We start from the raw sequence: 60,948 nt of genomic DNA on the forward strand, positions 1-60,948 counted from the left end.
CTAAAAGATACACAGAATTTCATCCAAGAGCTGAGAAGTAAAGAAACATGTGAATTAGAGAAAATAGAACTCAAGACAAATTCCTGTGGGTTGTCACAGTTGGGAGATGCTAACTGCCTAGAAACTGGAAGCTGTAGGGGGCAGAGGCTCTCTGAAAAGCCAACTATCCAACTGCCTTACTTTACCTAGAGGACCGGGTTATGTCTGTCTCATTTGATCCTTGCCACGGTGTTGTATAAAGCAGGTTATCAGGGTCCCTGTTTTTCAGATGAGGCTCATGGGAAGTACAAGAATGGGCTAGGGCTGCAGGGCAGGATTTAAGCTTGGATCGGACTCTGATATCAATATTCTCTCCGAATGCCATCCTCCCTAATAAGGTAACTGGACAAGTGTGCAATTCTCTATCATCAGAGTGGACTATTATGTACCTGTGTATTTTAGTAACTTCCTGATCTCCCCTTCCATCCTGCTCTCCCTCTCTTCCTCTGGAGTCTGGACTAGGCTGCCAGATGGATTTTCCCAAGGATTACAACCTAGCTAAAAAATCTTTATTATTTGCACACCTCCCTCCCCCCCACCCCATTGTACTTTCCTACTCCTTTTCAAGTGCCTTATGCTTCAGTCACTTCCCTGCAGGTTCCCTAGACTGAATTTCCAAGCTCTGCTGTTCCCTATTGCACTCTTTTCTAGGTGCAGCTCAAAACCGCCTCCACCCTGAAGCGTTCTCAACCTCTCAGCCTTAAACTCATCCTCTGAGCACCTCATGATTGGAGATGAAGGGCCATCCAAATCAAGGTCTATCTGACAGAAGCACTCTCCCCTCTCCTCCATGGACAATTTCAAACCTGCATTCTCTGCAAATCTGCATTCCCTCATCCCTTTCTGCGCATGTCACCTTGGTTTCAAACTCCAGAGAAATTCAGAGATCAGAGACACCCTTGATTTCCTGACAGCAAAACTACAAATTTAGCTCCTAAATCCACTTTTTCTTTTTCCTCTTCAAAGGATGTATAACTTCTTAATCCCTCCTCCTCTAGGCTCCATTCTGTCTTTTCTCAAAAACCGATTCCTTTCCAACTAGCTGCTTTTCCAGAAGCATCCAAACGTGTCCATCACTCCAACTACAAAATCAAAACCTCCAAACTCTATGTAACATTTCTTCACTCACTGCCCTCTCCCTCTCATGTTGACAATCCCAACGTTCTGTAGCTTCCACGTCCCCTTCCTGGTTTCCCACCTCTGATCATTCCTTCCCAATCTTCCTCTATTCGTCTCCTTCCCGAGGGCATCTTGAGTGACTGCTTACATACCCACGAACCCCAAATCTGTCCTTAAGAGCTGTGTCATTAACTACCACCGCTCCTATGAACCAGTCACTGGGCTGTCCAATCACCATTTACTTCCCTACTCCATGAAGCACACCGCACAGGAGGAAACTGGGCTTGAGGATAAGGAACATGCCTGGACCACAAAGCACTTAAGTGACAGAGCCAGGATCTGAATGCAGGTTGTCAGCATCCTGGTTTTATCTACCAGACTATCAGGTTAAGTCTGTGTAGTACCTATCCTGTGAATAACCTCGCTCCAGCTTTTTCTTCCACAGGCAATGAGCCAAAGTACAAACCAGAAAACCTTAGCACATTTGGCTCTTACTTTCCTTCCAGCCCAATCCACGAAGGCCTCCTACATGGCACTACAGCTACTTGGTTTGTACCAGTCAAGGTGAGGAATACTGCCACATCTGTACCACACCTTTGACCTTCCCAGTAAACGTTCCCTTAAGATTCAGTCCAACGTGACCTAAATCTGAGGGATCACTCCATTGGAAAACACTCAATGGCCTGTTGCACTCCTCATGGATCAAACGCTAACCTGCCATTTTGTTCTGGGGTCTTTAGCCAGCCCACCACATTCTTGACTTTCCTACCACCCTTCTCCTTATACCAGCTTTCTTTCAGGTTCCAGCTGAAGATCCCCACTTACCTAGATAACTCCCCACCCCTCAGGAAAGGACAGGTAACCCTAAACTGCCTGTATTTCCCTTATCTACTCTGCACCATTTGCCTATTAATATCACCAAACAAAGAAGAGTTTTGTCCTCATTAATCCCAGCGAGGCTCCAAAGCCAGCTTTTGGTTAGAAAATGATAGGGAACCAGAGACACTTTAACCATCATCCCTTAAATAGTAACATTAACAATCCTATCAATCTGCGCCATAATCCTGACCCTGGCAACAGACTTTATGTCATAGATCAAGTACACTTGCCAGCGTGTCAAAAAGAACCTTTATTACGGATTTATAATAGCCTCTTATGCTTTTATGCTTTCTTGCCCGATGCCTTCGGAGCAGGTGCTTTCTGGGCTGGAGCTTTCTGACCCTTCTGAGCCTTTGGAGGTGCTGCCTTCTGGCCTGCAGCTTTTGGGGCAGGAACCTTCTGGGCTGGAGCCTTCTTGCCCGCAGCGGCCATCTTTTTTGCTGGAACTTTTGCAGCAGCTGCTGCAGCAGCACCCTTAGCAGCAGGTGCTTTTTTGGGAGAAGCTTTCAGGAGAGCTGCTTTCTGTAGCTTCCTAACTTCAAGCTTGATTATTCTGTTCCTCTGAAAAATTTCAACATAAATTATTTACTACATACGCACACAAAACCTATTTTTTCCATCCTGTATATATAGGACGTATACACACAGAAAGCAAGCCTTATGTCTAAGACCCCTATGAATTCAACTTTGGTCTACCAAGCTTGGGCAACCTGAATTACCGACTTTAGGGTTAGAATATAAAAATCTTGGGCGCCTGGGTGGCCCAGTCGGTTAAGCATCTGACTTCGGCTCAGGTCATGATCTCCCGGTTTGAGAGTTTGAGCTCCGCATTGGGCTCTGTGCTGAGAGCTCAGAGCCTGGAGCCTGCTTCAGATTGTGTCTCCCCCTCTCTCTGCCCCTCCCATGCTCATGTTCTGTCTCTCAATAATAAATAAATGTTAAAAAAAATTTAGAATACAAAAATCTTATAACAATTTTAAAACTTACCATTTTCTTTGCCTTCATGACTTTGTAACGATCAAAATCTGTCATCTTGGCTTTCTGTGAAAAAGGAAGTAAATATATGATCGCTCATACCACCTACCACTCCTCCATAAAAGAAAAGGTCACAATTCAAGTCACCCTAAGTCATTACCCTTTCTCTGGCTTCAATCTTCTTGGCCCATCTTGTGGCTGCCCATTTCGTATTGATATCTGCCTTCTGCCAGGCTTGTCGGACATATTTCTGGCGAGCACTAGAAAGAGCCAAGACCAGATTAAGGAATCAACTTTGAAGCCACACAGACCCAAAGACAGCTCTGAGCCTTCTGAATGCACAATTTATACCCTGTTAAGTTAAACAGCATAAGCAAAACAAGCCAAAAGCACCCTTCCCACTCATTCATCACACTTCCAGCTGTAGTTGTCTCCAAAGACCACACACCACTTGGCACACTAGGTCTTTTAATCACTTGAATGTTGTTCACTAAACCAGGATGGTCCTATTTATTTTTAAAGTAAGCTCTAGTCCAACATGGGGCTTGGGCTCACAACTCCCAAATCAAGAGGTCCCATGCTCTACTGAGCCAGCCAGGCACCCCTCAAACATACAATTTTTATAATAATAATAAAAAAAGCAAACCAATCTTTCTGGATATAAAATTACCTCTGACCTTGTATATACCATCACTCTGGTGCAGTGGATGTAAAGAAAGCAATTTCCTTTTCATAAAGAATGAGATAAAGCTAATCCTTAGGCCTAATATTTATTCTGTACAATAATGCTTAAAGATAGGCGGCCAAACAACAAAAAATCTAATTATAATAATTTTGAAGTTTTGTTCAAATACTTGAAGTATCAAAACCCTGCATGCTTAATAAACCAGCAGTACACGTGACAGCACACGTTCCATGCAATCAACCGTCACTGCAGTCGAAATAACTTTAGAGTAACACATCACAGTGTTTTAACTTCCATAATCTATATCATGTCAAGAAAGAAAAAATCACTATTGATATCTTCTGTTTCCTATAAGTAGCTGGAAACAGAATCGCTTTAGTGGCTGTCAAAAAGAAATGATGTAGGTTAAATACTTAATAACTGACACACACTAAAAGCTGAACTAATGACAGCTAGTACTGGAAGAGACAAAAATTAGTTTTTGCTTTTTAAGCTAAAGGTGACTAAAATATGTCTGGGAGACCAGAATTCCCCAGGGTGGTATTTGTTGTGTAAATCCTGAAAGGAAGCAAGAAAAAGATGGCAAACGTGGATAAAGACAAAGTCAGAGAAGTAGCAGGGTGGAAAAAAAAATCAAAAAGGAAACAACGGCCATTCCTTTCTATACCGAAAACCCCTCTTCTGAATTGTTCTTTCTCTTCAACACTGTATGCTACATTCTCAAGAAAACAAAATGGCAAAATGTTTTCTGAATTAGATGAAGCAAACTTTTACTAGTATAAACAAAGTTGGGAGAGTGGTGTTGACTGGCATATAGTTACCTGTGAGGAAACTTGAGGATGAAGTCAGTGAGCTGCATGCATTTGAAAGGCATCGCCTGCCTCCTTACCTGAGTGCAAGGTCCATCAACCAAAGCCTAGAACACATAAGATCAAAAATCTCAGTGCAAAACATAATAGTACCCCAAACAAGGATTCACAAACTTTGGTCACTTAGTTCACGGTTCTCAAATACCAAAAGCATACAAGGGCTTTCCATGTGCCTGGCTTTGTTCTACACTCACTTTACACATAGGAACTCCTTTAAACCTCACCAACCGTTTCAGCCCACAGTCAGTCAAAAGGTCTGGCTAGTTTAAGTGGCAGAGTTAATACTCAAACCCAAGAACATCTGGCCAATTCAAGCCTGTGCATGAAACCCCCACTTGGCACTGCATGTTTCCTCAATGGTAAATTAAAGCTACAACCTGTCACATTCCTAGCTCAAGAGGGCCATTGGGAAAATTACCATTGCCATCATACTGCAGATCAGTCACTGGCATGTGAAGTTGTGCTACTTTTCCTTACACTTACCCTGTTTTGATCAATAACATCTACAATCGCTACCAGCTTCCCGGCATGAGGCCCAAAGGAGACGTAGGCCACCCGGCCAACCTCCACGAAACGCCTGAACACCTAAAATCGAGGGGGAGGGAGATGGAAAGACTTACTGAAATTGAAAATACTCGTCAGTTTATAAGGCTTTGCAATCCAAAAGCAATAGAAGTACAGCAAAAAAGAACGTTTGGGGAACACGCCCAAGTGACCTAAGACGACCTGATGAATGGACAAAACACGCAGGGGCGGCCGCGCCAAAGTCCGGTTCCCGCGGGCTGGAGCTCCAAGCACATGGGGTCTGCACAGCCCTAGGCCGGCGGGGCCCCGGCAGACCCCGGGCCGCTCCAGCTTTCCAGCTCTGGCGGCTACCGCGCGCACGCGAGGCCCAGGCGTGCCGGGCCTGCAAGGCCTTCCACGCGCTCTTCGACCGGGCGCCTCGCAAGCTCCGAAACTCCGTGCCCCACCCGCCTCGGGACCCTCACCCCAGGCTACCTAAGTCCCGCTGGACATCGTCCCACGCCTTCCTTCCCCCTCCGAGGCGGAGGTGGAGCGGCATGGCCGCCACACCGGGAGGCCGCAACAGCAATACTCACCATGCTGGCGGCGTTCAGCGAGAAGGAAGAAGGGCCGCCCGACCGGGCGGATGTGTAGAAGGCCGCCCCGCCCCTGCGATTAACGAGCCGCCGACGCGAGCACTGATTGGTTAGGGTCGTACGTGCATACGCGCACGCATGCTCACTGGGAAAACATGGCGGAGCTGGTTCGAGCCTTGTTGCATTTTGGCTGACCGGGGCAGCGGTGTATGGTGCGGCAGCCTGGTTAGTAGCAGGACGGCCTGGTTAGTGGCAGGACGGTCATCTAGTAGGACTTTAGAATGAAGAAGAGCACAGAAGCTGTGACTTTCATTATAATTGTGTCCGCATTCCATTTGACTTCTTTTAATGTTCTTCCATTTTTCTTCCGTTTCTCTTAAGTACCCCGGATTTTTGTCTAAATGTTGTTACTCATGGCTTAGTACTAGTTTTGTTTTGTTTTTGTTTTTTCCTCTAAGTGATCCCAGCAATTCTGTTACCTTTTGTTTTATTTGTTTTTTTTTTTTTTTTAAGTAGGCTCCATGGTGGAGCTTAGATTCACAATCCTGAGATCAAGAGGCACATGCTTTACTGACTGAGCCAGCCAGGCGTCCCTTAACCTTTTATTTTATTTATTTTTTTTTTAATTTTTTTTTTCAACGTTTATTTATTTTTGGGACAGAGAGAGACAGAGCATGAACGGGGGAGGGGCAGAGAGAGAGGGAGACACAGAATCGGAAACAGGCTCCAGGCTCTGAGCCATCAGCCCAGAGCCCGACGCAGGGCTCGAACTCACGGACCGCGAGATCGTGACCTGGCTGAAGTCGGACGCTTAACCGACTGCGCCACCCAGGCGCCCCTTAACCTTTTATTTTAAAGTAATTCAGGCTTAACAGGAAAGTTGCAAAACAGTACAAATAATTCCCCAAACAGCTTCACTTACGTTCCCCAAATGTTAACATTATATGTTTGCTTTACTGTTCTGTCGTTTACTTCTAAACCCATTTGAGAGGATGTTAGACATGATGTACCTATTAGACATGATGTACTATTTCCTAAAAACGAAGACATTATCTTACATAATCAGTGCAATAATCAAACTTAGGAAAATAATATTAAGTCTATCGTTTATTCTGCAGTCCTTATTCAAGTGTTACTGGTCGTCCCACTTATGTCCTTTAGAGCAAATAAATTTTTTTTTCCTGGTTCATGATCTAATGGAGGATCACAAGTTGGAAGCTGTCACGTTTAGTGTTTTAAAATCTGTAATAGTTCTAAGCCTGTCTTTCATAATACATTTTAATATACAGGCCAGGGGCGCCTGGGTGGCTCAGTCAGTCGAACTTCAGACTCTGATTTCGGCGCAGGTCATGATCTCATGTTGGTGGGATCAAACCCCGCATCAGGCTGTGCACTTCCACCGCAGAGCCTGCTTGGGATTCTCTCCTCTCTCTGCCCCTCCCCACCCTCTCTCGAGCACTCGCCAGGCCCCCCCCCCCCCCCCCAAGCAAATACATCAACATTTTAAAAAAAGGTCTTCAGGGGCACCTGGGTGGCTCAGTCAGTTAAGCATCCAACTCTTGGTTTTGGTCCAGGTCAAGATCTCACAGTTCTCGAGTTGGAGCCCCACATCAGGCTCTGTGCTGACAGTATGGAGTCTGCTTGGAATTCTCTCTCTCCTCTCTCTGCTCCTCCTCAACTCTCATATGCTCTCTCTCACTCTCCCAAAATAAATAAATAAACTTTATTATTTTATTTTTATTTACATTTAAGTTAGTTAACATACAGTGTAGTCTTGGCTTCAGGAGTAGAACCCAGTGATTCATCTCTTACATGACAGCCAATGCTCATCCTTCCTTAAAGTGCCCTTCTTAATGCCCATCATCCATTTAACCCATCCTCCCCCAACCCCCTCAAAATAAATAAATTAAAAAAAAAAATCTTTAAAATACAGGCTAGTTGTTTTGGAGAAGGCCTCTCAATATGGACTTGTAGTCAGATTCCGATTATGCATCTTTGGCAGAAATGCTGTGCCACTTGATGCAGAATGTCAGAATACATGCATAAGATATCTCTTTGTCTAAATATGCAGTGTTACCTTTCATTGCTGGATTAAGGTGATCATTGTACTGGCAATTCCCAAGTATCTTTCAGTCCTTTCCTCTAAACTCTATGCCAGTATCTTCCAGGACTGTTCTACCAGCCTCCTAAGTGACTTGCTTTCTCCATTGCCTCCCTTAATCTATTCTCTGCTCATCAGTCAGAGGGATCTTTAAAAAAAAAAAAAAAATTAAGATTATATCACTTCGTTGTTAAAACACTTCAGTGGCTTGGCTTTCTATAGTATTTAAAATAAAACCTAAACTCCTTACTCTAGCCTACAAGGTCCCGCATCATATGCGCCTATCTTCAAACACACCTGTGCCAACCCTCCTTTCCCATCTTCATTGTGTTTCAGCTGCGCTGGTCTTAACAGGCCAAGTTCTCTCCTGGTCTATGAGTTTTGCACATAGTGACTCCCTGCCAGGGATGCTCTTCCCTCTGTTCCCACTCACTGCATGGCAGTGCCAACTCATCTCTTGTATTTCTTTCTAGATAGTTCTTCTGAGAGACTAAACCTATCACATAAAAAGATAGGTTAGTGCCCTTCCTCTTTTTCTAGCTCAATTTTATGTTTTCCTCAGAACCATTATCACAATTGCAATTGTTGACTTATTTTTCTGTCCATGTAGGTTGTAGTTTTGCACCAGGTGCGGTAAGTTCCATGAGAGAGGACTTTGGCCATTTTTTTCTTTGTACAGTAGGCTCAATAAATGGGTAGTGAATGAATTAGTCTTTAGGCCTTGGTAATTTGCTTTATAATTTACAAAGCAAAAGGCATGAGTAAGAAAGTTCATAGCACATTTTTTGTTAGTAGCCCCAAACTGGAAACTATTGAAAGGTCATAAATAAGAGAATGGATCAAAGTTGCTAGCAATGGACAGCAACTACAAGAACAATATGGATGAATTTACATATGACACCAAGTGAAATAAGGTGGATACAAAGAGCGTATGGTATATGATTTAATTTGTATAAAATTCAAAATAGTAAACAGGCAATCTGTTGTTGTCGGAAGTAATGATCATGTTTACCCTTGGTGCAGGCAGTAGTGACTGGGGATGGGGTGGGGAAGAGAGGCTTCTGAGCTGTGGGTGATGTTTCTTCATCTGGGTGTTGGTTACACCAGTGTGTTCAGCTTGTGAAAACTCAAATCTTATGACTTGTGCGTTTATTTTCCCCAAATGTATGTTCCGTGGCTCTACAACTAGAGAATCTGATTTGCGGGCCTAGCGAGGGGTAAGAACCTGCATTTAAAAACAAGCTCCCCAACGGGTGCACTGAAACACGCCTGGAGAAACGCTTTAGTTTTCTCTACAATTATTGAATTATTTTCCTGATTTCATTATCTGATTATGTCACTCCTGTTTAAAGTGCTTCCAATGTTTCTTTTTATCCCCTATTCTGCAGGATGAAGTCCAAACTCCCTAGCCTGGCATTCACGGCCTCCCACAATCTCACCCCAACCCCTTCCTAGCTTCTTCCCTCTGGCAATTCTGCGTCCGTCACCCCAAATCCCGTTGTAGCTACAAGTCTGGCGGCCATTCATGCAGCTGTGCCCCCTCTTCCTGGAATAGGATCCCCACTCTCCCTTAAGAACGACAGCACGTCCTTAAAGAAGCATCTCAATGAGTAGGGAAAGGGTTAACAGTAGGCAGGGATACATAAGGTACCCTCCAGAGGTTGATTGCAGCGGCCGTCCTACTCCTTGCGTCCACCGTGCCCCCAGCCCCTGGCTGCAGATGCGAGTGGGAGGCTATAACTGCGGACGGGTTTGGCGGGGGGGGGAGATAAACGATTCCAGACCTGCCCATGCTAGGTGCCATGAATAGAGTTTCACAGGCTTTCATCCAGTTCCTGATAAGGTCCCAATAAAAAGTCAGAGACAAAAGTCCTTGGCGGCAACCCAGCTGGGACCCCTCTCCCTCTCAAGAGCTTGGTACTTTCGCTCAATAAATTCTATCGCTTTGCTCAACTCTCTGCTGTCCTGGAGATTCTTTCTTCTACTCTGTGAGATAAGGACCAGGGTCTCTCTCACCCACCTGTAACGTCAAGATCCCTTCCCAAGCAACCCCAAGGCGGTTTTCAGATTTCTTCGAAGCTCCATTAGAATGCGTAGGCAACTCTCCAAGCAAATTTTGTGTACCTCGCCGGGTCACAAGCGTCCTAGGAAGAGGAAGGAGATCTTTAACAGCCGAGACTTCAGAAACCAAATTACCAAATCAAACACACGGTTGGGGTGGCTGGCCACGCCCCTTCCGGGACACCTAACAGGTTCGTCCAATCACCGGGAGGAAGGGCAACTCCTGGACCACGCCAGGGATGCGCTCAGTAATTCCTTTGGCTCCTCCCTGCGGGGCCACGCCCCCGCCGTACGCCGTCCTGCCCGTCCAATCACCGAGAGGAAGGGCAAACCGCAGCCCGCACCGGTAACCCACGTGGCAGTCCGCGGGCACACTTAGCTGGTGTTTCGCGTGGGATGTGTGGGAAGCTATGTCCGCCTCAAGCTGCGCCTTGCGCTTGCTTGTGGGAAGAGGTCAATGTGAGGGGCAGGGCAGGCGCCCTTCGGGTGCCTGCAGGGGAGCACCGAGCATGGGAGTAGCGCTTGGTCCTAGCTTCGGCTGGGAGACGCGGGGGACGGCAGCAGCGCGCCGACTTCCCCTTAGAGTCCCTGCGGGTGTCGGCACGGTCAGCTGTCCACCTGTAACCAGCTGCTCCCCAGAGTGCCTGTCAGCTTCAGCTGAGTAGGTGTGTCTCGTTTGTTTCTTTCAGTCACGGGGGATGGAAGCGTCAGTTTAGCCAAGTTTGTCGATGTCCCCAAAGAGAAATCTGAGCCTGTTCAAGATGTGAACCAGAAGCTACCCAGAACCGGGTAACCTTTCCGAGATGTGAACCGATCCCAGTTACGACCAAACCGGCACGGTAGCCATGTGTATGCCTGCCTGGCATAATATATTTAGGAGTGAAAAAAAAAAAAAAAAAAAAAAAAGCGCACGTTACAACTGTTATCAAAATTTCCATGTTAGGAGCCCCGAAGCTGAGCAAGACAGTGTCTCAGCCCAGTCAACCAAAACCCACCGGGAATAAACCTGTGGTCCTACAAAATCAGGTATGTTGATTCATTGTAATGAGGGAGACTGCACACCACAAACATCATGGGGCATTTAACCAAATAAAGTTACAGGACTGGAGGGAGATGTGAAGTTTAGATGAATGGCAATGGAACACTGTTTTGATAGACCCAAAGCAAAGCAGGACTGTGTAAAGGGAACAATATCAGTCCTAGACAGCAAAATGGACCCAAGGTCCTGTTTCTTTGAGAGTGTTGTCCAGAAACCCCTTTTCTGCGGCTTTGCACCTGGATGGCAAATTGAAGCTATTTCATTCTTACTGATAAAACTTCAAACACCGAAGTTTCTGAGAGTCTTTGATTTTAGAGAACAAAGTTTCTCCGTAAGTAAGAAAGCAGCAATCAGTCAAAGAAGGTTATCAGGGGCTCCCAGGTGGCTCAGTTGGTTAAGCATCCGACTTTGCCTCAGGTTGTGATCTCACTGTTCTGGTGTTGGACCCCCTCATGGGGCTCTTTGCTGACAGCTGGGAGCCTGGAGACTGCTTTGGATTCTGTGTCTCCTCTCTCTGCCTCTCCCCTGCTCAAGCTCTGTCTCTGTCTCTCTCTCAAAAATAAACAGTAAAAACAAGAAGGTTATTATGACACTTTATGGATATAGCATTGGTTGCAGAAATATTGTTTCTTTTTAACTTTATAGCTTTTTTTTTTTTTTTTTTTTTAAGTAGTCTCCGTGCCCAGTGTGAAGTCCAACATGGGGCTTAAACTCGCAGGCCTGAGATCGAGAACTGAGCTGGGATCAACAGTTGGACACTTAACCAACTGAGCCATCCAGGCACCCCTAGCTGTCTTTATTTGTATCTGCTTTTTCTGCCCGAAGGAAGAGCCATGCAGGTTTTACTTCCTCACTCAGAGCTAATTTTTTTTTTTTTGGATTGTGAGCGAGGAAGGGGCAGAGAGAAGGCGGGGGATAGAGGATCTGAAGCGGGCTCTCTGAGAGCCCAATTCAGGGCTCAAACTCACCAACCATGACATCATGACCTGGTCTGAAGCTGGACGCTTAACTGACTGCACCACCCAGGCTCCCCAGTCAGAGCTAATTTTTACTTCACAGAAATGCTGATGATAGCTATAGGAGGAAAGAACTTTGAAGGTTTTTTATCAATGGGGAAGTTTTAGATCTTTTATGTTGTAAAGCAGGAGGTACACTCACAAACCACATATTCTGGGATGAGAAAGATGTCCATAAGGAGGAAGACAATGGCCTATTAAATTAAATCCCGGGGACCGGAGTAAGAGCAAATGAAGGTTATTTTAGCAACCCATTGGTTGCTTACTTCCAGCTTCAAGTTCCCTAAGAGATGATGGACTCTGGAACGGGTCAGACTCTTGGGCTGTAGCACCCAGCTCCTTCAGCAGTACAGGCTTGTCCAATACCCCAAAGGCCTGGATCGGGTATTTTGTGGTCTGTTTTTTGTATTTAGCAACCAAAGAGGTAGTGTTGGTTTCTGTGCTTTTCAAAGACTGGTCCAAGAAAATGCTTGGGAAATGTAGCAGATCTAAGGAACACGGCAAGGCCACAGCAAAGGTGGAGGCTTCTGTTGCCTTTGCGTATAAGAAGCTGTTGACAGAAAGAAGTTGTCATGCCCTAAAGTAGATCATTAAACTCTTTGTTCTCAGTGGAAGACAGAATATTCCACTGCATGGAGGGCTCACTAACACCAAGATTATATAGGCATTCTCATATTATATTACAGAACTGGACCCAATGTTAAAAGAAGATGTTACCTGTGCACTCTGGAAACTGCTGAACAAATGCAGAGTGAACTGGTCAAGCTAATAGGCCCCTAAATCCAGAACCAGTTCCAGGAACAGGGAAAAGCAGCTACATTCCTCAGTGTAATCATAGATGGGAGCACCGGTATCTCTTTCAAAGGAAGTCTCCCCTTCTTGCTGTGCTATTTTCACCAGGGTGCAGAAGTTAAGGTGGAACTTTGTTAAGATCAAATTGATTTCGTAGAGGCTGTTGACATGACTGAGAGTCCCCTGCAGACGACAGCAGTCTGGGGTTTATCAGAGGAACTCCTGTGGGGTTTCATTTGCCCGAGGGTGATCATCCCATCAATGGCCAGCTGGCGACGGTTTGTGACAGCTCTCCCACGGTCTTTTTCTTACCTCTTAAGATGAGGGAGATGGTTTCGCTATTATTTGGTCCTGTGCGGTGGAACCAGTTACCAAGGTTCTAGATACTGTGGGCAAAGTCACAGATGGCTAAAGGCATTCTCGAAGCACTTCACCACTAGGCTGGGTCTGCGGCAGGCATTCCTGAATGAGTAGGGGGAATCCCTGGGAGGAGGAGGAGGAGGAGGAGGAGGAGGAGGAGGAGGAGGAGGAAGAAGAGAGAAGCATCAGAGAAAAATGCCAGCTGGGGCAGACTGAGCATCTGAGCCTTTTCACAGCTAAGTGTACAATCACCATCAAAGTTTCTTCAGAAATAGGCACCTACAGGGGTGCTGAAAGACCTTTTTTATTCTTTTTTTAAATGTTTACTTATTTTTGAGAGAGAGCACGGGGTGGGGGGAAGGCAGAGAAAGAGGGAGACAGAGGATCCAAAGCAGGCTCTGTGCTGCCAGCAGAGAGCCCGATGCAGGGCTCACACTCACGAACTGTCAGGTCACAACCTGAGCCGAAGTCTGTGGGGTCAAGACCTGAGCCGGACTGAGCCACCCAGGCGGTCCAAGACTTTTTTTTTTTATTCTATCAGCACGTTCAACTTTACGGTGATGACACTGTGTGCTGAGTACATCCTTTCATATACCGAGTCCTTGCCTCAGGACATTCAGCAGGCTGATACTGCACGTAACATTTGAACCTCATTTCCTACCCCTATATCAGTACAGCTGTCTCTATCCTGGCCGCTATGCCTCTTCATGTACACCCTGCAGCAGAAGAGAATCTGAACCTTACAAGGCACTCTGGCAGGGAGCAAAGGCTTGCCTGGGTTGGCTCTGACATGAATTCCTCAGGACAGCCGCTAGGCATCGGGTCTTGGATGACTTTGACGCATACACACACACAGACAAGAGTGGTTGGGATGCTATCTGAGTTGCTGAGCTTATAACTGGTACTTGGAACTTGGCCCAGGGAAAATGCATCTGCTGAACATAATTTTGGGTTTTGCTATTTGATTTATATGATTGTTTTTAAAAGGCTTTCCAGTGTAATGGACCTTGTACTAGAGGAGGTGAATCTTGTGAACCTTTAATGCAGTCAGGTTGAGGGACAATTTCATAAGAGGCAAGCAGGGGTGCTCAATATATTTAAATCTTAATCACTGTGGTTCAGTAAAGAAATTAGAATTCATGAGGAGTTCTTAAAGGCAAGTGGCTTTGTACATTTTCTTTCCCTGCTATTATTAGATTAAAACTTTGCAGAGAGGAGCGCCCGGGTGGCTCAGTTGGTTGAGCATCTGACTCTTGATTTTGGCTCAGGTCATGATCTCAAAGTTCATGGGTTTGAGCCCTGGATTGGGCCCTGCGCTGATAATGCAGAGCCTGCTTGGGATTCTCTCTGTCTTTCTCTGCCGTCCCCTGTGCATGCTCTCTCTCTCAATAAATAAATAAGCATTAAAAAAAACTTTGCAGAGAAATTCTGGGTAGAAACCCAAGTACACTTTTTTTTTTTTTTTGAGACAGAGAGAGAGAGAGAGAGAGAGAGAGAGAGACTGCATGTGACTGGGAGAGGGGCAGAGAGAGGGAGACAGAATCCCAAGCAGGCTCTGCACCACCATCACAGAGCCTGATGCAAGGCTGGAACTCACAAACCTCGAGATCATGACCTGAGCCTAACGCTCAACCAACTGAGCCACCCTGGCACCCCGCACATTTTTCTTTCTAAGCAACAATATCTACTATAGAATCATTAGTACAGTCAAGGAATCCTTTTATAGGACCCGAGGCAAGGGAAAGGGAGGAAAAGGGGACCTTCAGAGAGTGAAAAAAGATGTACTTGATGAGGAGTGTGCCTGGGTGCCTGGCAGAGCAGCAGTGGGGTTTGTGGGAAGAAACACGGGCTGTTGAGTCAGCCCTGGGTTCACATATCCCGTGTCCCTCTCTGGCTGTGTGATGTTGGTTGCATTACTTAACCTTTTAATCTCCTTTCCTGTCTGAAATCAAGGTGTTTTGTTGTTATTGTTGTTGTTCTTTATAGACTCCACACCCAATCTGGGGCTTGCACTCATGACCCTGAGATTACGAGCCCCTCTACCGACTGAGGCAGCCAGGTGCCCCTGAAATCGAGGTTTAAAAGCTCTCTGGGGGCACCTGGGTGGCTCAGTCAGTTAAGCGTCCGACTTCAGCTCAGGTCATAATCTCGCGGTCCGTGAGTTCGAGCCCCGCGTCGGGCTCTGTGCTGACGGCTCAGAGCCTGGAGCCTGCTTTGGATTCTGTGTCTCCCTCTCTCTCTGCTCCTCCCCCACTCATGCTCTGTCTCTCTCTGTCTCTCAAAAATGAATAAACATTAAAAAAAATTTTTAAAAAAAGGAAAGAAAAAACAATCTCTCTGTATTTCCCTAAACATTGCTGGTAGTTTGAATTGGGATAGAAGTTGTGACAAATATCTTGTAAATTATAAGTTTGTATATGTGGTTAACTACCCTGGTGCTAAGAGATTTGTAGTGAGACTGTCATTCATTGATTCACTTACTTAGCAAACTAGCACATACACATAATGATTATAGCTCTCATTTGTTGATTACACAGCGCCAAGCCCTGTGCTAAGTAAGGCCCTGTGGTCAATAAGACAGCCTCTGCCCTCAAAGACCTGTAGCCTGGGACAGCTCTTCTCTCATGAAACTGCCCTCTCGCAGCTCAGTGCTGCAGACTGGGATGAGTTCTCCGGGCAGGACTGGGCTCCATAGCCTGGGGCAGCCTCTTTCTCAGAAGAGTTGGATCTGGTTTGTTCTCACCTCTGTGCTCCTTTGGGAACAGGGGAGGGCTCTTCCTCTGGGGGCGCCGACGGAGCTCTGGAAGTATAGTACAGAAGCAGCACCCTCCGTGATGGCTGTGTTGGAACCCACTGATGCTCCTTTATCGCCTGTAGAATGAGTTTGCCTCAGGAAGGTCAGGCTGTCTGCTTGGGGAAAGGGTGGCGGAGATGTAGGAAGTTTGTAGGGAGAGCTGGAGGGTTGGTTGGGATCCCAGGGTGAGGTTGATGCTCCTGCACCAGTGGACAGAGTCATTTCTGAACGAGTAAAGGGACAGAGAAGATAGAATGGCCTTTAGCTCCAGGAAAAGTACTTACGGTGTCTTAGCTGGCTTGAGACTTGATACTTCAATGCTTTGGGTTTCTTTATCCTACTGTATCTCCTCACTGATGTTCCCAGGAGGTGGGGAAATGACAGGGAGGTGATGGTCAACTTTATGTGTGAACTTTGCTAGGCTACAGACCCTCGTTATTTATTAATCCAGGCGTTGCTATGAAGGTTTGCAGATGTGAGTAAAGCCCATAGTCAGAGTTTTTAAGTGAAGGAGGTTATTCTAGATAATCTTGGTGAGCCTGACTAAATCAGTTGAAAGACCTTAAGAGCAGAGCCAGGCCTCCCTGAGCAAGAAGAAATTCCGCATGTAATCTTTGCACGTGCTATGTCCTGAGCTTAGAATGACCTTTCACCAGGTGTTCAGATGGCTGACTACTTGTGGACGGAAGCGTTAGCTCAGGCCCTCGGGTTCTGGCCCGCCCTTCCTGACAGCCTGCCCCGTGGATTTCAGACTTACCTTCAGCCCCCGTGATCACACAAGCCAATTTCTTGGAAAAACTGTACCTTGACGTGTATCTCCTACTGGTTCTCTTTCTCTGCCTAAACCCTGACTGATATGCCAGATACATCATTCATTTCATCTGGAAATAGTTCACCAAGTATCTAAATGGGAAGGATTCTTGAGACATACCCACAATTTCATTATCTCACCTAAACAAAAATGCAAAGCAGTTTCCTGATATCATCAAACGTTCAGAACTCCAATCGTCACATTCTTTTATAATACTAAAAATATTTTTGAACGAGTGATTTTTTTTCAGCATCTTTAGTTAGGGAGAGAAAAAGCAAACACCGTCTTGGAAGGATTTTCTCTGTGGCTCCAGCAGAGGGCCTCAGGTCTCATGTGTTTCCAAAGGAAAGAAGTTGGTCTGGCTTCTCCTATAACCTCAGTCACGCCGCAGCCCAGCCCTTAGCACAGAGTAGACTTTTGGAAACTTTACGATGAATGAATGAATGAGTGAATGAATGAATGAATAAGTGGGCAAAACAAATACTTTTTAAACTTGAATTCATTGGCTATCCTCTGTGCCAGGCACTGGCTATGTGCTAAATTTTCTCTTTTCTTATAACCATCCCATGAGGTATAGGTATTATCCTTATTTTATATATGAAGGAATCAAGGCTCAAAGAAGTTTAAAGGCTTTATGAAGATCATAGAGGTAGAAAATCTTTGAGTTAACCTAGATTTACAATTTTTATTTTTTTAATGTCATGTAAGACAATAGACAGTATATAAACGGCTGATGAGGCACCTGGGTGGCTCAGTCGGTTGAGTGTCTGGCTCTTTATTTTGGCTCTGGTCATGATCCCAGGGTCATGGGACTGAGCCCTGAGTCGGACTGGGGAGTCCTGAGTCCGTGCTGAGCATGGAGCCTGCTTACGATCCTCTCTCTCTTCCTCTGCCCCTCTCCCCAGCTCATGCTCTCTCTAAAATTAAGTAAATAAATAAGTAAATAAATGTATACAAATGGTTGAATAAAGGTAATACGTGTAACTACTAGCCAGTTATAGAACATCACCGTCACCCCAGAAGTCCCATTGTTATGGGCCAAATGTTTGTATCCCCCAATATTCAGATATTGAAGCCCTAACCCCAACCATGATGGCATTTGAAAATGCCTTTAAGAGGTAATGCCTTTAATACCTAAGAGGTAATGTCTTTATTACCTAAGAGGTAATGCCTTTAATGCCTAAAATACCTAAAATACCTTTAAGAGGTTATTAGGGTTAGATGAGGCTATGAGGGTGGGGCCCTCGTGATGGGATTGGTGCCCTTAAAATAAAAGATACCAGAGGGCTCAGTGTCTTTCTCCCCCCAACACAAGCACAGAGGAAAGGCCAAGTGTAGCCTCAGTAAGAAGACGGGCTGTCTACAAGCCAGAAAGTGGGCTCTCACCAGGAACTGAATTAGAAGGCACTTGGGTCTTGGGCTTCCTGGCTTCCAGAACTGTGAGAAAATAAATGTGTATTGTTTAAGCTACCTAGTCTCTGGTATTTTGTTATGGTGGCCCTAGCAGACTAAGACACTCATTTATCCCCTTCCAAATTTAAGAGTAATCATTTCCTTGATTTCCTTGAGAGTTCCCTTCTGTGTTTGTTTTTGTCCGCTTTTGAACTTTGTATAAATGGAATTATACTATATATGTATTTTTTTTGTGACTTGCTTTTTACCCTCAAAGTTATCTTACCAAGATCCATCCATATATTTGCATATATTTGCAAAATCCATATATTTGCATATATTTGCAGTTCTTTTGTTTCCATGCTTTATGGTATTTTCTAGTACAGATACATCACAATATACCCTTCCATTTTATGCAATAGGCATCTTGGCCGCTGGTAAAAACGTTCCTAGGCATGTAGCCTGGTGTACATTAGAACACGTATGTCTATGGGGCGCCTGGGTGGCGCAGTCGGTTAAGCGTCCGACTTCAGCCAGGTCACGATCTCGCGGTCCGTGAGTTCGAGCCCCGCGTCGGGCTCTGGGCTGATGGCTCAGAGCCTGGAGCCTGTTTCCGATTCTGTGTCTCCCTCTCTCTCTGCCCCTCCCCCGTTCATGCTCTGTCTCTCTCTGTCCCAAAAATAAATAAACTTAAAAAAAAAAAAAAATTAAAAAAAAAAAAAGAACACGTATGTCTAAGGTATATACCTTGCACTAGAATTTTTGGGTCATTCAGTACGCACATTTTCAACTTTAATAGACAATACCAGAATGGTTGCATTAAATCACGTCCCCACCAGCCGTGCCTGAGAGTTCCAGTTGTTCCCCACTCACCAACATTTAGCGTTGTCAGAGTTTTTAATTTTGTCAAACAATGGGTGTATTGTGTTAATTCATGGTAGTTTGTTTTAATGTTTATTTATTTATTTTGACAGAGAGAGAGGGAGAGAGAATGGGTGGGGAGGGGCAGAGAGAGAGGAGAGAAAGAATCCCAAGCAGGTTCTGCCCTGTCAGCACAGAGCCCAACTCAGGCTTGATCTCATTGATCTCACAAACCTTGAGATCATGACCCGAGCCGAAATCAAGAGTTGGACGCTCAACTTACTAGATCGGTTGTTACCTGTACTGCAGATTTCATGATGGTCCATCTGGTAAGAATTCTTTGATACATGTCAGAAAGCCCAAAACACCTCATCAGCGTGTTCCAAAGCCAGAAACATTGCTTTCATGAAACCTTGGCCCTCTTCCCTGCACAAACATATCTGTTTTTTTCTTGCAAAATCTTGGTGATTTGGATGCTATTTTCATCTGATATCTCTAAACTTTATTGTCCACCCTTCAGTCGTTTATGGAAATGACATCAATCAACAAATATGTTGAGTATAGTACATCCTTGGCACGTATCTAAATCCAGGCTCTCGCCTGGCAAGGTGTTGGGCCATCGTAAGTGTTTTTTGGATGTCTGTTGAATGAAGGAGTGAGTGATAAAGGGTGGGATTTGCCGTTCCGTAGCCTACTGTCTATTTTAGAAATAAGCCATGTGCACACACAAGGTCAAGAATATAAACATTTACCTAACTAGTTTTTAAAAGGTGATCCAGGAGATAGATCACGTGTGTGTGTGTGTGTGTGTGTGTGTGTGTGTGTGTGTGTGTAGAGAAAGCTTTGTGGAAGAAGCAGGGCTAGAATTAGGCCTTGAGAAATATGCATTATTTGGACAGTTGGGGAGATGAACCACAGGCCAGGTGGGGAGAATTGTGTGAGCAAAGGAGCACTTTAGGAAGGGAGCAGCCATTCTGGGTAGGCGTCAAGAACTGAGTGACAGGTTCTAACTTCCCCACTTTTGAGTGTCAAATAAGGTACAGAAATGTGTGACTCAAATATCTCAAGGAGCCAACGGCTTTTATCAAAGGGAAGCACTTTGACTTCTCGGGAATGAAGGTGACATTAATGCATAATTTTCTTAGCTCAGGAAAGTCTATTCTTTTTTTTTTTTTTTTTTTTTCCAACGTTTATTTATTTTTGGGACAGAGAGAGACAGAGCATGAACAGGGGAGGGGCAGAGAGAGAGAGGGAGACACAGAATCGGAAACAGGCTCCAGACTCTGAGCCATCAGCCCAGAGCCTGACGCGGGGCTCAAACTCACGGACCGCGAGATCATGACCTGGCTGAAGTCGGACGCTTAACCGACTGCGCCACCCAGGCGCCCCAGGAAAGTCTATTCTTAAGAAAATTTTCCTCATTTTAAGAACTTCCTCTCATAAATGCCACCTTGGGTCCTTAGGAGAAAACAAAATACTGTTTGCAAGGTCACACACACACTGCCAATAAAGAGTCCTTTATTCCACATGCAGCTAACAAACAATCTGGAATAACGTTGATTTTCAGTTTGTAGCCACTTGCTGGATTCTTTCTCATCCTCTATCGGAAGGAGATGTCCCTGCAGTCTCCTCTTCTTTCCCCAAAGTGAAGAAGGATGATGCTATCGCACAGAGGCCTGCCATCTAGGAAGGCGGTAAGCAAGGGGATCTTGGGACAGCGGCAAGTACCCGTGCCGGAATGGCATATTGTACCATACACACCATGACCCAGTGAGAAAACAGCCCGAAGCAAAAGCCTAGCAAAGGCAAACAGATCTGGAACATGGTAGCCTCGCTGGGAGTAAATGTTTTATAGGAGGACTCAGCAACGTGAAGGGGAGGTGAGGCTGAAGACACACACAGGCTGCAATCTACCAGCCGGAGCCCTGAATGGGACTCCCACTGCAGTATCCTGGGAGACTTTCTGTGCGTCTCTGTCCTTTGGGTTCCGCCTGAATGACAGAGCCTGGCCATGGCCACTGTCCTTGGGGGAATGGAGTCTTCTCCCCCAGATGCTATTATGCTAGTAGACTGAGGGAGCTCAATGCTTATGGGATTGCTAAGTTTTGGTTAAGAATCAACGGGAGGAAACCATAAAGCGACATATCTGTGTCAAATGCTTCATGGGTGCCTGCCAGCTTCCAAACTTGCCGGGAGGAATATGGCGTTTCTGTGGAAGGAGAAATGCAAACTGAGCCCTGAGGTCAATTCTTCAACATTAAACTGTCATAGTCTCAATTCACTGTTCCTCTAGGGCACTTGGAATAAAGAGCCTGACTTTGATGGCCTGTCTCTCCTCTGTTCCCCAGTAGGTCAACAAGTGCGTGGTAGGGTCTTTGGAGGAATAAACAGTTGAGAGACTCCCCAAGAGGTGCTTTGGCATAAATTAGTTATCGGAGAGGCACGTAACGTAGGTATTTGACTTTAGTCGCATTTCCCGAAGATGGACATTTTGCCCGCGTTGTCTGTTGCTACCCAGGCTGGTTCCGGGCAGCCCTCAGGCTCCAGGAGCTGCTTCAAGAGGCTCACTCAGAATCCACTGTGTGGTCGAAGGCATGCTGGGAGCGCCTCTGCTTCCCGGATGAAGCGCACAGGTACACGAGGAACGCCAGACACAGCAAGGCCACTGCCATGAAGAAGGCGAGGGTGCCCACAAAGGCAGGGGGGTCCATGGGCAGGCGGATCAGGGGGCTTTCGGCTGGGATCTGGTTGGTCAGGCTAAGCATGTAGCCCAAAGACCAGGCTATGCTGCTGTTCCCCACCTGTATGATAGAAAGATGGCTTCGTTCTCAGGACGAGGCTCGAGGCAGAAGTTACACACATACACCACTGTCATCCTCGTGAACCACCCACCCGAAGCTGTGGCCTAGGGTCAAGGGACTTGCCCAAGTTCAGACACTGCAGAGACTGGGCTAGAACGCAGGTCACTGAGACCACAAAGGCTCAGGGCTCTACCCTCTCTGCACCGTGGAGAAAAGCCGTCAGCATCCTCCCAGCCTCGTCACAGCCAAGTGGAATGCCGGCACAGTTAATAACAGCAAGAGTGTTTCTACTGTTGGGTCCACAAGTGTCTGTGGCTAAAGAAAGAGGGTAATGAGCAGCTTACATAAATCTAGAACCAGTTTCTAAGCCCAGGGGGTCAGTGTAAACACGCAGCACAGACTCTGGCCATTTCTTACGTTAGTTCCATCAGTTTTCATTTCCATGTCTTCAGGCTGTTTTATTAGATACAAAAAAAGTCTAGAATTTACAGTCTTCAGAATGGACTCTGTATCATTATGTTGGAATCCTCTGTATCTTGAATGATCCTCTTAAAGACTATTTGGTCAGGTATTACAGAGCTCCACTGAAATTTGAAACAGTCAGTTCCACCCCTTTTCTTGGGGTAGTGTTTGCCTGATAGTTAAAGAAAACTTTTTAACTTTTAATCTTTCCATGTCCTTATGCTTAACGCCTAAGGGTTTTTCTTACAAACAACATATGCTTGATTTTTAAAAATCTGATCTGACAATATCTGTCTTTTAACCGGTAGGTTTAGTCCATTTATAATTATTTTGGTTATTGATATATTTGGGCTTCCGTCTAATGTTTTAGTTTTAAATTTTCAATCAGTGCTATTTTCCTATATTTATTTTTTCCATTCTTGCCTTAAAAATGTTACATATATAAAGGCCTCCTTTACAAGATGAGCATGTTATGACCCCTTACCCTGCTCCCTTCACACTGGATATTAGCTATATTTGAATTTTGGGTTGTTATGGATGGTTTCTTCTCTTTTACTTTTCTTTGATGTAAGTTTTCTTTTTTTAAAAAAACTTCAAGGCACCATATCACTTATTCTGACTGCCTATATTTTTACAACATCCTCCTGGATTTATTTCTCTTCGTATTTATTTCCTCCACAAATATTTTGGATGTCTTTGTGTGGCAAATCTTGTAAGTCTTTTTTATGCCTTTACATTTGAATGCTAATTTAACGATATATGAACTTCTTTATGAATAAAGGAAAGGGACTTGAAAGCTGGGATTCTGTATCCATCCAAACTGGTATTCAAGAGGAAGTCACTTTCCGTTCTCTTAATGTACTTTCCTGCTAATTAGATTCATTACAAGCAAAGCTTAGAGAGTGCATGCCATCAACAGTCCCTGTGTCTCCAGACAGCCTCATCTTTTGTGGGATGACTCAATTTTATTTATGTAAAAGTAGACAATCACAGGCCTCATGCTGGGTATTGATTGGTTTATCCTAATTATTGCTAAAGCTGGTATTGAACATACTGGCTTCCGGCTTTATATCAGCTATTCCTGAAATGAGAATATTTTCCCCAAACCTGAACATAGTGCTGCGTGGACATGTCAGCAAGGCTGAGTCCTGCCTGGAAACAAGGCCCGGAGGGTGACAGACCGAACAGTCACCTGGTAGCAGCTGTGACTGCAGCTTCAGACCATCCCCGGACGCTTGACGTACACACAGTGACCTCAGGCACATTCCAAGAGAACTTCTTACTTACTGCTGCTATGAATCCCTAATACTCTCCGTTACCCTGACATCTGTGTAAAATGGAGAGCAGCTAATTACTATCCTCTTTAAAAATTACTGTTATGTTTAAAGTTTCTTGTCAGTATGAAAGGTCTAATCCTTAACATATTTATTTAGACACTTGCCAAACATTTAGTAAACACCTAGGTTCTCAGTCCCGTGCTGAATGGTAGGAGTATGAAAAGAATGAAACAAGTCCTGCGCTCGCGGAGCTCAGGGTCCGTGGGCACCTGGCCCCTGACCGCTGCCTCGTCTGGAAGGGTCTCCAGTGACACCTCCTCTGAGTTCTCCGCTGTCGTTTCTTTGGTCACGAGGGACCGAAGTCTCCTCAGCTTCCCTTCAGCCAACTGAAATCACCCCTACCCCTGTAAATTCTACATTTCTTTCGCACGTCTGCCCACAAACCTTTTGAGAGCAAGGGGAGGAAACAACCCGTGCCTTGACTTACTTCTTTTTTAAAATATATTTGGGGCCAGGTCTCCTCGGTGAATCTGTATCCATTCACCAGCAAGTGGTAGATATAGTGGGCGGAGAAGCAGTAGGAGCGGGCATATACCTCGTCAAACCTGGGCAGCAGCAGCGGGAGCTGAAAAGGAGGTTCCAAACAGATGAGGCAGGCATGCTTGGAAAATGCATGCTCCAGAACACCGCGTTTTAAAGAACCTCACCACCTAGAACCTCATAAGACAATCACCACGAAATCATCGAATTGTATCATATCGTACAGCATCACGCGATAACCATCTCTAAGTTTACCGAGTGCTGCTTCTGTTACCGCACGCTGTTCTCACCACCGTGTCTGTGGCTGGAACGTTAATCCACAATGCAGGTGTGAGGTGGGTTCCCTTATTACCCCATTTTATGGATGTGGGGAAGGTGGAATGGCATGAAATCCAAATTCGGAACACACACGTGCTCACAAATGGAACATACTCGGATCTACTCCGTGTCTTGCACTGACGTTGCCCTTTTCTCTTTATTTTATTTGTTCATTAATTAATTAATGTATTTATTTTAATTAAAAAAGATTTTTTTTAACGTTTGTTTATTTTTGAGAGACAGAGCATGAACGGGGGAGGGGCAGAGAGAGAGACCCAGAATCGGAAGCAGGCTCCAGGCTCCGAGCTGCCAGCCCAGAGCCCGACGCGGGGCTCGAACTCACTATCAATGAGATCATGACCTGAACTGAAGTCGGACACTCAACCGACTGAGCCACCCGGGCGCCCCTCTCTTTCCTTTTTTTTAATGTTTATTTATTATTTTTGAGAGAGAGACTGAGCGAGTAGGGGAGGGACAGAGAGCAGGGATAGGCAATCTGAAGCAGGCTCTGCGGAGCTTGAGAATCTGTGCCGTCAGCAGCAGAGCCTGACGCAGGGCTCGAACTCGTGAACCGTGGGATCACGACCTGAGCCAAAACCCAGAGGCTGGCGCTTAACCGACGGAGCCACCCGGGCACCCTGCCCTTTTCTCTTTAAATACTGACCTGGCTCCAGCTCTCTGAGCAGAAATCCCAGCTGCTTGAGTTGAAGGCACTGAGGGAGAAGCTCCCTGAGAGATTGAAAGCGCTGGCTGTGTAGTAGAACCCAGCAAATGCCTGGGAGGATGTGACACAGAAGGAAGTTAGTTCTCAGAATGGGACACAACATGGAGCTTTCAGGCTAGGGGAATAAGAGAGGGGGAAGCAGGTGAAGAGAAGAGAAACAGAAAGGTGAGAAGGAAATACTCACTGGGGGGAAAAAAGGACGCTTTTGGGCGGGTTTTGCTCTTACCACAAATGTCCCTTTAACTTTTGGCTGATAGACCCCATCAAAGGAACAGGCTTCTTGGTCACGGCAAGCTGTGAAGTCAAACAGGGAAGCCACCTTTTCCCTACACAGCGATGGGTCCCCGGTTCCTCCAACAGTGAGGATGTCGTCAGGGTTGTAACTGACAGGCCTCAGGTCTGCTGTGCACAGGCTGTCAAATATGTAGCCCCCGGTGAAGGTGGTGAGATAATTCCGAGGGTAGCAGGGGTTGATGAGATTGGTTTTGGTGGGAGAATCCTGCAGGTACAAGAGTGAGGTGTCAGAAACCACTTTTTGGTGGGGGGTGGGGGGTGGGGGGGGCAAGCGTTCCCCTCTTGCAAAGTCTCACTATTGTTACCCTCCAGTGCCAAGAGAGAAATGGATGAAAACATGCCGTTCTGGGTCAGCCCGTGCCTGAAGGCAACTCCCAGGTTGCCTCGGTAAGTCCAGTGGGGGTGGGTGAACAGTTAGCCCTGCACCAGCCACCACGCTGGGCTCTCGCTCACGTTACTTGACCCACCCCTCACGACAGTCCTGTGAAGCAGGTTTTAGGAAATCCATTTTGAGGAGAACACAAGACATGTTGAGATTAATTGATCATTTTGAATAGAATATTATCTATCCACCTGACAAAATGACCCAGAAGTTTGCAAATAAGTATATTGTGAAAATGAGGGCTCCCTCCCCACCATGTCTAGCCACGAGATCCCCTCCTTAGAAGTAACCACTCTTGCCAGTTTTTGTGATTTCCTACCGGAGATTGTGTGTATACTTCTTGTACGCATATACAAATATCTTTTCTTCCCCTCCCTCTTCCTTCTTCTTTTTTTTTTTTATTTTTTTTTTCAACATTTATTTATTTTTGGGACAGAGAGAGACAGAGCATGAACGGGGGAGGGGCAGAGAGAGAGGGAGACACAGAATCGGAAGCAGGCTCCAGGCTCTGAGCCATCAGCCCAGAGCCCGACGCGGGGCTCGAACTCACGGACCGCGAGATTGTGACCTGGCTGAAGTCCGGACGCTTAACCGACTGCGCCACCCAGGCGCCCCCTGACATGCTTGTAAGATAGTTAAAATACATTATTTCTGGCGTGGCCTGGACAAGAAGCAAGATATAAATTGTTTCTGGCTTGGAACATAGAAGCAGCTCAGGAAAGATGATTTCTGTGCTCTTTTTGGAGTCTGAATTATTTGTTATGCCTTCTTTAAATATAATTTGCCAATGGGCCAAGCTGTTCAGGCCCTCAACATGGAACAAATCTCGCCTGAACTTAGTATTTGCAGGACATTGGCACTTAAAGGGTCAACCATTAGGCTTGAGAGCAAAAAAGGCCACTGGAAAACTATAGCATAACTTGATCTTAGGGTAAGTCCTATCAAAAGTGGAAAGACAGTGACAGGAACTATTCTTAATAGTGATAGAAACTATTAAAAACACATAGGGAACTAATTTAAAAGGAAGGTACAGGACCCATAATGAAAACGATAAGTTTTATTGAAGGATGCAAACCAAGAACTAAATAACTGGAACAAAATTTTGCAATTCTACACAGAAATTCCTAACATCATTAATAAGCCAGTATTTTACCAAATTAATTTGCAGTCAATGCAACTGCAATCATAATCTCAATGAAAAAAAAGTTCCTCTTTGTTGCTACTTTGAACGATCTCGAAGTTTAAAATAAATGTCTGAGAGTAGAAAAACAAACATTTGCAACTAGAATAACATGATACTGGCTCAAGAATGGAAAAACGGGTGAATATAATAGGGAATTCAGAAGCAGATCCTCATTATCCAAGGACTTATTAATGGAATGGCTCAGGATCCCTAAAATTCTCAGATTGCAAAAGGTCATCACAACATTGTTGGTGGGAATGTGGATGGTTTTAATTGTGTTGGAAGATTGCCTATTTTTCCACTTATACGAGAAATATACCTATCCTTAGATTCTATCCTCTAGAAGTACAATCAGTAGTTCATAAGGTTACGTGCACAAGAAGGTTTACGGTATTATTGTTGCTGCAGCAAAACAGGACATAGCCTGTTGTCCATCAGGATCGGAATGGTTGACAAATTGTGAAATCTTAAAGGATCAAGAAAACAAGTTAGATATTGATCTGGAAAGTCTAGAATAACAACGTATCAAGCTGTGAACAGTGAAGACGTTAGGTGACTACCATTGGAAAGTCATTTTTACTTCAATGCGTTTTTTGCATGCTTTGACATTTTCACAATAAAAATGCACTTTCTTTTATAAGAAAACGACCTACCTCGTTTTTCTTTTTAAATAATGGTGCTTGGAATATCATGCGTCCATAAAACAGTAAGTTCAGAGGCTACTGAGCAACACAGGCAATTGTTCATGATATATTTTTAGGGAAAAGAAAAAGCTGGAGGGGCGCCCGGTGGCTCGGTCGGTTAAGCGTCTGACCCGATTTTGGCCCAGGTCATGATCTCATGGTTTGTGAGATCAAGCCTCGTGTCGGGCTCTGTGCTGACAGTGTGGAGCCTGCTTGGGATTCTCTCTCCCTCTCTGCCCCTCCCCTGCTCATGCTCGCTCTCTCTCTCTCTCTCAAAATAAATATATAAACATTAGAAAAAAAAGAAAAGGCTAGATATGAAACTATATATAGCATATGAAGCCAAATTTGTAAATATACATATTCATGCATGAAAAAAAAAACTGGAAGAAAATGCAACAGTATGTTTATGGTGGTTAATTCTAGGGTTCTTTGGTTTTATTATTTATATTTTTGTGTGTCTGTGTCTGCATTTTCTAATTTTTTTTCCCTGAACATGTTTTACTTTAAAAATAGACGAGGGGCGCCTGGGTGGCTCAGTCGGTTGAGCGTCCGACTTCGGCTCAGGTCATGATCTCACGGTCCCTGAGTTCGAGCCCCGCGTCGGGCTCTGTGCTGACAGCTCAGAGCCTGGAGCCTGTTTCGGATTCTGTGTCTCCCTCTTTCTCTGACCCTCCCCCGTTCATCCTCTGTCTCTCTCTGTCTCAAAAATACATTAAAAAAAAAAAAAAAAAGGGGAAGAAAGAAAGTGAATGCGTGTCCTTAGCATCTAAAAATGCTGTCCCCCTGGGGCAACTGGAGACTTGTTCATATGAAAACAGGCTGCAAAGTATGGCTCCAGTTACCATCCACACCAGACTGGGACACATGAGGAAACCAGATCCAGACCTGGTGGAATTTACCCAGCCAGTGTTCACGATGTAATAATCTTTGTGAACCTTCTAAGCCGGGGCTTGGCCACATGTATTTGGCACATGAAAGCACTGGCCAGGCAGGTCGGGACGTGCATTTGTGGGTGATCGTCAGCACACTTGGATCCTTTCCCTCACCTGAGTCACAAGGCTTTGCGGGCAGAGCCACCTTCTCAGGCATCCGGAGGCTACCAGGCAAGTTGGAGAGCTGCCCCTGTCCCTCTGAACTGATGTCCACATTAGAGGGTGGGATCGCCCACCTCTGCCCCCAGGCCAGGCTCACACCTTGAGACCTACGTTCTCAAACCCAAGTGAGACCTCGGACAGGTGGAGTATTGGCTTCTCTACTGTAGGTTCTTGGATACGTGGATAATCATTCTTTTTTTTAATTTTTTTATTGTTTATTTTTGAGAGGAGGGGAGGGACAGAGGGAGGGGAGAGAGAATCCCAAGCAGGCTCTGCGTTGTCAGCACAGAGCTGGACGGACATGGGGCTCAATCTCACAAACCATGAGATCGTGACCTAAGCCAAAATCAAGAGTCAGATGCTTAACTGCCTGAGCCACCCAGGTACCCCGACATAGATAATCATTCTTTTTTTTTTTTTTTTTTAATTTTTAATGTTTATTTATTTTTGAGAAAGAGAGAATGAGCAGAGGGAGGGGCAGAGAGAGAAGGAGACACAGAATCCGAAGCAGGCTCCAGGCTCTGAGCTGTCGGCATGGAACCCAATGCAGGGCTCGAACCCACGAGCAGCGAGATCGTGACCTGAGCCGAAGTGGGACGTTCAACCGACTGAGCCACCCAGGCGCCCCAGTGATCACTCTTTAATAAACTTTGTAAAAATAAACACATGCACACATTTTCCTCAGGGCCAGTGGAATTTAAGAGGTTAGCTTCTCTGACCTTCACTCCCTCTGGGAAAAGGATGATTTCACCTGCCCCCTCTCCTGTTTCGAGTTCAGAGGAGCCCCCTGCCCTCTGCCCCCACTAGGGTCAGAACTGGAGGGAGAGGCATTAAGCATTGCCAGAAATAAAAGGAGATGGAGAAAAGAGGTGTTTCCAGAGTTTCTCTCCTGGACAGAAGAGCATGTTGGCTGAAGTACGTTAGCAAGCGATCAGGGATGAGTAGAGGTCATGGAGACCTTGCTAGGGAGGATCGATCCGGTTCCCTGTGGGGCTCCCTTTGGCCAAGTGGGGGTGGTGTGAGTCTGGGGTGGGCACTGGGTCTCCCGAGCCCCAAGGGCTGCCTGCAGGGTCCCCCACTCTGTCCTCCCCAGGCAGTGTGCAGCCTCTCCCAACAAGGCATGTCACAGGCATGTGTACGGGGGCTCCAGCCTTTCCTGCGAGGCTCAAAGTTTTGGGGAGCGGCCAGCCCCGGAGGTGAATTCTCACGCACATCCCTGCATGACTACTCAGTAAATGCAGGGGTCTGAAGATGTCAGTTTTGCCGATGGCACTTTGCTGAGCCAGCCCATTGTTCCCTCAGGCTAGTGGCTGGGGGGGGGGGGGGGGGGCGGGGTACTGCTTCCTTCCTCAGCTGCCCAAGTAGGCGGGAGGGGTGGGGATTAACCAATGGTGCTGTGTCCACTATGTTCACAGGCTGACCCAGCCCTTGTCCCCTACCCCTGGGTCTCACCAGAAGCCAGGATCTGTGGCCTCTGGCTGGCCTCATGCCCCTCTAGGTGGTCAAAGTCCCTTTCTTTCATTTTCTTTTTCCCTGCTCAGCCATGCATGGTTGAGACTGATGTCCCCCGAGCACTGGAATTTGGGGTCTAGGTTATCCCTGGAGTCAGTGCTGACTGACACACACACCACACCAACACTGAGTTTACATTAACGACAACCTCGGGGCGCCTGGGTGGCTCCGTCGGTTGGGCGTCCGACTTCGGCTCAGGTCATGATCTCACCATCCGTGGGTTCGAGCCCCGCGTCGGGCTCTGTGCCGACAGCTCGGAGCCTGGAGCCTGCTTCCGATTCCGTGTCTCCCTCTCTCTCTTCCCCTCCCCCGCTCAAGCTCCATCTCTGTCTCTCTCAAAAAAATAAACATTAAAGAAATAATAATTATATATTAATGACAAGCTTCCAGTCGATGCCTGAAGAAGCCGTATGGGCCAAGGGACAGTTACTGTATCAATTACTGACCAATGTGATGGCATTCAGTTACTCCCAAATCCCACCATACAAAGGGCATCAAACCTACCTAATATAGGCCCATCTAAAAGGAGGCCGAACCCGGGGAGGGCTCAGTCCTCTCCCCTGTCAGCAAGTATTTCTCTTGGGACCACTTTCATTATCTTGTCCGCACTCGGGGGAGTCACAAGACTCTCAGGTTTATTTAGCTGTTGGTTTAAAGCCGCTCGTGTCCGTAAAGGGATCCCAGGTCTTGAATCATTTGCCAAACATCTGGTGCCCTGTAATCTCCCTAGACTTCGGACTCAAATACACTGGAAGTGGTCAGTACAACACAGAGAGCGGGCGAGCAAGCTTGGACCCCCGTGAGTGAACTGGCAAACTGGTCTTGTTTCCGATCCCATCAGAAGATGGATGGGCAGACCCCAGAAGGCGCCCTCCCCTCCAGACCCCCAAAGGAATGCCTGCTGCCCGCCCCTCCCCTTCCCCTCCACCCCCCCCCCCCCCCCCCCCCCCCCCCCCCGGCTCAGGTACCTGAAGAAGAATGGCCAGAAACCTCTTCTCAGCCTCATTGCGGCCGTAGCACTGGAAGCTATGTGTGTAGAGCGAGTACACGTAGCCGTAGAGGGACACTTTCATGATATGGCTGCTGTTCAGCCCCACCTTGTCTCCGGCCGCGAAGGATATTTGGGTAGAGGCACCACCTAAATCCAGGGCACCTGTGGTCTCCACTCCATTTGGATGCACCCACATATGCCACAGGTTCTTCTGCACGGTGGGGAAAGGAAACGAGAGAAAAGGCCAGAGGCACCATCTCTGTTTGCCCGGGACTCTCCACCCAAGGCCCAGCTCTTTTTGCTAAGAAGTCTGACAAGAGCATCCGGAGGCCGAAACGCTCTTTTATTTCAAGGGTGGCGAACTCAAATGCTTCCAGGGGCTAGACAGGCAACATAAACGAATGAGGTAGGTTAGGGGGGGACGACAGGGAAGGTTAGGTGGGGGACTGTGGCAAACTGGGGACCGCACGAGCCACGTTCTGTTCCGGTCTAGCCACACTCTTCCGGTTGGTTATTGCCAACGTGAGCCAGCTGGGACCAGTGCTTCCAGCTTTTGCGGGTTGTGGGGGTCAGGGAAAGCTAGAAATGTGCATTTGTATGTGGCATTTCTTTGTGTGTGTGTGTGTGTGAGTGTGACATTTCTAAAATATGAACTGTTGGCAATTAACTAAAATTTAAGAATATATTTGAGGGGGAACAAGATAGGTGTTGGGCTGGATAAGGCTTATGTCCTCTGTAACATGGTGATTGTCCCTTGGGGTCGGCTTTCCTTTGCACAAGGGGCAGGGCAGGGTAAGGGACCCGGGGACACAGGACGGTTTGGGAAGCAGACTGCCTGAGGGCTCTGGAAGTTCCAGAGGGCTGTGGAGCTTCTTAGAAGAGTCATTCTCCAGCTACCCTTCAAAAAACCCATAGCCTTTAGATTTAGATCCCCCCACCTCCAATTTCTTATCAGCTAGTAAAGTGATGATATTCCTTCTCCCCTGTGCATTTGGTCCTATTTACGATGCAGTGTTTTTGCCCCAGCTCTATGTGTGTTTTCTTAGCTATTGTCTCATAGTTGTTTCCTCAATGCAGTATATGATAGGGATGACACAGGACAGATGCCCCTGTCAGCATGCACCTCTGCTTAAGTGACCACCCACAGGGGACGGGATAGATAGCAAAATTAAAAACCATGCATTTGTTTTCACACACCTCCAGGAAATTTCCCATTAAATAGTTGGCTGTAATCCATCCATATATCCCTTCCTCTTGCCCAGAAATGATTTGAGCACCCCTAAAATCAAAGGGCTGGGACTTGAAGTAGTTTTGGATGCTGGCAAGGACTTCATTAGCTGCTGTTTCATTCTGTAACCTATGCAAGGCACAGAACACAAAAGGCTGAGTGCCTGGACAAGAGAGTCTTCAAATAATCTCACTCAGGTGAAAAGGCAAACCTCCCCACCCCTCCGCTGGCAGGGATGATTTTCCAGATGTGTGCAAAACTGGCAACCTTTCGCAAGTCAAAACCTCCCAGGCAACCAAGGCAGATGCCCTTGTTACCTGTCACACCGCCAAGCAGACAAACAGCTTTAGGTAAAAACACCCCTTGTTCTCTCCTCCCCTACCTGTTCCTGTCTCGTTCGCTAGCAACCAGCTGATCAAAAGGGCCTTCTGCTTAGTCACCATTGCTCTGTCTCAGATCAGCACAGGCAAGGGGGTTGGTGAAGGCATAGGGGTGGCATAAGGAATCCGCTGGGGGCATCATATAGAGGAGCCCTCGTCAGGCCAGAAGGAAGGGGGATCTTTAGGAGGAGGGGGGAAAGAAAGAGGGTTAGGCGTTCAGCAGTCGCTGCTTTGCTCTCCGGGAAGGCTTCATCATGAGGGTATATAACGGCTATCATGGCCGTCAGTGAATTGGAATCCATCAATGCGCTGACCCACGGGAAAGTGGAAACATAGTATTCTAATATCACCCATGACGGGGCATTCTACTATTGTTCATTGGCTGCCATTTTACCTTATGGAAGCACATTCACTTGGGAGGGTACCTCCCCTTTCATCACGGGGTTAAGAAAACCGGGGCACTGGCTCACTATTGGCTCAAGGAGGAGAAAGAGCCACGCCACAAGCTGAGGTCCATTCTAATTCAGCCACAAGTGATCACTGTTTGGAAAATAATCCAAGAGTCTTCCTAGTTTTATCAGTTCCCCTCCCAGAGGATTCTCATTAAATGCTTTTTTTTTTTTTTTAATAGTTGACTTTTCCCTCAATGGAAACATCAGCTAGATCCTCAGAAGGAATGGATTACCATCAGAAAGTTTTACGAGGAGGAGTTAATATTTAATTTATTCAAATGGGACATTCACTGTTTTCCCAAGTGGCGAACTTCCTATTCCATGGTTTTTGTCACGGGCTATAAGTCACAGAGTCTTCTAGTTATTCCTCACTGAGAGGAGCGGGAGAAAAAGCAACTAAGAGAAAGTCGGATGCTTTGTTTCCATAAAAAAAGAAAAGGCAGAAGGAAGGCATTTCTGTATCATTTCTTTCAGGTAAACGCAATCATTTTGAAACACCCTGCAGATTCCAAGCGGGGCAAAGAAATGCAACTTTTTCCCACGTTCTGTTCGGTCAACGAGGATAGAGGGATAGAAACAAGGAGAGGAAAACCTCAAGGAACAGGCCCAATCCAACCGAGGATGCTTCGTGATTTCTTTTAATCATCATGTTAAAGTGGCTCTGTTTGTTTGTTTCTGTGTATCTTCTTTATGCCCACACATATAATTTTATGTTACTGGCACCACAGACAAAGTGGCTTTGAAGCAATATGAGTGTCATCTTTGGGGGATAAAGCCTTATTTTCAAAGTTCAGAGCAGGCTTTACCCTGGGTAGATTTAAGTTTGATTTTTTTAAAAAAAACTATTTTTCTTGGGGCGCCTGGGCGGCTCAGTTGCTTGAGTGGCTGGCTCTTAATTTCGGCTCAGGTCATGATCTCAGGGTTCGTGAGTTTGAGCCCCACATCAGGCTCTGTGCTGACCATGCAGAGCCTACTTGAGATTCTCTGTCTCCCTCTCTCTCTCTCTCTCTGCCTTTCCCCTGTGAGCTCTCTCTCTCTCTCTCTCAAAAAGAAATAGACATGAAAGAAAAAGAAATATATTCTCTTAAAAAATAAAAATAAAAACAATTTTTCCTTTATTTCAAGGTCAAGGAGCTACAATAATGGGGGAAAAAAAGAGAGATCGAAAGGGCACTTGAACACAGTGCAACTGGGCTAAAAGTCATGGCTACAATCTAGAAGGAACTGTTACATTGTATGAAATGCGCTGTTTGTTTCCTGATAGCTGCAAAGGCTTTGCCTGAGGGGAAGTGCAGAAATTCCACTAATTTTTTTAGAGGGAGGAGAGGGGCAGAGAATCCTAAGCAGACTCCACATCAGTGTGGAGCCTGACATGGGGCTCGATCTCACAACCGCGAGATCGTGAGCGGAGCTGAAATCAAGAGTCGGACGCTTAACTGACTGAACCACCCAGGCGCCCCAATGAGAAACCACTCTTGTAAAGCAGATTGCAGCGAGATCGTGTACGTGAGTAGACGCCACGTAACTATGGTTCGCACTCAGGATGGCTGCTAGCACACCGGGGTCAGAAGACCAGGCATCCAAAACGGTTTTTACTTTTCTAAAAAACTAGAGGTATACCCCATGGGATTTCATGTCACCTGCCTTTTTTTCCCCAGAGTTCTCGGGAAAATCACCAAGGTGGAGGGAATCCCTTTTAGAGCAGTCTCTTTCTGGGTATTAAAATAAAGACTAAAAGCGTCCCAACTTTTAAAGCCTAAATTTATGGCAGAATATGGGCTTCTTCCTTTCGGATTTGTCCCCAGGCAGAGAGTTACATTCTTGGCAAGGCTCAGCACATTCTTGATTTCGGTCAGATGGGCTCCGTGGGGCCACCCCAGCCCTTACCTCAGCAAGCGCATCCCCGCCGTGGCCCCCAGGTAAGTGCGGGTGGATCTATGGAGGTGGGCTGGAATCTGCCCCTGGACTTTTTGCATGCAATCCTCAAAGGCTTTGGGCACATCTTGGGGGTTTTTCCCATAGCTGGAGATCCCAGAGCCTGAGGAGCAAGCAGTCAGCACTTCTTAGCATTCCCAGGAACCAACAAGAGCAAGACAACTTCGAAATAAACACGAAATCGACTTTGGGAAGCAGTGGGCTCGAGTGGGGAGTTGAAAACAGGTGGAGGTGCTAAGTCCCATGTGGTCACACTGAAGTGTCAACTCCCCAAATACAGAAGGAAGGAATTACAAAAGTGAAAACATGAAACAGGATCTGCTTAAGAAAAAGGTCTCATTACGGAAATTTCAAACACCAATAAAAGTAGGGAAGAAGGTATAATGGACCCCCTTGTACCCACCTCCCAGCTCTCACAATGATCACCTCTGGTGTCGTCTGTTCTCTCTCCCCACAGAACGAACTGCAGAGATGGTATCATTTCATTCTTTTTTTTTTTTTTTAATTTTTTTTTAACGTTTATTTATTTTTGAGACAGAGAGAGACAGAGCATGAATGGGGGAGGGGCAGAGAGAGAGGGAGACACAGAATCTGAACCAGGGTCCAGGCTCTGAGCTGTCAGCTGTCAAACTCAGGAACAGAGAGATCACGACCTGAGCCAATGTCAGATGCTCAACTGACTGAGCTACCCAGGCGCCCCTAATGATTTCATTTTTAAGTGATCTCTACATACAACGCAGGGCTCGAACCTACAACTCCAAGATCAAGAGTCACATGCTCCACTGACTGAGCCAGCCAGGTGCTCTAGTCAATTCACTTCTTCACAGAATTTCCACCCAATGGGTTTTGAGACACAGTAAAAGGTGGGACAGGAAAAATGAAACAAAAATTCAAATCTATTCCACGTGTTCAAACACAGAGGGAAAAAAGGAATCTTGTCATGATTTATCTTCAGGAAACGCTGTGGCATAACTATATGTAATTTAAGATGTTATCCTAAACATTAAATATGAAAGAATACCAAAAAGTCCACGTTTATCAATGTCAACAAGAAATAACACACCTAGAGAGACCTATAACTCAGACAAGCCCATGACAGCGTTCCTCAGCTTGGTCAGAAATCTCCATGAAGCTGAAATGAACGATCACAGAGAGAATTGAAAGTAGAGTTAGGCAAGAATTCTTTTAAAGCAGCGTGAGCGCCTGCCTGCTATTACGCCTGTAGAAATGAACAGAACCAAACTCCAGTTAAGGTGCCCGTTTTCTCCATATTCATCTGTTCCCTCCCTCTCCCCCTCCCCCCACCTCTCTCTTTTTCTCTCCCAGTTTGTTTGAATTAGAGTCCAAATAAATTCCATCCATTCCACTTGGCTTGTGTGTCTCTTGAGTCTCTCTCTTTTAAAAGATTATTTATTTATTTTGAGAGAGAGACAGAGAGAGAGAGAGCGTGCATGCATGCACAAGTGGAGGAGGGGAAGAGAGAGAGAGAGAGAGAGGGAGAGAGAGAGAATCCCAAGCAGGCTCTGCACAGCCAGGGCACAGCCCCATGCAGGGCTCAAACCCATGAACCCCGAGATCATGACCTGAGCCGCAATCAGACGCTTAACCGACCGAGCCGCCCAAGGTGCCCGGGCTCTACTTTCAAAATACCTCTCAAATCTGAGCACTTCCTCCCCTCCCTCCCCAGCACTGTTCTAGATCAGTTTCTGCACGTTGCCACTACCCCCGTTTGCGGCCGGACAGTTCTTTGCGGTGGGGCCGTCCTGCGCACTGCGCAATGTTTAGCCGCATCCCTGGCCACCACTAGATGCCAGCAGTATCCCCAACCCCAGTGGGGACAACCAAAAATGTCCCCAGACATTGTTAAATGTTCTCTGGGGAGCAAACTCGCCCCACGCTGACAAGTACAGTCTCGGCCAGACCACCATCACGTCATAACTTCATGACATCATAACTTCATGACGTCATAATAGCCCTGGTGACCCTGCTTCCGGTCGCAGCCTCTGACTCCGCGTTCTACATCCAGAATGCTCCGTGAAACGTAGAGGTCATATCCATGTTAGTCCCCTGACCAGAATCTCCTAGTGGCTTCCCAGGATACTCCGAGGAAGTCGCATCTGAGCACAAGTCAGACGCCTCACTGCAGCTCAGGGCCTCCGCGAGCTGGCCTTGGCCGAAGTTCTGGCCTCATCTCTCACCTTTCGTCCTCTTATTCATCCTGCCCCAGCCACACTGGCCCCTCTGCCTTTCCTAGAAAATGCCGGGCGGCTTCCACCCCTGGCCTTCTCCCTTGCCGGGCCCTCTGTTCAGCACATTCTTCCCTCAAAAATGTGTATGGCTCACACTCTTGCACTTTGCCTCTGCATAAGTGTCCCCTCTTTGTCCTTCCCTGATGATCCTGTCAAAAACAGCAGGACTGCTCTCTGTCCGCCTACCTCGCTGCTTTCTCCATACAGCACTTCTCCCTGACGTGTTTCATACCCATTTATTTCCGATCTATCGCCTCGATTCGAATGCAAGTTCCACAACAGCACAGACTTTGTATATTTTATTTATCTATTTATTTATCTTTTATTTTTAATTTATTGTTATCTATTTTTTTTTAAGTTTTTATGTTTATTTTTGAGAGACAGAGAGTGTGTGAGCAGGGGAGGGGGAGCGAAAGGGAGACACAGAATCAGAAGCAGGCTCCAGGTTCTGAGCTGTCAGCACAGAACCCGACGTGGGGCGCGAACTCATGAACGGTGAGATCATGACTTGAGCCGAAGTTGGATGCTTAACCGACTGAGCCGCCCAGGCACCCCTATTTTTTATTTACTTTTAAATAAGCTCTGTGCCCAATGTGGGGCTTGAACTCATGACCCCAAGATCAAGAGTCAGATGCTCCACCGACTGAGCCAGACCGGTGCCCCTGTATATTTCAGTTTGGAATCCCCAGCAAGAACAGTTACCGGCAAACAGTTGGCACTCAATACATATTTATGAGATAAATGAATCAATCAATCAGTCAATGAGATTTTCAAACCAGTATGAAACTCTATACTAAGGGGATCATGCAGTTCAATCTGGATCAGCCAGAGCTGGTCTCTGGAAAGGGACTGGTTAGGAACCTTGCTGGAATGTCAAAACTTGGGGTATCTGAGCATGTCACCTGAGACCTATTTGCATAAGGTCCCATAAGCCTCCTAGAGGGAAGACGGGATTGGGCTCATGGGATCCTGGGATTCACAACCCTAAGAAAGGAGGGTTGGAACTGCTATTCCAATCTGGAGAAAGGCGGCTGGACAGATGACACAAAACTTACTCGAGGAGGGGCGCCTGGGTGGCGCAGTCGGTTAAGCGTCCGACTTCAGCCAGGTCACGATCTCGCGGTCCGTGAGTTCGAGCCCCGCGTCAGGCTCTGGGCTGATGGCTCAAAGCCTGGAGCCTGTTTCCTATTCTGTGTCTCCCTCTCTCTCTGCCCCTCCCCCATTCATGCTCTGTCTCTCTCCGTCCCAAAAATAAATAAACGTTGAAAAAAAAAAAAATTAAAAAAAAAAAAAACTTACTCGAGGATATGTACCCAAGCAAAGGATGCTTTCAAAACTGTAATGGCCAGGTCCCCAAAGCAACTCCTTAAGGCATTTCAATGGAGGAGATGGCTACACTTAGGCCCCAGTAGAGTTCAAGCACCGGTTTAAAGGGAACACGTGAATGTCCTTTGTGGGAGGATATAGCAGCAGGCTTGAGCACCACACACCGGGAAAGACAGGAGGGGCGTGTAGGGGACTGGTGCCCTCCAGGGAATGGCTTTACAACAAGCAGCCAGAGCTTCAGACACCAGCATGGGGACCAGCAGCTAAGGCAGCACCCGGTGAACTCAGGAAAACAGCGGCAAGTGAGGAGTGATGATACTCACCAGGTCCCTCCTCGCCCACAAGAAAGAAATCTCCAAGAGCCTGGGTATCTGGGAAACACTGCAGGGCAAGCAAGCGTTCACCACCCCCTCAGACTGGCCAAGGCAGGGGAGCCCTGGGAAATTTGCAACTGGGAAACCAGAAACCCAAATTATCTTTGGAGAAGCCACGTGTCTTCAAGGCGATGGCACTTGCCAAACTTCAACTCTGTATTTTGCGATTTAGTTTGTGGTCTTCTGGTCATTTGGAGTATATATATGGATCCCTGAGGCTACTACGATCAAAGGGAAGACTCATTTATGGATATGATGTGGGCTCCATGACCCTGCCCCTCCCCTAAATCACATCCTGGGTGGCCAAGGGCCCCTCCCATGAAGGTCACATCTACCCCTACAGCCAGAAGATCATCAGGACTGACTTGGCTGAATTGCTCTCCGGGTCTAAAGACAGATCTGGACAGACTAACTTCGTGGCAAGAATATCCAGGAGCTCTAAACCGTGCCATGAATAATAATCGCTAACACTTACTAAGCGCTTACCGCGTGCCACGCATTTGTCACCTGCTTTACACATATCACGTCACTGAATCTTCAAATGATTCCCAGGGGATGGGCATTACTATTCTCATGCTTCGTATTTTAGAGAGGAAGAGGTCAAAACTCAGAGAGGTCAGAAACATCCCAGAGCTCACACAGGAGGGATGAGGTGACGTCTTAACGACTACCCTACACGACCCTCTCTTTTCTGGAAGTGGCTGGTCTCACCTTTCAAAATGAACATCCTGCTGCCCTCTTTCACGCTTGAAGGGGAGGAGATGGCTCAGAAGTGAGGACAGCAGAGAGGGGATCTCCGGCTGAGCTCCGAGCAAGGCCGTGGCCACCCGTGTCTTGTGGATAACAACGCAATCGGTACTCAGAAAACATCCGAGTGCCCTGTTGTGAGAGAGGCCAGCCAGACGCCCCTTCAAATAAAGGCTTAGGGTCTCCGCTGTCAGCTCCTTCATGGTTTGCCTTAGCTGCAGACAGCTGCCTTGCTCAACGTCTTGCTCTTCCCAGGATGCCGCCATCCAACAACTGAGGGCAACGGGGGTGTCGCAGCCCAGCCAATTTGGGCCATGCAAGATAACTGATCGCCCGGAGCTCCGTCAGGCCCATGTGGCAGTACGACTTCTCTTTCTGGCCAGTCCTCCTCCTTCTCCCTTCCCCCCACAGGTATGGATCTCTCACAATTACCTTGCATCCCAAACTCTGTCTCAATATCCGCTCATTGACAACCTAACCTGGACACCTAGGTACCGGGGTAGGTGAGCTCCTGGCTGCCCTCCATTGAAAGGCAGATGATCAGAATTCACCCTGTTATTCAAAGATCTCTGTTAGTCTCCCTGTGGGAAAGGCTAATTCTGCTTCCCAGCTTTTTCAATGCCATGACCCCAGAGATGATTATCTTTGGGCAGATCATGGAGGCAAATGAAGGAGGCTGCTTGGGGCCCGGGGGGAACCGGTCCAGGGTCTCTAACCTGTTGTCCGTGGGCTGAGGGTATACCTCAGTAACACATTCAGGATGTGTTAACATCCTGGTCAGGAAGCTCCAGGTCAAGTCAGAGATCATGATGCTCTGAAGAGGGTGGTTTTTAGAAAGGCACACACATCAGGGATGGATCACTGGGTTCTACACCTGAAACCAATACTACACTGTGTTTGAATTTAAATACATAATTTATTTAAATAAGTTATTTAAATAAATACATTTAAAAGAATAAAAAGGCACACACAGACACACACACACTAACTGGGGTTGATTATGTGTACCAAAGACTTAATTGTGGGGTACTTGAGGCTCAGTCGGTTAAGTGTCTGACTCTGGGTTTCAGCTCAAGTCATGATCTCACGGTTTGTGGGTTCAAGCCCCACACTGGGCTCTGCACTGACAGTGTGGAGCCTGCTCAGGATTCTCTGTCTCCCTCTCTCCCTGCCCCTCCCCCCACTCATTCTCTCTTTCTCCCCTCTTCTCAAAAATAAATAAACCTTAAATATAAAAGACAAGATTATAAAACTTTCACTGAAGGATATCTTTATGATCTCAGGCTAAAGGATTTCTTAAATACACAAGAGCAAAACCATAAAAGAGAAGACTGATAATTGTGCCTACACAAAAAGAACTCCTATTCACCAAAAGACACAATGAAGAGACTTAAAAAGACAAATCATTAGCCGTGAGGAAATATGAGAACAACATAATAATAATGCTAGCTGGGCACTCATATTCACAATATGTATAAAGAACTCCGGGGGCGCCTGGGTGGCTCAGTCGGTTAAGTGACCGACTTTAGCTCATGTCATGGTCTCACGGTTCATGGCTTCGAGCCTCACGACGGGCTCTGTGCTGACAGCTCAGAGCCTGGATCCTGCTTCGGATTCTGTGTCTCCCTTTCTCTACACCCCTCCCCCACTCATGCTGTGTCTCTCTCAAAATAAATAAACATTAAAAAAAAAAAAAAAGAACCCCAATGAGTCAATGAGAAAAAGTCAAGAATAGGAATTTCACAAAACCAGAAATGATCATGTGACATATAAATATAAAATACATAAGCATATTTATAACTTATAATGTTATAAGTAAATTAAAATATAAATATACTCAACCTTATCGCTTCCATAATCATGGAAACACAAATGCCCATCAACAGGGAAGAACGTATGAGCTTCCTCTCCTCCCTATTAACACACATGGATCTTAAAAACCCGACGTCCGTAAACGAAGCAAATTACAGAATAAATGTTGACTCCATTTATGTGTATACATGTTTGATCCCGCTTTCAAAAACAGGAAAAACTAAACGCATAAGGATGAAACTGTAATAAGGACAAAAGAAACAGTGAATGTAAAATTCAGGCTGTGTCGTGGAGGGTCATTAAAGATGCCGAGAATGTTCTATCTCAAGGGTGGGCATCTCTCAGGCCAAATCCAGTTCATCACCTTTTTTTTTTTGGACAGCCCATGGGCTAAGACCGTTTTTACAATTTTAAATACTAGGGGAAAAATTAAAAGAATATGTTGTGACACTTGAAAACTATAAGAAATTCAAAATTTCAGGGTCTATAAATCAAGCTTTACTGGACCCGAGCCATGGCCGTCTGGTTATGCCTTGTCCATCTATCTCTACCAACCCCCACCCTGACATACATGGCCAATTAGAATACAATTCCCCTACTGGAATACAATTTTCCACGACTCCCTCATGTTTCTGCATGTCCTAGGAGCAGAAGCCCCGACTACCTTTGCTCCGGATTGTACTTTCAAGGCTCAGAAGACAGAGACAGTGTTTCCCCCCAGGTCAAGAGGCAGGCATTGTAAATGTCTCAGATTCCCTAATCTCGGGGTTCCTCTTCTGTAATACGACCCACCGTGCGAGCAGATACTATCTGGCCCTCCTTACATCACCTGGTGCAAAGTGAAACTCAGAGAACCAGCACGAGAAAATGCTGATACTCTGCCTACTGCTATTACTGTGAGTAAGAAACCATCCTTTGTTCTGACCCAGGAGACTTGTGCCTTCCGGAAGCGTTCAAGCAAATGTGGCAGGGTAAAATCTCACACCACGCACCACCATGTTTTAGACATGAGAAAACTGAAGCCCAGAGGAAGGGGGTGACTGGCCCAAGGTCACTGCATGGATGGGGAGTGCCACTACCATTGGATGACGTATGTTCCTGACGCCCAGTGCAGTGCTCATTCCTGCCTCCAGGCAGCTTCTTGGGATCCCTCCAGGCCTCCGGAGGCCCTTAGGACTCTCCCTTGCTTCCCTTTGGGCCTCCTGCCCACAGTCCGGGCCTTACCTTTCACACTACACTTGAAGGTTTGACTGACCACTCCAGTATTATTCTCCTTCTCCGCTGGCCACTGATAGACGTAGACGGTGGTTCTGGAAGACCCGGCATCGAGCACGATTCCGTACTGAACAAAAGGGGGAAGGGAGAGTCAGAAATGGGCTGGGCCTCTCTGAGGACTCTTTTCCAATGGGCCACCGAGAACCCCAAATACTCTCCAGAGGGTAATCCACACGGCTTCATTTGGGGAGGGGCTGACCAAGGGGAAAAACTGAGTTTCTCCAAACCAACTTTGTCTCCTTGGGCTGTGGGGAAGGGGATGGGGGTGGGGTGGGTCAGGTGTTCTGGGGCATGGTTCTCACTCTTGGCCCGCATTAGAATCACTTGGGGAGTTTTGGAAACTCCCAGGGCCAAGGCCACATCCCAGACCCATTAAATCAGAATCTCCGGAGCGGACCCAGGCATTGCAGTTTCTAAAGCTCCCTTGGTGATTCCGACATGCAGCCAAGGTTGAAAATTAATACTCCGAGGATCTTGCTTGTTCCCTGATTCTTCCTCTTCCAGACCTCTGAGGTGGGGGGACAGAAGCCACCTGGGCCTCAGGAGGGAAATGAAAATAGTCAGTCGCCTGCTGCCCTCTGTTCTTCAAACTTCCAGGCCAATAAGCCTGAAGTAAATATAGGAAATTCTCACAAGGGTGACACACGTCAATACCTGCACTGGCCTGCAGAATGAAGGTATTCATAATTCAGGAGAAAAACCCCAAAATGCCAACTAACGTTGACATACTGTCCCCCTTTGGTAACACGGTACATGGACAGACAGGGGGGTCTGCCAGAGCAGTGTCAGGACTAGCTGTGCACAGGAGAGCAGGCTAGGAGTCCTGGACCATGTCCCCACCTTGAGGCAGGCACCAGGAAGCTTCCTCCCCTGAGGGTGTGGCCCGGCCCAGGCCCTGGACCAAGCCTGAGCAGGACAGGGCATGCGTTAGCAGCCTACGGGGATTGGAATGAGTAATGCTGACCTAGGTCAGTATGTGCGTGGGCCCGGAGTCAGCCCAGGGCAGTGGAGGCTTCTGGAGCTTTTCTCCAATTCCACTGCTGTTGGGTTAAGCTAGCTGGTCTCAGGGAGGAAGACGGATTTGGGTTCTGGAAGCAGGTCGAACTCAGACGGATGCTTGCTTGCTTTGCGACCCTAGGTAGCAAGAGGCCTAACGTCTCTGGGTTTCCTCATGGGCAGACAACTTAACTTGCAGAAGTAAACAGACCCCACGCCTAACACTCGTGGCTGCTCAATAAACACAGGCGATATGGAAAGATCAACAAAGCAAAATAAACAAAACCACAAAGACCAGAGGAAAGAGAAGTAAATAACACCCCTCAAATCCCACTATTGTTATAACACCTTGCTATACATCTTTTCTAACGGCCGCCTGTGCATACAGCTACATATATGAAAATGCGGTCAGACATATGTTTTCAATTCAACCCAGGATTATACTGTACGTAGGCTTTTCCAACGCTCTGTTCTTACATAAAAAGTATATCATGTACATCTCTCGCCGCCAATAAAAATACTGATATCGCTTTCAATACATTCCCCACCTCTTCCGTGAGATGTACAATAATCCATTTAACCAATTCCCTGATGCTAGCCATTTGGGAGGGCTCCAGCTTTCTACCATCAACAAACGCCTGCTTCATTTGAAACAAGGGGACCGAATAAAAACGGGTGGCCCTAGCTCCTCCATCGCAGCTTTCCCATTATATTGAGACAGGACATCCTGCGTCCGTCGGTATTTGAACTTAGACACCCTCCTAATCTCAGCCTTCAGTCTGACGAATGCTGACGGGGATCCTGACGTGACACCCCCCGGGGGAACAAGGAAGGCATTGTTCACAGCCTGCTCACCCGGAGATTAACGCACAGGTGGCACTGAAGGAAACCGGGCACTCAAGCGATCTGAGCCTCCCTACCAGTCTACTTTCTCTCCTCCCCCCTGCTGCCGACCCCCCACCAGCCCAGCACCGGCCCCTGGCCCCTCCACACCGGGTCCTGACTACAGGAGGGAGCACATGTGAGCAACCACTCCGCAGGGTCCCCACCCTTCCCAGATCTTCTGGATCCCAGCTCTTCACAAAGAGTGCGTTTTCCCTGTGAAGGAGGCTTGGGGCTGCTGTGCCAAGCTCAGGAAGGAGGAAGAAGGGCCATTTTCACGTCCATCGTCATCCCGGCTGGCATCCAATTTTCACCAAGGTGGGAGCAGCTGGCCCTCCCCTCGGGCACCTGCCGGATGTGCTGACAGGGACCAGCCCTGAGCCCAGGGCTACTCCTGAGGACTAGGCATCCACCCCACCACTGTTCGCTGACGTTTTCCAAAGTGGAAGAGTTGGTCTTTCGAGAGCTCCCTTACCTAAACCAGCGGAACTCAATGTGGTTTGATGGAGTGGGTGGGATGGGGACCGATTTCATTCAGTTCAGCTGGGCAGTGAGTAACCCCCTGTCCAACGCAGTGTCAGAAAAGAACGTGGCTTCAATGTAGAACTAAAGACACACTCAGTGGGTTAACCAAAAGGAAACGGTCTTCCGTGAGAACCCCATGATCCAAAACTTAAGGGATGTGTGAGCTTCTAACAAAAGCAAAAGTCGTAAGAACAGTTTTCTTAGATTTGTTGTTAGCACTGTCATCATCATCCATGGCCATTACCATCATCATCCCTCTTGGCATAACAAGAGGGATCCTAGCAGTAATACCCATTTGTGGAGCACTTCTAATATGCCAGGCATTGCCCAAAGTGCTTTAGTGTTGCATCTACGGGGCAGGTGTGGTCATCCTTCCCACTTGACATATGGGGAAACTGAGGCTCACAGAGGTAAATCATTGCCCACAGTCACAGACTTGGGCCCGAGTTTGGTTCTAACTGGCCATCAGACCTCGACACACAGCCCCCATGCTTTCACTGAATTCCAAGGAAACCAGGTCTAACAGGGTTGACTAGTAATGAGGTGCCCAGGGTGCCTCGGTAGCGAGTCGGCCGAGCACCCAATTTTGGCCCAGGTCCTGATCTCACAGTCTGTGAGTTCGGGCCCCACATTGGATTCTCTGCCGTCAGCTCGGAGCCTGCTTCAGATCCTCTTCCCACCCCCACCCCCCACACTCTCTGCCCCTCTCCCACTCACATGCACACTCTCTCTCTCTCTCTCTGTCTCTCAAAAAAAAAAAAAAAAAAAAAGATGCCTGGTGCGTAGAGCCGACTTTCTTTGTTCAGACAAAAAGTCCCTCAAAAGCAAGCTTGTAGCTAAGTAGTATGCAGATCTGACTACAGAGGAGGTGGACCAATGTGATGAAGAAGCCACATCTGTCTGGAAAGGAAGAAACTAGTTATCCAACTTTCGCTCTCTAAGGGGTAACCAGGGAGGGCCACAAGGCACCAGAGATGCCGGCTGGTGACTGATAACCAATGAGGGTTACAAGGGAATGTTTTTTTGTTTGTTTGTTTTTGAGCGAGAGACCGAGAATGCAAGTGGTGAAGGACAGAGAGAGAGGGAGAGAGAGAATCCCAAGCAGACTCTGCACTGTCAGCGCAGAGCCCAAGGGGGGCTTACACCCACGCAGCATGAGATCGTGACCTGAGCCAAAATCAAGAGTCAGACGCTTAACCGACAGAGTCACACAGGTGCCCCTACAAAGGAATGGTTTTAGCACAGCCTGGTCTCGTGGCTGTGCTTTGGAGAATAACGGCCAAGCACGGGAGTGTGACTCAATACGGGGATCTCATGTGACCTGAGCGGGACTATGTAGGCCCCTCTTGGACACTGATGTCCTGTGGCTGCAAGGGGCCGTGGCAATGGGGTACTGATCATACTGGACTGGGAAACTCCAGGGCTTCTAGACAGTTGTGATTGGGGCTGGGGAGGGAGAAGTCTCGAGAGGAAGAGATTGGACTTCATGAGAAGGGAGCAGGTGGGGGGCTGAGTGAAAAATAGAAGTGATGCCACCATGTTTACTCTTCAGGCTGGTGGAGCAGGTTGGACCAGCAACAATGAAAATGGCACTGGGGACGCGTGGACCCTTGACTGAGTTTCGATACTTCTGCTCTTAAACTCCGATAGACCAAGGTTAGGTAAGCCAAGGTTGCATGTAATAGCCAGCTATCATGACCTTTCATTAGGGTCTGAAGGAAAATTCCAGCCCACCCCCACCCCCCACAGGCCGTTGTGGAGCCGGCTCTCATAACCAACTGTCATCTTTACACAGGGGCAAAACAACGTTCAAGGTTATGAAAACACAAACATAACAACGTAAAAGCCCTTGAATTCATTCAGCTTCACTTCCACAACTGCCCTTCCCACCCGTGGCATACACCGAAGAGCCAAACACAAGAGGCTCGTCCTCAACCTGAGAAGGGCTGCAGGTGGAATGTTCTTTCTTTTTTTTTCAACGTTTATTTATTTTTGGGACAGAGAGAGACAGAGCATGAACGGGGGAGGGGCAGAGAGAGAGGGAGACACAGAATCGGAAACAGGCTCCAGGCTCCGAGCCATCAGCCCAGAGCCCGACGCGGGGCTCGAACCCACGGACCGCGAGATCGTGACCTGGCTGAAGTCGGACGCTTAACCGACTGCGCCACCCAGGCGCCCCTGGAATGTTCTTTCAAGTGGCCGTTCTGCTCCCGGTACCCCCGGCTCAGAACATCTGTCTTTTCTCACATTTAATCCACCCAGCTAAGCAGAATGAGTCCTCTGAGTCAACATTCCAAGGTTATACAACTTCTTGTCCCCTGCAACTGTGACTGGGGCCTGGCAGCGCGATTCTGAGCAGATTACAGACCCCCTCTTTGAACGAACTGTCTGCTAATTGGTGAGCGTGGTTCTTCGGGTCCTTCTAAACCCTCGTTCGAGGCCCTGTTTTCTGTTCTCTTTTGTTTCTTAGGTCCCACGTCTGCTATTTCCAGTGTGTGCAACTGTGAGAAGCGATCTACCCTCTCTGCTCCTCCGTTCTCACCCGTGAGCAATCATATCCACGTCGAATAGTCATGGAGGGTTCCCTGCCCCCACTCCTCAGGCCTTACCGCTGTGCTGTCCAACCATGCGCTCTCCACGCGTCTGAAGGCTTTCTCTGGTGGCCGAGCCCACCTGAGCATGCAGCGTGCCAGAAATACGAGGGGGTTAGCGTCTCCCAGGGAGCAGCCACTCTGCCAATGACTAGTGGAAGCTGGTCGTGTAAGTACGTCCTTGAGTGGGATACCTGTGAAGCAGGTGTTCCAGATGCCCTTTGGTAGAGGACTCACCTGGGGATGAGTTTTACACTGGCTCCCAGATGGAGAGTCCTCCCCAGGACTGAGCCCCCACTGCCCGCAGTGGTAACCTGCTGGGTGGCAGGCCCTCCAGGGGCTGCCTTCCTTCCTGTCTCACCTCCCACCTCCTGCCTGTGTTTCCTCGGGTCATTCCCAGATGGCCTGCTTTTACTCACATCTTTGATCAGGGGGACCCACCTGACCCAGGAGCCTGAGACATGTGTGGTCCTCTCTTTCAATGGTAGCCTCCTTACTGCCCTGGGGTCTACTTTTCTCTACTCAGTTTACTCTCCTAGTCTTCTAATCCCTCCACGCCCTTCCAGTATGAACAGGGGACTTACCTCTTACCTCCTAGAACAAGTGGAAGCTAGCGGCTGTCAACTGCCTTAACCAACCCATCCCAAACTTCTGCAGGGCCTGAGGGAAATTTTTTTAAATGAAGACTTTTACTCTCCCTCCAAACTTCCACCCGTCCTCACCCCACACCCCTGGCCAATCCACAGAGCAAAGAGCCTCACGCACCTGTATGCTGACTATAGAAGGTGGGACAGCTCCAACCCCATATCCACGCTGTGTCTACACTTCCTGCAAATGGCTGCCCCTTTGCCACCCCTCAGATCACTGGTGAGGTCGGTCCTCAGGAGGAGGTCCACACAGACCCTGGCTTCTGGAGTCTCAGGCACCACAGAACATTCTAGAAGGGGACGCATGACTCTGGGTGGGCACACTCCCTTGGGCCATGGAGAGAGAGAAACCTGGAATACAGCTAGAGCTGGTTCCTCTGAGATATGGGGTGTAAGAGTGTTTCCTGGGGTTGAAGAGTGGCATTAGTCTTGCCCCCAATTGGGGGGTACTTCCATCCCCCCGTTCAGCTAGCCTTCCTGCATCTGTGCCCACCCTGCCCCACCCATCCCTCCTGTGCAAAGGAGGATAAGTTCTCTAGTCAAGGTCAGTAGCTCCTCCTGGGTCCCTCATTCTGAACTTAGGATAAGGGAGAGGAGGGAGGAAGTGAAGAAAGCCCTGGCCTTGGCAACAGGAGGGACAAGGTTTCAGTTCCCATCCTGCCACCCACTGGCCAAACCCATGGTTCCTCACTTGCAAAGTGGGGGTGACAATGCTTGCTTTGTCCCCCTGCTATCGCTGCCGCAAGGGTTACATGAGATAATTCAGGGAAAAGTGCTCACCAAGCTGAAAAGTTTACAAAGCATAAGGAGATGGTGATACTCCTGGTTGCAATCCTGATCTTATGCAGTTTAGAGAAGAAGGCAGTGCCCCGAGGTTGGGAAAATGGCTTCTCTTGGCCTTGGCTGTTGTCTTTAGACAACCAGATAATTTGTTTTTCTCTCGTCACTGGACAGTTGCATAAGGTGTTTTTTTTTTTTTTTCTTCATGTTATTCATGGGGGCCTGAGATTTTTTTAAGTTTATTTATTTTGAGAGAAAGAGAGAGAATGAACAGGGGAGAGGCAGAGAGAATCCCAAGCAGGCTTCATGCTGTCAGCGCAGAGCCCAATTCGGGGCTTGATCTCATGAACCAAGAGATCATGACCTGAGCTGAAATCAAGAGTCGGGTGCTTAACCGAATGAGCCACCCAGGCACCCCTAGAGTGGGGGTGGGGGCTGAGATTCTTAAGTAAAATGTCTTATAAAAGAACCAAATGCCATCATCTAAAGGAGTTTTACTTTAATCCTTCAGAAGAGCAGCCTCAGAATGGTGGGTCTAACTCACCCACACAGCCGAGGCAATATTAGTTTCTTTTTTATCTCATAAAAATTAAAAGAACTTCTATTTCAAATACAGCCTTTGAATAGTCACTAAGAGCAGGAAGATGTAGACAGGATTCTTGAGATAAAGGGTAAAGGCTAAATGAGATTCAAATAACAGGGGCGCCTGGGTGGCGCAGTCGGTTAAGCGTCCGACTTCAGCCAGGTCCCGATCTCGCGGTCCGTGAGTTCGAGCCCCGCGTCGGGCTCTGGGCTGATGGCTCAGAGCCTGGAGCCTGTTTCCGATTCTGTGTCTCCCTCTCTCTCTGCCCCTCCCCCGTTCATGCTGTCTCTCTCTGTCCCAAAAATAAATAAACGTTGAAAAAAAAAAAATTCAAATAACAGTCGGTTTTCTTGGCTCCTATGGCCCTATAGCTAAGAAGGGTTTGTACATTTTTAAAGAGTCATAGGAGACAAACAAACAAAAACAGATACGTGCCAGAGACTATAATGACCTTTAAAGTCTAAATATGTAGTACTTAGCTCTTTACAGAAAAATTTTGCCAACCTCTACCCAAAATGACTGAAGGACTCTTTTCCCCTTCGTCTGACAGTCTTGCACAGGACCCTTACCTCCAAGGCTGGGGTGATATATATGGTTCTCAGACTGTCGGACATCATTTGAGAGGTCATTTGGGCACTTATCAAAAGGGCTAAGAGTAGCCTCTGAAACTGAACACGGGTCCTGAGTAATTTTTCAAGGGGAAGAGTCAGAGGGATCATGGCACACTTTTAGACTCAAGAGAGGTTGCACAAATACAGCTCAAGGGGACCTTTTCAAGTCATTGATGTCTTGTTTACCAGGTCAGGCCAGAAGAGGAGGCTGGGTCTCCCTGTCTTCACTCATGGTCAGGGTTGTGTGGTCTTGGGAAATGTACGAGCTGCTAGATCTCTGGCAGCCTTCTGGAATCCTTGGCTACAAGGTCTAGCTTGGGCTCCAACAGTCAGGAGTCAAAGCAAGGCCACGTGGTCCTTGGAGAAGGGTCACCATTATCAATCTGTAGTGTCAAACAGCACAAAGCTGGTATGTCCAGAGCTTCTCCCCCGGGTCTTATGTCAAGGATCCTCGGGTTCTTCCTTGGGTCTTCCCCCACTGGAGATGGGGTAAAGGGTTTTTTTCTAACTCATGGCCTTAGAATACCTGACGTCACAGCCCGTCCCTTCAGTGCCAATCGCTTCACACTTACCTTCAGTCCTGGAAGGAGGACCTCTTTCTGGTGAAACTGGATGAGTGTGATGGTCACAAGCACCACAACACTCAAAATCAAGACCACCAAGGCGATGATGGCTGGGGTTCGGGAGAGGGCCTTGAGGCCTAAAATGGAAAGACCCAGAAGACACATGAGGGGAAAGGAGGAACAAGGCACTGGCCTTCTTTGTAGAATCCAAGGACTGGGTGCACGACTGCATGCCTACAGCACTTTCTCTGGCTTTAGTAAGGCCAAGACATTTTAAGGCGGAGGAGGGATTGGGCTCCAAAGCCCATTTATCTTTTCTCCAGGGAGGGAACTAAAACGCCATTTGCAGAGAAGGCGTGCGTGTTTTAGTTTCCTGGTATCTCCCGAAACGTGTTATGCATGTTATCGGTCAGCCCTGAGATGCTTTACAATAACATTTACTTCAATGTAGATGAAAAAATATGGGTTTTCTATTAATGCCAGCGGTATAATATCTCATTTAAAAATAACATCAGACAAAGAGAAATGAATACTACGCTTCAGATACAGTCAATGATTATCAGGCTCAGTACTCAGTGACATACTGTCAAGGAAACAGTAACATGTATGAATTTCTGAAATATTTGAGTTTCCAGTAAGACGTCAACCTCAGCCATTTTTCCTGTGTCTGTAGGGAAGGTATAGGGTCTCCCCTACATTCACAAACAAAGAATCACTAGACCCACGTGTTCACTCGTCATGTCATCTCTGGTACTCGTAGTTTAATCACAACATAGAAACTATGCTCATTTATTTATTTATTTTTTTTTTAATTTTTTTTTTTTCAACGTTTATTTATTTTTGGGACAGAGAGAGACAGAGCATGAACGGGGGGAGGGGCAGAGAGAGAGGGAGACACAGAATCGGAAACAGGCTCCAGGCTCTGAGCCATCAGCCCAGAGCCCGACGCGGGGCTCGAACTCACGGACCGCGAGATCGGGACCTGGCTGAAGTCGGACGCTTAACCGACTGCGCCACCCAGGCGCCCCAGAAACTATGCTCATTTAAAAGCAAAACAAAACAAAGCAAAACAAAACAAAAAGAAGAAGCATATGAATCATCTTCATCTAAATACATAGCCTCTGAATAAAGATAATTATATCTGTATTATATAAAGGTACATGATTACCATAATGGACTAATGATTAACTAATATTGCTTAACTAGATCACTTAAAAAATGTTTTTAATGCTTTATTTACTTTTGAGACAGATTGTGAGCTGGGCAGGGGCAGAGAGAGGGGGGAGACACAGAATCCAAAGCCAGCTCCAGCACAGAGCCTGACGCGGGGCTCGAACCCACAAACCATGAGATCATGACCTGAGCTGAAATTGGATGCTTAACCAGCTGAGCCAACCAGGTGCCCCACTTTAGATCATGTTGGGCAGATATTTACTTGGGTCATAAGAAACCAGTATGGGCTAATGGAAATTTCATAAATGCAGTAGCGACAGATTTTTTTTTTTCAACGTTTATTTATTTTTGGGACAGAGAGAGACAGAGCATGAACGGGGGAGGGGCAGAGAGAGAGGGACACACAGAATCGGAAACAGGCTCCAGGCTCTGAGCCATCAGCCCAGAGCCCGACGCGGGGCTCGAACTCACGGACCGCAAGATCGTGACCTGGCTGAAGTCGGACGCTCAACCGACTGCGCCACCCAGGCGCCCCCAGATTTTTTTTTTTAAAGAAATAAACAAATACTGTTCTGTACCGAAATGATTCCATTCACGTGAAGTTCTAAAACAGGCAGGTGACTAAGATGAGAACAGTGACAGTCCAGAGGGCTGGGGCAGGGGTTCCCCGGGAAGGAACACAGGAGCACTGTCTGGGGTAATAGAAATGCCCCATATCTTCACAGAATTGTGGAGTATGTGGGTGCGTGCTTTTGTCAAAATTCATCAAAACTTTCAAAGTCCTTTGAGGAAAATGTGAAAATTAAAGTAACCAGCTCCACACTTTACACACTGTATGTTAGCCAATTTGACAATAAGTTATATTAAATAAATAAATAAATAAATAAATAAATAAACAAACAAACAAACAAACAAACCCCTCTGGGGGGAAGTTAAAAAAAAAAAGTTTAAGAAAAATAAAATAAAAGACTGACAGAATTCCCCAGGGCAGAAAATAAATAAATAAACAAACAAACAAACAAACAAATAAATAAAGTAAACCAACTCCTTAGGTATAATTTCCCTTAAAAAAATTTTTTTTTCAATAAATTGCCCCATCCTGGGGTGCCTGGGAGGCTCAATCGGTTTCATTCTTGATTTTGGCTCAGGTCATGATCTCACGGTTCATGGGTTTGAACCCTGCGTCAGGCTCTGTGCTGACAATGTGGAGTCTGCTTGGGATTCATTCTCTCTCTCTCTCTCTCTCTCTCTCTCTCTCCCCCCCTTCTCTCTCTCTCTCTCTCTCTCCCTCTCCCCTGCTCGTGTTCTGTCTTTCTCTCTCTCAAAATAAATAAATAAACATGACAAAAATTAAAAAAAGAAATTGTCCCATCCTAAAAACATCCCCTTTTGGAAGACAAGGGTACCCAATTTAGGGGCACAACTTAAGATCTATCCATTTCACTGTATATAAATTATACTTAATTTTTTTAAACATAAAAAGGCATTCAATTAAAATATTGACTTGGGGATGCAAGCTGGTGCAGCCACTCTGGAAAATAGTATGGAGGTTCCTCAAAAAATTAAAAAAAGAACAACCCTACGACCCAGCAATTGCACTACTAGGCATTTATCCAAGGGATACAGGTGTGCTGTTTCAAAGGGACACATGCACCCCCATGTTGATAGCAGCACTATCCACAATAGCCAAAGTATGGCAAGAACCCAAATGTCCATCGATGGATGAAAGGATAAAGAAGATGTGGCATATATATATATACAGTGGAGTATTACTCAGCGATCAGAATGAAATCTTGCCATTTGCAACTACGTGGATGGAACTAGAGGGTATTATGCTAAGCGAAATTAGTCAGAGAAAGACAAATATCATATGACTCCACATATATGAGGACTTTAAGAGACAACATAGATGAACATAAGGGAAGGGAAGCAAAAATAATATAAAAACAGGGAGGGGGACAAAACAGAAGAGACTCTTAAATATGGAGAACAAACAGGGGGTTACTGGAGGGGTTGTGGGAGGGGGGATGGGCTAAATGGGTCAGGGACATTAAGGAATCCACTCCTGAAATCATTGTTGCACTATATGCTAACTAATTTGGATGTAAATTAACAAAAATAAAATTAAAAAAAATATTCACTAAATAATAGTCTTGGTAAAACTATGACATAAATGTAAATGGTGATACCCAATTGGCTGAAATATGATCAACACTAGCATCACAGAAGGATCACTGGATTCAGATAACCCCAATGTCTCTTATCAATTGGGCATTCTATTTATTTATTTATTTTTTATTTTTTATTTTTTTAACATTGTCAAGTTAGCTAACATACAGCGTATACAGCGTGCTCTTGGTTTTGGGGGTAGAGTCCCGTGATTCATCGCTACATACAACACCCAGTGCTCATCCCAACAAGGGCCCTCCTCAATGCCCATCCCCCATTTTCCCCTCTCCCTGACCCCCCATCAACCCTCAGTTTGTTCTCTGTATTTAAGAGTCTCTTATGGTTTGCCTCCCTCCCTCTCTGTTTGTAACTATTTTTACCCCTTCCCATCCCCCGTGGTCTTCTGTTAAGTTTCTCAAGTTCCCCACGAGTGAAAATATATGGTATCTGTCCTTCTCTGACTTATTTCACTTAGCATAACACCCTCCAGTTCCATCCAGGTTGTTGCAAATGGCAGGATTTCATTCTTTCTCATTGCCAAGCTGTATTCCATTGTATATATAAACCACATCTTCTTTATCCATCCATGTGTTGATAGACATTTGGGCTCTTTCTGTAATCTGGCTATTGTTGAAAGTGCTGCTGTAAACATCACCAACTGGGCATTTAAATGTAGATGAATTAATCGGGGCACCTGGGTGGCTCAGTCGGTTAAGCATCCAACTTTGGTTCACGTCATGACCTCACGGTTCCTGGGTTCGAGCCTCGCGTGGAGCTCTGTGCTGACAGCTGGAGGCTGCTTCGGATTCTGTGTCTCCCTCTCTCTCTCTGCCCCTCCCCTGTCCGTGCTCTGTCTCTCTCTGTCTCTCAAAAATAAATAACCATTTAAAAAAAAATGTAGACGAATTAAAATAAAATTAAAAACTCAGTTCCTCTGTCTCACTAGCTACATTTCAAGTGTTCTATAGCCACATGTGTTCCTATTCTAGAACATTTACTTGTAGATCATATAACCTAGGCTTTGCTTCTTCGTTGTTTCTAGGAGACATTTTTCTGGAAAGAAAAAAGGGCATGTGTATAAAACTGTATAGAATTAGGTTCGGTCTCAATATCCGATTATATCACAGTACTGAGTAGCTGGCAAGGCCAGTCACGTAGTGCATCTCTGTAGCTCAGAACAGCCAACTCTTCTCGCCCATTCTGATTTCCCTGAGGTACAGACACTTCCTGTTACTAAAGATGGTCACCCAACACCCTAATTCTCCTACCTTGTCACTGCGAGTGTAAACCCGCACACCATCAATGGAGAGTGGTTTGTCAATGTTTATCAAAGTTCCAAAGGTGTGTGCCATCTGACTTGCAATCCCACTTCTGGGAATTTATGCCACGGAACTAGCCCCGTGTATGCAAAACGACTTACACCTAAAGTTACTCACTGCAGAATTGTATGTGACAGCAACTGGAGGGAGGCCAGCCACTGTGAAGTTGACCTTCAGAGCCTCTAAATGGGTCCCAGATCAGTTTTCTGTGATTCCAGATAAAAGTACGTGAACTGGCCAGAAACCAGTTTATCCGCAGACGTAAGAGTCTGATCAACATTTAAAGAATATGTCACACGTCAGTGTCAGTTTTACAGGTTTAAGGCACTTTCCGCCCCCCTAACAAGACACGGGAGAACTTTAATCTGCTAAATTAAACAGCGTAACAAGTTAGCTTGATGTGTGGTATTACAGTATATGTGTTAAAATTTCAAAGCATTTTGGGGGAAAACCTGGAAATCAAAGTAAACTAGCTCTTTAGGTACAATTTCCTTCTACGGAAAAAGATTTGTATAAACTGCTTCTACTATCCTAAAATCATACCCTTTTGGAAGACAAGAATGCCCAGTCTCGGGACACAACTAAGGATTATCTGTCCAGGGCAGGGAGGGGGGTGATACGTGAGCAGTGGCTGACCACACTGGACTCCCCAGTCCTTCGCCTCAGCAGTTTTCAGGTAAAAAGCTATGATTACCCTTAAGCAGACCTGTGCCCCAGCAGAAAAGCGTATCACAAAGCAAAATGGACCAGACCAGGTGTCATTCATTTAGGGGATACAGCCCAGAGCTGTGCTGTCATTAGGAGTGAACAAACCCCGTAATTACAAGGTGTCTACCTGAGAGTAGGGAGGCCAGACCCTTCTGGGCTCCTACACAAACAACCGCAAAACATACTGCAGAGGCAGGCAGGCAGGGCAAGCTTGGAAGCGGGTGTGTGAGAGCTCTGCACATGTGCCTCCGGTGTCAGGGGTGACAACACTGACCTGGGGTGGGGTGGGGAGCGCCGGGTGCCGTAGGTGCTGTGCCAGCAGCAGCACTTGGGTGGAAGTAGAGGACTGATCTGAGGACCTCGCAACTCATCACAAAATCAACAATACTCTGAGGCAAACCTTCACTCACAGGTTGGTAAGGGAAACCACAAAGGGCCAAATTAGTGGATTATGCAACCCGGAAACACCACTTAAGCAAAACATGCACGTTACGTTAGTCCTCGTTTTGTGTAACTTTGATGGAAAGCCTTACTTCTACCTGAAGCATGCCTGGTGGTGAAAGCCTGGCGAGCAACTGAGGCTCGAACCAAAGACCTTAAAGTCACTGGCAGGGGACTAGGCGTTAAAACACTGGGCGCTGAAGCGCGATTGTGCCTTGTCAATATCACACTTGCTGCCTGTTCGGAGATACTAACCTGCTTGCTCACAGGGTTGGCGGGTCAGCAGAGTGAACATCTTTCCTCCCAACTGTGGGTGAGAGAACACAGAATGACAGTGTGTCCGTGGACCCTGACTTCAGTTCCCCAAACGTGCAGTGTTAAACCCAATTTGGGGGCGCCACTAAAGAACATCTGTCCGGGGGGCAGGAGGGGGGTGATGTGGAAGCCACGCAGCTGCCTCTTAATCCTGTTTTTCAGATTAAAAGGCTATGATTACCTTTAGCAAAGGAATCTCACTGGTCCCAGCAGAAAAGCCCATCACAAAGCAAAACCCGCTTTCCAACCCACTTCACTTCTTCCAAATCAAAACCTTCCGGGGGACACATACACCTAAGATCTTCGGCCCCAGGCCCAAAGCTCGGCTGAAATTCTAGCGTCCCCTCCGCAGACGCGAGGAAAAGAACGGGTCTGCCCAAATTTTAAACTGAAAATCTTCAGAGAAGAAGTCAATCACTTCCTGCAGATTTTTCCACCTGTACACAACGCCCTGGGCAGAACGAATCTTCCACCTACTGGTAACATTCACAGGGCTGAGGCAGGGCTCTCCAACTCACAGCAGCAGGGCAGGTTCCTGGCGGGGGGGGGGGGGGGGGGGGGGTTGTCGGCGACCCGTGAACTTGGAGTCGCCCCTGGAAGCCCCGGGAGGTTTTTTTTAGCTGCCGGCTGGAACCAGCTGCAAGGGGACCCAGGGCCCCCGGATCCAGCGCCCCAGGATCTGGGAGGCCCCGCTCTGGCACTGCGTCTCCGCGCGGCCAGGCTCTCTGCGCGCCGGCGCATCTCCGGGCCCACAGATGCGCTCGGGGAAGACGCGGCCACCTCTCCCCGCTTGGCACGGACCCCTCCCCGCCGCCCGAAGGTTGGGGCGCGCGTCCCTCGGTCCCTCCCTCCCTGCCTCTGCGGAATCCGATTTCGCCTCCTTCCCTCCCAGCGCCCAGCGCCACGAAGCTTCCAGCGCCTCCCTCGGCGGCGGGGGCGCGGGGTCCCCGGGCCTCACCTGCGCGCGGACGCTCGGCGGAGGGCGAGCTGCGCTGCCGCAGTGGCCGCCGGCCGCCAGCTCGCGGGAGGCTCTGCGGCGGCGGGGGAGGCGGGGGAGGCGGGGCTGCGCGGGGCGGGGGCGGGGCCGCCGCGGCCCGGCGCCGCCCCCTCGGCGGGGTCAAGGCCCAGCACCTTTCCTACACTTCTTCCAGTGCCCTCCGTCCCCGCCCCGCCAGCGCTACCTGGAGAAGGTGAGGAGGGTGTCGACTGCCCGACTCCCTCTCCCATCAACGTCAAGGCCAAGAACGCTTGGACCTCTCTTTCTGTTTCCTCCACCCTCACCCCAAGCCCAAGTGGAGGGGGAGTGGGGCCACGGAAAGCGCCTCGCGGGCGCGCACAGGTGAGCCCTGTGCCCCATCTCTCCGTGCAGTGGAAGCCGGTAATGTTGAGCGTGAGGCCAGCAGGCACCCTGGTCCCTGAGTCACTTGGGCCAGGAGAGGAAAGTAATACAGAGACGTTTCCTGGCATGTATTTTAGAAGAACTAGGGTGACCCTGCCCAGGGACCCCCTCACTGGTTACTCAGCAATGCTCTACCCCACCGCAGTTCATTTCTTCCTTTCTTATCTATCTATCTATTTATTTTTCCTACCTCATTTTATATGGGTATCATTAGGTTATGATTCAGGGCAAGCTCATCCTGGAAGAGGCCAAACAGGACAAAAATACAGCGATTCAAATGTCCCAGGAGTCTGTTTTTAATGCATCAGCAGGCAGACTTTTGGCTCTATTCAGCGACCTCAAGGACTCTTGGAATGATCCAGCAAGAGGCTTAAGTGGGCTTCTGTTTGACCACCCCTCCTAGTGGCTCCAGACTATCTGGAAGGAAGAGCTAAGGTCTGGGCTGTGTCTGCCTGTTCTCCTGGAGAGCTAGACCCTATGTGCCACTAGTTTCCTGTCCTGTGCAGATGGGGCCAAACCCACTATTATGGGGCCCTTTAGAGAAGAATGCCCTCATTTGAGACCTCTGAGCCCAGAGACAAGGGCTCCAAGCTAGGCGTGTGCATTTGTGTGTGTGTGTGTGTGTGTGTGTAGGAGCATCCGTCACTCTGAGTTGTTTGAAATGGGCCCTTCTGGGAGATTTGTAGAGGGTCTGCGAGGAGGATGTCAGACAATCAGTGAATGCTTGTTGAATGACAAGACTTACTTTCTTTGAAAGCTTTGTGCCAATGAGAGACAAGACACACGACTGAGAGCTGATCTCTGCACCCGGGGGCCGTATACCCACAAACAGCTGCTGATGCTGCACTGACACCTGAGGTCAGTGACTTTGGGCTATGGAGTGAATGACTGACCTTAAGATCCTCAGTGATTCCCCAGGAGCTGAGAGAAGGTTCCTGGGCCTAAGGGGCTTTGAAATGCAGTTGGTGCTCGTTCTAAAGATAACAGAGACCCGTCCATGTTGCCAGCTTTCCTCTTTGCTTCCCTCAATTTAGAGGCTTTGGAAATGTGAGCACCAGCCTCCTTTGAGGGCCCAATGGTCTCCTTTATTTTCCAAATGTCCCTGGAAACTCTGCTCCTGGCACTGTCTCAAATTCCTTTGCAGGTCCCAAACTACTCCTAGTCATTCAGAGGCACTTCTCCACCAACCTTCCATGTGTAAGAACACACACACACACACACACACACACACACACACACACACACACACTTCCCTATCAACCCTCCACGGGTATATACACATTCATACATATGTAAACCGTTATGGGTTTTCCTGATTATAAAGTAATACAGATGTGCACTACCAGATATCAAACCATAACATTAAGCTACAGTAATTAAAACAGGTGGTTTGGGTACAAGAATATATCAAGAGATCTAAAGAACAAAAGAGATAGGCTGATATCAGATTAATGGCCTATGGGATTGAGTTTAACATAAAAGGGGATTGAAAGATGACATTTCTCAACTGAATTGAGAAAAAAAAAATCCCAATTACTCATCACAGACAAAACTAGATTTTAGTCAGATTAAAGGTTTAAATGTAAAAAAGGATTTACTATCCTAAGAAAATATAAGAGAACATTTTTTTTTTTTAATTTTTTTTTTTCAACGTTTTATTTTTGGGACAGAGAGAGAGACAGAGCATGAACGGGGGAGGGGCAGAGAGAGAGGGAGACACAGAATCGGAAACAGGCTCCAGGCTCTGAGCCATCAGCCCAGAGCCCGACACGGGGCTCGAACTCACGGACCACGAGATCGTGACCTGGCTGAAGTCGGACGCTTAACCGACTGCGCCACCCAGGCGCCCCTAAGAGAACATTTTTATGATCCTTGGAAAGGAACAGCGTCCTCCAGCATGAAATCAAAGCAAGAAGACAAAGTCAACAATCTTGCAAAAAACAAAAACCAAAAAACAACCCCCTCCAAAAAAAACCGTGAAACAACTGCATGGAAAAAGACACCTTAAAAGAGAAAAGAGGGGCACCAGGGTGGCTCAGTCGGTTAACCATCTGGCTCTTGATTTTGGCTCAAGTCATGATCTCACCGTTGTGAGCTCAGTTAAAAAAAGAATTGCGTAGCAATATAGAAGAATGTGACAGCAAAGAGTGAAAAATCGAAATATATAATGAGGTCATGCCAATCTAGAAAAATAGGAGTATCTAGAAAAGGAAAATGGACAAATGACATACACTGGCCAATTCACAAAAGAAGTATAAATGGCCAGTAAACATGGCAAAGATGCTCAACCTCATTACTTACCCCAAAATTG

At 47.1% G+C, this 60,948-nt stretch overlaps 2 protein-coding genes and 1 long non-coding RNA gene across 5 annotated transcripts; 1 reads left to right on the top strand and 2 right to left on the bottom strand.

The window, feature by feature from the left end:
• Nucleotides 1-2,267: 2,267 nt before the first annotated feature.
• On the bottom strand, nucleotides 2,268-7,910 carry RPL14 (ribosomal protein L14). The gene is made up of 7 exons (XM_045436463.1): nucleotides 7,744-7,910; nucleotides 5,667-5,940; nucleotides 5,050-5,151; nucleotides 4,519-4,613; nucleotides 3,173-3,272; nucleotides 3,025-3,078; nucleotides 2,268-2,598 (listed from the first exon to the last, which is right to left on the bottom strand). Exons 2-7 carry the CDS (start codon nucleotides 5,667-5,669, stop codon nucleotides 2,320-2,322), a joined length of 633 nt encoding a protein of 210 aa, XP_045292419.1. The 5' UTR covers nucleotides 5,670-5,940; nucleotides 7,744-7,910; the 3' UTR covers nucleotides 2,268-2,319.
• Nucleotides 7,911-15,838: 7,928 nt separating this feature from the next.
• Nucleotides 15,839-58,294, bottom strand: ENTPD3 (ectonucleoside triphosphate diphosphohydrolase 3). 3 transcript variants are annotated; one of them, XM_045436465.1, is made up of 12 exons: nucleotides 58,197-58,257; nucleotides 57,757-57,831; nucleotides 57,179-57,230; nucleotides 51,123-51,250; nucleotides 42,885-43,002; nucleotides 35,105-35,255; nucleotides 32,355-32,514; nucleotides 31,135-31,368; nucleotides 25,242-25,514; nucleotides 24,956-25,066; nucleotides 23,921-24,058; nucleotides 20,395-21,694 (listed from the first exon to the last, which is right to left on the bottom strand). In XM_045436465.1, exons 3-12 carry the CDS (start codon nucleotides 57,216-57,218, stop codon nucleotides 21,458-21,460), a joined length of 1,590 nt encoding a protein of 529 aa, XP_045292421.1. In that variant the 5' UTR covers nucleotides 57,219-57,230; nucleotides 57,757-57,831; nucleotides 58,197-58,257; the 3' UTR covers nucleotides 20,395-21,457. The 3 variants fall into 3 exon arrangements, with proteins under 3 accessions (XP_045292422.1, XP_045292421.1, XP_045292420.1); XM_045436466.1 differs by lacking the exons at nucleotides 20,395-21,694; nucleotides 57,757-57,831 and adding an exon at nucleotides 15,839-16,053 and having other exon boundaries at nucleotides 58,197-58,294; XM_045436464.1 differs by lacking the exon at nucleotides 57,757-57,831 and having other exon boundaries at nucleotides 58,197-58,294.
• Nucleotides 28,700-33,889, top strand: LOC123575772. Its single transcript, XR_006700990.1, has 2 exons — nucleotides 28,700-28,795; nucleotides 33,692-33,889. It is a non-coding gene; the product is annotated as an uncharacterized LOC123575772 (long non-coding RNA).
• Nucleotides 58,295-60,948: the final 2,654 nt, after the last annotated feature.

The sequence above is a fragment of the Leopardus geoffroyi genome, chromosome C2, assembly GCF_018350155.1.
Source record: "Leopardus geoffroyi isolate Oge1 chromosome C2, O.geoffroyi_Oge1_pat1.0, whole genome shotgun sequence".
In the NCBI taxonomy this organism is placed as follows: Eukaryota; Metazoa; Chordata; class Mammalia; order Carnivora; family Felidae; genus Leopardus; species Leopardus geoffroyi.

Bases quoted from the DNA above. Each gene is read 5' to 3' on its own strand.
- ENTPD3 (XM_045436464.1), bottom strand. From the start codon at position 57,218: ATGTTCACTCTGCTGACCCGCCAACCCTGTGAGCAAGCAG. The intron at 35,256-42,884 runs GTAAGGCCCGGA...CTTGCTCCTCAG, and splicing joins CTTCAAGTGTAGTGTGAAAG to GCTCTGGGATCTCCAGCTAT. The intron at 32,515-35,104 runs GTAAGGGCTGGG...TGCCTTGCATAG, and splicing joins GCGGGGATGCGCTTGCTGAG to GTTACAGAATGAAACAGCAG.
- RPL14 (XM_045436463.1), bottom strand. The intron at 3,273-4,518 runs GTAACTATATGC...GGCTCTTTCTAG, and splicing joins ATCCTCAAGTTTCCTCACAG to TGCTCGCCAGAAATATGTCC. The intron at 3,079-3,172 runs GTAATGACTTAG...CCTTTTTCACAG, and splicing joins AGATTGAAGCCAGAGAAAGG to AAAGCCAAGATGACAGATTT.